This window comes from Pristiophorus japonicus, unplaced genomic scaffold (assembly GCF_044704955.1).
Source record: "Pristiophorus japonicus isolate sPriJap1 unplaced genomic scaffold, sPriJap1.hap1 HAP1_SCAFFOLD_52, whole genome shotgun sequence".
Lineage (NCBI taxonomy): Eukaryota > Metazoa > Chordata > Chondrichthyes > Pristiophoridae > Pristiophorus > Pristiophorus japonicus.
In genome coordinates this window covers 1890528-1962616 of record NW_027254426.1, presented here as the reverse complement: position 1 = coordinate 1962616, position 72089 = coordinate 1890528, and the positions used below count along the sequence as shown (strand labels likewise).

The following is a 72089-nucleotide window of genomic DNA, read 5'->3' as shown; positions in this document are numbered from 1 at the left end:
TCAATGCTGGGGATGTTGGCCTGAGCGAGAACACTGATGTTGGTGCGTCTGTCCTCCCAGGGGATTTGCAGGATCTTGCGGTGACAGCCCTGGTGGTATTTCTCCAGTGATTTGAGATGTCTGCTGTATATAGCCCATGTCTCGGAGCCATACCGCGGGGCAGGTATCACCACCGCCCTGCAGACCATAAGCATGGTGCCAGATTTGAGGTCCTGGTCTTCAAACACTCTCCTCCTCACGGGATCGAAGGCTGTGCTGGCACACTGGAGGCGGTGTTGGACCTCGTCATCGATGTCTGCCCTTGCTGATAGTAGGTTCGCGAGGCGTGGGAAAGGTTCCCGAGGCGTGGAAAAGGCACTTACAAACTTCCTAAATACAGCACCCTCATTCCATTCTCTTAAAACAAGTTCCTGAATTCTCGGCTAGCTGTGTACTTTCGAACTGTGGTTTTATCCTCAGATAGATTCGAACACAGTGTTTCCGTAGTGTAGTAGTTATCACATTCGCTTCACACACGAAAGGTCCCCGGTCCGAAACCGGGCGGAAAGATCTTGAAAACTTGAAAATGGTCCGAATACCTGACTCCTGTTCCGAATTATTACATTCTTATGATCTCTTGTCATTTCACAGAAGAACAAACTCTCCTCTGAACATGCATGAGAAAGCTCCAGGAAATATTTTCCCCCGAGGTGCATTCGCGTGTGAGGCGAACGTGTTAACCGTTACACTGCGGAAACATCTTCACTTTCAGCAGCAGATTACCAAAATTAAACCCAATGAGATCGGGATAAAAGTTCCTCACATGCTCAGAGCAAAATATATGATTCATGGTCTACAAAAGAATGAACAAACGTCAGCATCAGGTCAGACGGAAATGTTCAGCGAGCAGGTGGACTGCTGAATCGCATTTTTAAGGAGTTGGTGGTGACAAAACAAATGGGTTTCGCTTAATGATTGAATGTAAGAAATGGGACATAAACCCACATCTCCAGAGGAGACAGTGACTTGAACACAGCACTTTAGACCGCTCGGCCATCCTGACTATTCAGTGCTATGTGTGGCCACCTGCAGGTTGATTTTGAACGTTTGTGTCCTGTCACATGAAATAAATGAGGGCAGCAGGCGTATCTCTGCCTGACACCGGGAAACAGTGAGACAGGCCTTGGAGCAAGGATTTGGTTATTTCGACACAGCAAATGAAATATTAATTCTGGAAGAACAATATCCAAAAGAACAATGACCAGTGAGCTCCCTCTGTGCTGATAGGGAATGTGTTGGCTCCCGTTAAACAACTTCTGTCTCACACTGAAAGTTCTCAATCCTTCTCCTCCGCTGCCTTTTACAGAAATGTCACCAATAACCCAGCCACCGTGTTCAATTCCTCACAGTGGGGCCACAGAGGCTCCGACCATCTCCCTGCGATCAGCGAACTCACTCAGTTTACAAAATTAAACCCCGAACACGTGCCTGGCAAAGGGAAGGAAAAGCAAGATAGTCTGTAAGCTCGGTCTATCATAGAAAGTATTGGTATTCATGGTGATTACAGCAATTATTAATCGTCTCACAGACCTCAATTATTTTTATGCGATGAACTAATCGAGGATTGAAACCAGGTTAGTGCGCTGTATCTTAACTCCTTGACCACCAGGGAACAGTTACGATACATGTCGATATATTTATATATATTTATATATGAACCTGAATGTCAATGGCTACCTACTTAGACCTCGTGGTGCCCACGGTCGTGTGTCTAAATTTGAGTGAGAGAAACGGTTCCACAGTGACACCTGTCATGTGTCCTACATGGTTATTGCTTGTACTATTAGGAGTTGTGCACCAGAGGGCACTTCAGTGGGAGACTTGTAGATTTCCTGTCCAGGTGTGCCTGGCCTAGTACAAAAGGCAGACCACCAGGTGTGATCCTCACTCTATGGTTATCAATAAAGGACTAAGGTCACTACAGTTGAAGCATGACACATTGTCTCGTGGAGTCATCATCAGAGCATCTGAAGGTATAACAATTGGCGATCAGATTACGGACCTTCACACGAAAATGGCTAACCTTGGTAGTGTTGCAGCAGTTCGCCGATGGTGATGATTGGGAAGCCTTTGTGGAGAGGCTCGACCATTAATTCACAGCAAACGATCTGGCAGGTGACAACCCGGCCACACTGGCTGATAATTGCAGTGCTATCCAGCTCACCAGTTGTGGGCCCACCGTCTATGGCCTCGTCAGGGACATGCTGGCACCAGCGATGATAATGACTAGGACGTACGAGGAGCTTGTAACACTGATCCAAGAGCAACTCAAGCCCAAAGAGAGCATCCTCACAGTCAGACACCGGTTTTATACACACCGACTGCCCGAAGGCCAGAAGATCACGAAATATGCTGCAGACCTCAGGAGGCTGGAAGCACCGTGGGATTTTGGTGACCACCTCACCGAATCACTGCGGGATATATTTGTCATCGGAATCGGCACGAGGGCCTCCTTCTTAAGCTACTGTCAGCGGATACCACAGACACAATGCAGAAGGCCATCTCCGTGAGCCAAACATTCATGACCTCGACCTGTGGCTCTTGGCGGATGACTCCTCCTCAGGTCTCAAACCCGGCAAGTACTGTACATAGAGTGGTGCCTTTTGCAGGCTGGACTGTAGAACGTGAACCATCTCAGGGGAGAGAGAACAGGCCCCCGAGTCCCTTAACTCAGAGTCCATGGTCAGATCAGCCATGATCTTATTGAATGGAAGAGCAAGAGCGAGAGGCCGAATGGCCGACTACTGTCCCTATTTCGTGTGTTCTAATGTTAATCATTTAAGGAGCTTGAATCATTGATGAAGTTTTCTTCCCTATCTGACTTTATACACTCTGTGTTTAGGAGACTGGTTTAAAATATTCACTGCTCATGCGACAAGAAACCTTGGGCGACTTTTGTTCAATATATTTGCAGCAAAAATAGCCTCCAAAATAATGTTTTCTCCTGGGCTTGAACCAGGAACTTTTCGCATGTGAAGTTAATGTGATAACCGCTACACGACAGAATCGTTGTGGTTAAAGTAATCTTAGTAATATATCTAGAGATTTAACCTACACAGCTGGCCGATACAAAAGGAGCTGGTTTTACGAGAATAGAACGACGGTGTTGGAGTGGATTTTCAGACATAGCAAAGCATGATTGGGTAAGCCACCACGAAATGAACTTTGTACCAAGAAGCCTATCTGCTGTCCCTGATATGAACTCTGCAGCAACAAGTGACTCCTGGCCAGGTGCAGGCCACTGTTTCATCGAAAGCTTTGCAACAGAATAACGAAACACAAAATAAGATAAAGAGGAAGAGTTCCAAACTCGCACCATGCTATCAGGTTTCACTAACACTAAAAAGTTGAATGTAAATGAATTGCGTTGCCATATGGATCGATTGGTTGTATGTAAATGAATTTAAATGATTGTATTCCGCCCCCTTCTAAACTGCTTATAACCCCGCGGCACAAGGCACTCGGGGAGATCGCTGGATCTCAACTTTTCTCCCAGAGCTCTGTTAGCAATAAAGTTGCCTCTCTTACCTTAGCAGAGTCTATGTGAATTTATTTTCACTAACAGTGGATGCAGAGTGGATGTTTCCACCGATGGGGAAGACTAGAATTGTGGCATGATCTTAGAATAAGGGGCCGCCCATTTAAAACTGAGATGAGGAGGAATTTCTTCTCTCAGAGGGTTGTAAATCTGTGGAATTCACTGTCCCAGAGAGCTGTGGAAGCTGGGAATTTGAATATATTTAGGACAGAAAAACACAGTTTCTTAAACAATAAGGGGTTAAGGGGTTATGGGCAGCGGGCGGGGAAGTGGAGCTGAGTCCATGATCGGATCAGCCATGATCTTATTAAATTGTGGAGCAGGCTCGAGGGGCTGTCTGGCCGACTCCTGCTCCTATTTCCTATGTTCCTTTGACTAATACACATCAACATCCTGGGGGTTATCATTGATGAAGTAGATGTGGGCAAGTCTGGCAAGTTCAGTCTATAGAGTATGAGATTTTTAATTTTAAGGTCATGCGTTCGAGCCCCACCTTGCATGAATTATTTTCCTTAAACTTTTATGTTACTTTCACGGGAATTAACCCACACATTCAAAAAGGAGTTAGATAGGTCCCTTATGGCTAAAAGGATCAAGGGGTATGGAGAGAAAGCAGGAAAGGGGTACTGAGGGAATGATCAGCTCTGATCATAGTGAATGGCAGTGCAGGCTCGAAGGGCCGAAGGGCCTACTACTGCACCTATTTTCTATGTTTCTATGTTTCCCCTTGTGGGGGAATCTAGAACTTGGGGGCACAGTTTCAGAATAAGGGATCATAAGAACATAAGGAGTCGGAGCAGGAGTAGGCCACATGGTCCCTCGAGCCTGCTCCACCATTCAATACGATAATGGCTGATCCCCATAACCCCTTATTCCCTGACCGTTTAAGGGTCGCCCATTTAAAACGGAGATGAGGTGGAATTTCTTCTCTCAGAGGGTGGTGAATCTTTGGAGCTCTCTGCCCTAGAGAGCTGTGGAGGCTGGGTCATTGAATATATTTGAGGTGGAGATAGACAGATTTTTGAACGAGGCCATATGGATTCAATTGGAGAACAGAAAAGGGGTGATCAAACGACTGGGAGTGTACGAGAGACCCCCGAACATCCAGAGGGAGATATTGGGTCTGGTTATTGTGATTCAGCAAGGAAACTATCGATCCTGGAGGACAAATACTCTGTTCCAAAGGAAACGGATACAGCCTCTCCAATTTATCAGTCAATTAATGATGTTTTCCCGTGAAAGCAACAGAAAACTTTAACAAAACTTATTCGCGCAACGTGGGGATAGAACCCACGACTCTGAGATTAAGAGTCTCATGCACTATCGACTGAGCTACCCGGGTTTGGCTAATGTGGAATCCTTGACGTATGTCAAATGTTCTGGGTGGATTAGTGATGATTGAAATCATGATTGAGTATCTCACAGACTTGAATTTTGGAGTTCCTTCAGTTAGCATTTCTTTAATTGTGCAAGAGAAGATTGTGGATTAATTAATGATGTGTTTCCATGAAAGCTGCATTAAATTAAAAGAAATGTAATCACCCAAAGTGGGGCTCGGACCCACGAACCTGAGATTAAAAGTCTCAAACTCTACCGACTGAGATCGACGGGATTCTGCCCAACGCAGGTTTTTATCGCTCATTGCAGCCAGGCGCCTGTTGGCTCCGCCCCAGATGTTGAAACTTGCTGTTGAAACTTGTGCTGTGTTTATCACGTTTGCTTTGCACGCAAAATGTGCCTGTTTCAATCCCAGGCAGAAACATTATGCTTAACCTTTCTGTGGATGAACAATCGGAGGCGAGTTTAGTCTCCCGGCAAATGCTGCCTGACCTGCTGAGATTTCCAGCATTTGCTGTTTTTATTTGCTATTTATTCTCCTGGCAAAAGGGCTCCCTTATTTGTTAATTGCTCTTTATTTCACTTCAATAAATGGATAACTTTGACTGAGAGAAAACGGATCCACCGGGGACCTTTTGCGTGTGAGGCCAACGTAATATCCGTTATACTGCAGCCCATCAAAGGACGAGAAACCACTGAAAACAAAGGATGAGTTGACAGATATCAGGGGCAGTGTAGTCTGGTCAACGTCAAACCCTCCTTTCTTATTCAGCAGTGGCATGAACGGCGGTCAGACGCCACAAATTTTAATTGAAGCCACAAATACAAGTAACACTTGCAAATCTTTTCAGTGTAAAATTCTTTCACTTTATTTGAAATCCTATTGGGTTGAATCTGCAAATATGCACAGTGGGATTGTATCTTCACAAATGATTAAATTTTGTGTGCACGATAGGAAGAACCGGTGCTGTTAAATTTGATAAATGTTGCCCCAGATCCCTGAAGACTTTGAACCAGAAAGCTAAAATACAGTGTGTAAAATGGGATATGGTTTTCGAGGTAAGATGCAAAGCACAGGAAAAATGATTGAAGTATGGACTGTTCCTGAGTTAGCATTTGTTTGATTGTGCAACAGAAGGTGAGGGGTTAATTAATGATGGTTTCCCGTGAAAGCAAGAGAAAAGTTGAAGATGAAATCATACGGTGCCTGTCAGGTGAGCGCTGCTTGTGACACCTGGTGGGAATGGGCGGGGATTTTAAAGACCCTTGTATTGCAGAATCTTCATATAGACGAACATCTCCAAGTCACTGTGTAGGTCTCATGGTGCAACGGTAGCGTGTCTGACTCCAGTTCAAAGGGTTGTGTGTTCAAATCACTTCGGGGTCACTGTTCTCTTGGATATTTTTCTTCCAGAATTAATATTTCCTTTGCTGTTTGGCAATAACCAGACCCTTGCTCCAAGCTCTGTCTCACTGTTTCCCCGGTGTCAGGCAGACATACGCATGCACCCCTCATTTGTTTCATGTGACAGGACACAAAAGTTCAAAATCAACCTGCAATTGGTCACATACAGCACTGAATAGTCAGGATGGCCGAGCGGTCTCAGGTGCTGTGTTCAGGTCACTGTCTCCTCTGGAAATGTCGGTTCAGGTCACACTTCTGACATTTCTTATGTTTAATCATTAAGCGGAACCCATTTGTTTTGTCACCACCAACTCCTTAAAAGTACGATTCAGCAGTCCACCTGCTCGCTTAACATTTCCGTCTGACATGGTGATGAAGTTTGTTCATTCTTTTGTAGACCGGCAATCAGATATTTTGCCCTGAGCATGTGAGGAACTTTTATCCCGATCTCATTGGGTTTAATTTTGGTAATCTGGTGCTGAAAGTGGAGATGTTTCCGCAGTGTAACGGTTAACACGTTCGCCTCACACGCGAAAGCACCTCGGGGGGAAATATTTTCTGGAGCTTTCTCATGCATGTTCAGAGGAGAGATTGTTCTCCTGTGAAAGGTCAAGAGATCAGAAGAACGTAAGTGTTAGGAACAGGAGTCAGCCATTCGTCCCATTTTCAAGTTTTCAAGATCTTTCCGCCCGGTTTCAGACCGGGGACATTTCGTGTGTGAGGCGAATGTGATAACGACTACACTACGGAAACACTGTGATAGAATCTATCTTAGGATAAAACAACAGCTCAAAACCTACACAGATAGCCGAGAATTCAGGAACTTGTTTTCAGAGAATAGAATGAGTGTGCAACATTTATGAAGGCTGTAAATGTGGCCTTCGACAGCGTGGATCATTTTCCACGGCTCGGGAACATACTATCAGCAAGGGCAGACATCGATGACGAGGTCTAACACCGCCTCCAGTGTGCCAGCACATCATTCGATCACCTGAGGAGGAGAGTGTTTGAAGACCAGGACCTCAAATCTGGCACCATGCTTATGGTCTGCAGGGCGGTGGTGATACCTGCTCCGCAGTATGGCTCCGAGACATGGACTATATACAGCAGACATCTCAAATCACTGGAGAAATACCACCAGGGCTGTCTCCGCAAGATCCTGCAAATCCCCTGGGTGGACAGACGTGCCAACATCAGTGTTCTCGCTCAGGCCAACATCCCCAGCATTGAAGCACTGACACACTCGACCAGCTCCGCTGGGCGGGCTACATTGTCCACATGCCCGACACGACACTCACTAAGCAAGCGCTCTACACAGAACTCCGACACGGTAAGCGAGCCCCAGGTGAGCAGTGTCATTTATTTCACACTACTGTATATAACTGTACCTTACCATGCGATACATGACTGTAAATAGATATGACCTGTAACCACAAGCATACTTTACCACCAGGGGTGCACTTGCAGGAGACACTGCATACCTGTTCCACACAGGTATATAAAGGTATGTCTCAGGCAAGTGTGGCATTCAAGAGCTGTGAAATAAAGGTGCAGGTCCAGAGTGACCTTGACTTCAGCATGTGCCTCGTGTAAGTCTGTACTGCAGGGTGAGGACTTTACAGTGGCGACGAGTTACGGGATCACGGAATCCATAGAATAGCTATCAACGGCTCAGATGAGAAATATAATGCCGGAGACAATTGGGAGGACTTTATAGAAAGGCTCCAGCAAAGCTTTGTAACCAAAGACTGGTTGGGCGACAATAAGGCAGACAAGAGAAGAGCCCATCTCTTGACCAGCTGTGTCTCGAAAAGATACGCCTTACGAATGACCTTCTGGCACCCGAGAAACCAGCAAGCAAGTCGTTTGAGGAGTTGAGCACACTGGTGAGAGACCACCTGAAGCTAGCGAGCAGCCGACACATGGCCAGACACAGGTTCTACAACTACAGACGCTGTGTGGGCCAGAGCATACCCGACTTCGTGGTGGAACTTCGGACGTTGGCGAGTTTATGTGAGTTCTCCAATGAACTAAGGAGAGAAGTACTGCGAGACTTTTTTTATTGAAGGATTAGGCAACGCAGGCATATTCCGAAAGCTTATAGAGACCAAGAACTTGAACCTAAAGGCAGCAGCACTGATCGCACAGACATTCTTGGAAGGAGAAGAAGAAATAAGGTTGATCTACACTGCGGATACGACAACTAACGAAACATCGGAACAAGGGGTTCACAGCGTGAAACAAGCCGCTACCCCCACACACAGACAAAGGCAGGAGAGCAGGCCTTCAACAGCAGGCAGTGGCGCCAGAAGCCATCAAGGGCCACATGGACGTCCTTTCACACCTCATCAACCCACAATGCGAGCAATCAACTACAGACTGAGAGAAGCTCAAGAGAGATCAGCCAGACGCAGCTCATCCTTCGGAAACAATGGAAGCGGTCTGTGTTAGAGATGTGGGGGAAGGCACTCAACAAGGGGGTGTCGATTTCAGCATGTTGTTTGCAGAAACTGCAACGATACAGGACATCTGGCTCACGTGCAAAAAAACAGCAGCTCGGCTGGTATACGAATCAGAAGGGTCGGAAAGCGGACCAGAAGAAGGTGGGGACAGTGCCCGGGACACCGAGGTACAGCGGTCAACACGATCAATGTCCACTGTTCTTACAACAAGACGCCTCCAATAATGATGAGGGTCCTAGTCAACGGGATACCCGTCAACATGGAACTGGACACGGGAGCAAGTCAATCCCTCTTGAGCATCCAACAATTTGAACAGCTGTGGCCGCACAAAAGCGACAGACCAAAACTCACAAGGGTCGACACCTAACTAAGGACCTGTACCAACGAAATCGTCCCAGTCCTTGGCAGCGCCATGCTCTCTACCACACACAAAGAGACAGTGAACCGATTTCCGTGTGGAATGTCCCCGGAGATCTCCCAGCATTGTTGGGAAGAAGCTGTCTGGCAAAACTAAAATGGAAATGGGATGATGTGCACAGCATGCCGTCAGAGGAACGGACCTCCTGCTCAACAGTTCCAAATCGTTTTGAACATCTCTTTCAGCCTTCAAAGGGGCGAAAGTTAAAATCTGCGTCACACAGGATGCCAGACCGGTCCATCACAAGGCTAGAGCTGTGCCTAATGTGATAAGGGAAAAGATTGAACACGAACTGGACCGGCTTCTTCGGGAAGGCATTATCTCACCCGTGGAATTTAGCGACTGGGCAAGTCCCAACGTCCCCGTCATGAAGCCGGATGGATCCGTACGAATCTGTGGGGATTATAAGTCTACCATAAACAGAGTCTCCCGACAGGACCAGTACCCGCTGCCCAGAGCGGAGGATCTATTTGCCACATTGGCTGGAGGAAAACTTTTCTTGAAACTAGATCTCACATCTGCGTATATGACGCAAGAACTGACCAAAGAGACTAAGCTGCTCACCACCATCAACATACATCGAAGCCTTTTCACGTACAATCGATGCCCATTCGGCATCAGGTCGGCAGCTGCTATATTCCAGCGCAACATGGAGAGTCTGCTCAAGTCCATCCCGGGGACGGTTCTATTTCAAGACGACATACTTATCACGGGCAGGGACACCGACTCCCATCTCTGCAATTTGGAGGAAGTACTAAGTCGATTGGTTCGGATAGGCCTAAGAGTTAAGAAATCCAAGTGTCTGTTTCTCGCGCCCGAGGTTGAAATTTTGGGCAGAAGGATTGCCGCTGATGGAATCCGCCCAACAGAATCCAAAACAGAAGCAATTCGCCTGGCACCCAGGCCCCGGAATTCTCAGAACTGTGCGCCTTTCTCGGGCTACTCAATTACTTTGGGAACTTTATGCAGAAATTAACCACGCCTCACCATGTGCTACTCAGGAAGGGGTGCGATTGGTTTTGGGGGGACACCCAGGAACGCGCCTTCAATAAGGCATGCAACCTTCTATGTTCCAACAGTGTTTTGGTTTTCTTTTATCCAGGTAAAAAGCTAGTTCTCACATGTGATGCGTCAGTGTATGGGGTCGGGTGCGTTTTATAACATGTCAATGATGCGCGTAAATTACAACCCATAGCTTATGCCTCCAGTTCACTTTCGCGGGCGGAGCGCGGGTTCTGTATGGTTGAGAAGGAGGCGCTCGTGTGCGTGTACGGTGTCAAAAAGATGCACCAATACCTTTTCGGGGCCAGTTTCGCGTGAGAAACTGACCACAAACCCCTCACATCCCTGCTATCCGAGTGCAAGGCAATAAACGCCAATGCCTCGGCGCGCATTCAGCGGTGGGCACTCATGCTAGCGTCTTACGACTATACAATAAGTCACAGGCCAGGCACAGACAACTGTGCCAACACGCTTAGCAGGCTAGCCCTGGCGACCACGGAAGGGTCCGACGAACAAGACTGTGAGATGGTCATGGCAATCAATGCCTTTGAATCCACAGGTTCACCGATGACGGATCACCAAATCAGAGCTTGGACGAGCAACGACCCCACGTTATCCTTAGTCAAAAGATGTGTTTTAACTGGTGACTGGGCAGAAGCTCGTGATGCCTGCTCCGAGGAGCTCAAACCTTTCCATAGGCGCATGCATGAACTATCACTACAGGCAGACTGCCTGATGTGGGGCAGCCGAGTAGTTATGCCCTTGCGAGGTAGAGAGGCGTTTGTCCGGCACCGTTCAAGCCGGCCTCCAATAGACAGGCGGAGCGAGCAGTGCAAATCGTGAAACAAGGGATGCTAAAAATCCAAGGTCCCATGCTGCAGATAAGGAAGGAACAGGCCACTGTGTTACAAATGGACAATGGCCAAGCCTGCCGGAAGCATGTAGACCAAGTAAAATGTAGATTCACTGATGACACTGCAGAACCAGAGGCAGACTACAATGTGGAACTCACACCACACCTGGTGGACAGACAGAGGGAACAACCTGAGAAAAGGGCAGTCTCAACAGACAGCCCAGGCGAGATACCAGCAATCACACCGAAAGAAAAACAGGCACCAAGGCAAACAACTGAACCACAACTAAGACGCTCCACGCGACAGCGTAGACCACCTGAGAGACTGAACCTATAAAGAAAATAAGACCTTGGGGGAGGGTTATGTCATGTATCTCACACTACTCTATATAACTGTACCTTACCATGCTATACATGACTGTAACTAGATATGACCTGTAACCACAGCGTACTTTACCACCAGGGGTGCACTTGCAGGAGACACTGCATATCTGTTCCACACAGGTATATAAAGGCAGGTCTCAGGCAAGTGTGGCACTTGAGAGCTGTGAAATAAAGGTGCAGGTCCAGAGTGACCTTGACTTCAGCATGTGCCTCGTGTAAGTCTGTACTGCAAGGGTCAGGATTTTACAGGCAGAGGAAACGTTTCGGGCACACCCTCAAAGCCTCCCTGATAAAATGCAACATCCCCACCGGCACCTGGGAGTCCTTGTTCCTCGGGTTGAGTTGCATGTGCTGCATGATCCATGCCGGATCGATCATCCTCTGCTCACGTGGTATGTCATTGCACGTTTGCACATTCACTGGAGGTACCTCATCGTTGTGCAGCCTTTGCACACGTAGTGCTTGAATCGACATTGATGGGCACGATGATCACCCCCGCAGCACTAACACGGTGCTAATAGATTCACATTCATCCCCGATGGCGCACTCTGAGTCATCACAGGTATTTCAGCCACAGACGTATAGGCCCTGCCATAAGCAGTTCGGCCTGCTAGCGACATCATTTTATGCACAGTACTTGCCGGTGAGCTTCGATGTTGAGAAGGTATCTGTTTGGTGTTCTCGTCCGTGGCCATGCATGCCTGGGCGATCGCGATGGCTCTGCTCAGGTCTAGCGTTTCAGCAGCCAGCAGCTTTCGAAGAATGTCCTCGTGGCTGATGCCCAGCACGTAAAAGTCCCACTGCATTTGCCCCAACGCAGCTCCAAAATCGCAAGGTCCCGGGAGGTGTCTCAATTCGGTGACCTAATCCGCCAGGTCCTGGTCCTCGGAGCGATGGTGCGTGTAAAAACGATATCTGGCCATGAGGATACTCTCCTTCGTCTTGAGGTAGTCCCAAACCAGTGTGCACAACTCAAAATATTCCCTCTCCGTTGGTTTTGTCGGTGTGAGCACATACTTGATGAGGCTGTCTATTTTAAGCCCACAGATGGTGATGAGAACCGCCCTGTGCTTTGCCACGTTAGTGTCTCCTTCCAGCTCGTTGGCCAGAAAGTACTGATCGAGCTGCTCGACTCAGGCTTCCCAATCATTACCCTCTACGGATCTCTCTAATATTCGAACAGCAGCCATGGTTGTGTGAAGGTTCGTATTCTGTTACTCGTCGCCAATTGTTCTGCAAAGAAGAACTCCCTGAGGCTGAGTACTGTGAGCTAAACTTAGTGTGACCTTAGTCTTTTTTATTACAACTCTAGAGTGCCTGGCTAGCTCAGTCGGTAGAGTATAAGACTCTTAATCGCCGGGTCGTGGGTTCGACACCCATGTTGGATGAATTATTTGCCTTAAACTGTTATGGTGCTTTCAAAGGAAAACATCATTAATGAACCCATAATCTTCTTTTGCACAATGAAAGAAATGCGAACTGAGGCAGAGTTGATCATTTAATCATTTATTCTGTGCTCTGTATAAGAACACAAGAACCAGGAGCAGGAGTCGGCCATTTGGCCCTTAGAGCCTGCCTTCTTTTGCACTGAAACAAATTATAACCGTGTTTTTAAATGAGCAGTGCAAGATATTTAGAGGGCACATTTCAATGCTTCACAAAACCATTCCATTCGCGACAGCCACCCAAGATCGCTTCCCGGTTTGAGAAGTAACTTTGATATCATTGTTTGTAATTGAAGTGGGGTCATTTTATTCAGTTCGATGGATGTCCCAAAGCACTTCAGAGTGGTGTCCAAACAAATGAGTTTGTAATTAAAAACACTGAATGTCAGGATTGAGATTTGAACCCACGCCTCCAGAGGGGACAATGACCTGAACGCAGCGCCTTCGACCGCTCGTCCATTTTGACTGTTGGATATTCCAGTTGCAAGTTATTACACTGGAAAGTTTCAGAACAGGCACTTGTTCAGTGTTGCTGGAAGGCCCAGTGACCGGGATATCCTCTCCCCCGGGGTTTTCCTGAGCCTGTGCTCGGTGTACGGCGAGCTTTGACACGGGTCCAAAGTAGCTTACATGTGTAGGCTGCTTGCTGGCTTCAGGTGGTCTCTTACCAGTGTGATCAATTATTCAAACGACTTGCTTGCTGGTTTCTCGTGTGCCAGCAGCTCCTTCATTAAAGCGTATGTTTTCGAGCCACAGCTGGTCAAGAGATGGGCTCTTCTCTTGTCTGCATTATTGTCGCCTAACCAGTATTTGGTTACAAAGCTTTGCTGGAGCCTTTCTATAAATTCCTCCCAATTATCTCCAGCATTGTATTTTTCGTCTGAGCCGTTGGTCACCATTCTTTGGATTCTGTAATCCCACTGTAAAGTCCTGACCCTGTAGTACAGATTCACACGAGGCACATACTGAAGTCAAGATCACTCTGGAGCTGCACCTTTATTACACAGCTCTCGAATGCCACACTTGCCTGAGACCTGTCATTATATACCTGTCTGGGAAAGGTATCCAGTGTATCCTGCAAATGCACCCCTGGTGGTAAGGTAAGTTTGTGGTTACAAGTCTTCTCTGGTTATAGTCATGTATTGCATGGTAAGGTACAGTTATGTACAGTAGTGTGATACATGACAGTATTGGTATTCATGGTGATTACAGCAATTATTAATCGTCTCACAGACCTCAATTATTTTTATGCGATGAATTGATCGAGGATTGAAACCAGGTCATTGCGACAGATCTTAACCCCTCGACCACCAGGGAACAGTTCCGATACATGTCGATATATTTATATATATTTATATATGAACCTGAATATCAAAAGCTACCAACGTCGACCTCGTGCTGCCCACGGTAGTGCGTTTAACTTTGAGTGAGAGAAATTGTTCCACAGTGACACCCATTTCATCTTTTGTTCCCTTTTAAACACTAGAAACTGATTCAGGGGAATAAATAGAGAAACCATAGCACAGGGTTATAGACAAGAGGAAGAGAGAAGGGGAAATATACTGTCCCTCCCTGAACTAATGCAGAAACCCCTCTGCTGTGCTCGGGGTGACCACCCACAGCCTGCATACACTAACGTCCCAACAGCTCATTGACTGTTGGAATGGGACCGTGCGGTGCTTCAGAAGACAGGTCGAAAAAGCAAAGTCACTGATTCCATCTCATGTGCTCCTCCGATCAAGAATAGCAACACACTAAAAATGTTTCAATAATGGTTACACCTTATCTCCACATTTATCAAGCAGTTGGCTCGTTGGTCTAGGGGTATGATTCTTGCTGGGGGGTTGTTGCTTGAAATTTGCGAGAGGTCCCGGGTTCAAATTCTGGACGAGCCCTCAGTTTACTCAAGAATTTTGAAATTGCATCATGCTTTTGCAAAGAATGACTTGCATTTCTACAACACCTTTCAGGAACTCATGACGCCCGAAAGCGCTTTACAGCCGTTGAGTTATGTTTGAAGAGTTGCAGTGTGGGGAAAGATGTGCCCAAATCACCCCACACGAAACGCAACTCTTTGCGAAGGAGTTTGGTGCAAAAAATCAGGTGCCTCAGGGACTTGGACTTTCTATGAATGAGTTCTGCTTGTACCTGCGTTCAAGCTTGCAACAGTAACTGGGCTTCCATCTCACGGGAGCAACGTGTAGCGGTTAGTGAGTCGGTGACCAGGTTGATGTGCGCCGCTTTCAATCTTTGAAATTTCACCAAACAAAGATCCGGTGAATCCAACTGTCCCTTTAAGCGACGGATTGAAGGGATCGGTGCTCCAAACAGAGCTGGAACACACGTAGTGCAGGAATAGGGTCCGCAACATTAAATCTCAGAGTTATTAAGCAGACAATAATTAAACATACACTTAACAGTACTTACACCCAAACCTTGCGAATGTTAGCTGAAGAACTCAAACACGTTACAGTTCCCAGCTCGGTGTACAAATTGATCAAACATTAATTGGATTCAAATCTATCTGTGCCAAATGCCACATTTTATATTTTTTCCTTACCACTGCTTCGTGACAATTGAAACTTTTAATAGTATTACCAAACACAACTGCCCAACTTCTGATGGAAGGTCATTAACCTGAAACGTTAACTCTGTTTCTCTCTCCACAGATACTGCCTGGCCTGCTCAGTATTTCCAGCATTTACTCTTTTTATTCTCCAAACTTATAATCAGAGTATCACTTCCCTTGTCATCTAACTACGCTCCTTCCTTCTATGTAGCCTTGTCCTGCAAACCAGGCTCCTTTCGGATGATTCAGGCATTCATTGGAATTATAACTTCTTAACGATAACAATTATGTGAAGTATGTAACTATGTAATACTTGCCATCAGAGGGCGTGACTGTTGGAGTCCTAATGGTCACCTGCCCACACGTGCAGGGCCAGTATAAAAGGTTGGCTGCCATGTTGTTCAGGCACTCTGGAGTTGGAATAAAGAAGACTAAGATCACACCAAGTTTAGCTCACAGGACTCAGCTTCCTGGTGTTCTACTTTTCATAGCAATTGGCGACGATTAACCGAATACAAACCTTCACACAACCATGGCTGCTGTTGGAATATTAGAGAGATTCACAGAGAGTGAAATAAATGAGGGCAGCAGGCGGATCTCTGCCTGACACCGGGGAAACAGGGAGACAGACCTTGGAGCAAAGGGATATGGATGGAGTCGGCAAAACTAGAGGCATCTGATTCAGGAGAGTTGCGGGGCGTGGAAATTCGGGATTTTAATGACTTTGAAAGGAACATTTTTGTTTTGTGACTTTTTGTTCAAAGAAATGTTTGTGAAAGGAATTTTTTGCAGAAAGGGATGCAGCATTTAACCTTCTGCCTTAACACTTGTTTCTGGGTGTCAGGATTACATTTCGTTTCAATGTTATTCTTCCAGAATTAATATTTCATTTGCTGTTTGACAATAACCAGACCCTTGCTCCAAGGTCTGTCTCACTCTTTCCCCGGAGTCAGGCAGAGATCTGCCTGCTGCCCTGATTTATTTCATGTGACAGGACACAAAAGTTCAAAATCAACCTGCAGGTGGCCACACACAACACTGAATAGTAATGATGGCCACGTGGTCTAAGATGAGCTGCGCTTGTTACTAAAGATAGTGTTCGAATCCTATTTCAGACATTTTTTAGATTGAATCATTCGGCAGAACCCATTTCCTTTGTCACCACCAACACCTTAAAAGTGCGATTCAGCAGTCTACCTGCTCGCTTAACATTTCCGTCTGACCTGGTGCTGAAATTTGTTCACTCTTTTGTAGAACGACAATTATTTATTTTGCCCTGAGCATGTGAGGAACTTTTCTCCCGATCTCATTGGGTTGAATTTTGTTAATCTGGTGCTGAAAGTGGAGATTTTTCCGCAGTGTAACGGTTAACACCTTCTAGTTTTTTGAGTTCATGCTCAACTTTCTCCTTCAGTGCATATGGTACGGAACGGTGCTTGTAGTAAACCAATCTAGCGTCCTTCTGTACCCTGACACTCGCCTTGAAGCCTTGGATCGGACTGTCCGTTTCGCAGAACACCTTTGGATACTTCTTGATAACCTCATCCGTTGTTGAAAATCTCGCTTCCACACAGAAAATCTGAGTACAATCCAGCTTCAGTGAGCTTAATGAATTTCATCCTTGTAAGGCAGACTTGTCTCTTTTCACTACTATTAGAGGCAAGTTCTGAAATTGATCTTTATATTTCACCGATCGGTACAGTGATATGACCAACCACAGGAATTTACTCTCCCGAGTAGCCTCGCAGCTCTATCTTGGGTTTCTCCAGTTAGAAATCACGCAATTTGTCGCGGTACAGTGACTCCGGTATTACACTCACGGATGCACCCGTGTCAATTTCCATTGGTATCTTGAATCCAGCAACATCGATGTGGATTTTGATTCTTTCCGAATCACTGTCCGTTAAAATCGTGCTCCTGATGATGTGTAACTCTAACATCTCATCGTCCTGTTGTTGGTCTTCCATACTATGTAGTCTCTTGGGATTTCTACTCATAGCTTTGAACGCTGTACTCATAGCTTTAACAACAGGTTTTTCCCTTCAGTCGGCATGCCTTCGCAAGATGCCCTGTCTTTCTGTCGAAGAAACACTCTGCCTTCACATGTGGACAACTTTGAGCAATGTGTTGTCCCAGGCACCTACAGCATGACTTCGACGCTCTTGTAGAATTTACAGTTTCTGAGGCTTTGGGCTCCCTTATTATACCTTCAAATGCTCTGATAATGACTCCACGAGACAATGTGTCGTTCTTTAACTGTCGTGACCTGAGTCCTTTATTGATAACCTTTATTGGTGGCCTGACTTTTATACTAGGCCAAGCACACCTGTGCAGGTAAGCTACAAGTCTCAACTCCCCGCAGTGCCCTCTGGTGGCACACCTTGTAATAGTACAAGCAGTCACCATGCAGAACACATGACAGGTGTCACTGTGGAACTGTTTCTCTCACTGAAAATTAGACGCACTACCGTGGGCGCCACGAGGTCTCGGTAGGTAGCCATTGACATTCAGGTTCATATATAAATATATATAAATATATCGACATGTATCGTGACTGTTCCCTGGTGGTCGAGGGGTTAAGACCCGGTGCACAAACCTGGTTCGACATGAATCGTAACTGTTCCCTGGTGGTCGAGGGGTTAAGACCCGGCGCACTAACCTGCTTTCAATCCTCGATCAATTCATCGCATAAAAATAATTGAGGTCTGTGAGACGATTAATAATTGCTGTAATCACCATGAATGCCAATATTTTCTGTGATAGACCGAGCTTACAGACTATCTGGCTTCTCCTGCACTTTGCCGGGCACGTGTTTGGGGTTTAATTTTGTAAACTGGGTGAGTTCGCTGATCGCGGGGAGACGGTAGGAGCCTCTGTGGCCCCACTGTGAGGATGTGGAAGTGAACACGGTGGCTGGGTGATCCGTGACATTTCTGTAAAGGGCAGCGGCGGAGAAGGATTGAGAACTTTCAGTGTGGGACAGAAGTTGTTTAAGGTGAGCCAACACATTCCCGATCAGCACAGAGCGAGCTCACTGGTCAGCTCCTCGCTGTGGGGGCTGTTGTACAAGAGCTTTCTGTGGTGTAGTAGTTATCACGTTTGCTTTACACGTGAAAGGTCCCTGGTTCAATCGCAGGCAGAAACTTTATGTTTAAAGTTGCTGTGAATGAACAATCGGAGGTGAGATCAGTCTTCCTGCAAATGCTGCCTGACCTGCTGAGATTTCCAGCATTTGCTGTTTTTATTTGCTATTTATTTTCCTGGCAAAAGGGCTCCCTTATTCATTAATTGATCTTTATTTCATCAATAAATAGATAACTTTGAGTGAGAGAAAACGGATCCACCGGGGACCTTTTACGTGTGAGGCCAACGTGATATCCGCTACACTGCAGCCCATCAAAGGGCGAGAAACCACTGAATATAAAGGATGAGCTCACAAATATCACGTGCAGTGCAGTCTGGTCAATGTCAAACCCTCCTTTATTATTCAGCAGTGGCATGAACGGGAGTCAGACGCCACAAGGTTTAATTAAAGACACAAATACAAGTAACACTTGCAAATCTTTTCAGTGTAAAATTATTTCACTTTATTTGAAATGCTACTGCGTTGAATCTGAAAATACATACTGTGGGATTTTATCCTCACTACTGATTGTATTTTGTGTGCACGGTAGGAATAATCGGTGCTGATAAATTTGATAAAAGTTGCCCCAGATACCTGGTGTCAACGGCAATGAACACTTTGAATCAGAAAGCTAAACTACAGTGAGTAAAATGGGTTAACATGCATACGAACATAAGAACATAAGAAATAGGAGCAGGAATGGGCCATACGGCCTCTCGATCCTGCTCCTCCATTTAATACGATCATTGCTGATCTGATCATGGACTCAGGTCCACTTCCCTGCCCGCTCCCCAAAGCACAGGCCAAGTGATTGAAGTATGGAGTATCCCTGAGTTAGCATTTGTTTGATTGTGCAAAAGAAGGTGAGGGGTTAATTAAAGATGCTTTCCTGTGAAAGCTAGAGAAAAGTTTTCGAACAAACCATCCGGTGACTGTCAGGTGAGCGCTGCTTGTGAAAACTGGTGGGAATGGGCGGGGATTTTAAAGCGCCTTGTATTGCAGAACCTTCATATAGACGAACATCCCTCAACTACTCTGTAGAGCTTGTGGTGCAACGGTATTGCGTCTGACTCTAGACCAAAGGGTTGCGTGTTCAATTCATGTCAGGCTCACTGTTCTTCTAGCAATTGCTGTTTCACAAAAACAGAACCTTGCTGCAATGTGTGTCTTACTGGTTAGTAGTGGTAAGGTTGGGGACAGCATCAAACAAGAGAGAAGCGATGTGTGCAGTGGTGGGTCAGCAGTTATCATGGGTGACTTTAATCTACATCGTGATTGGGCTAACCACATGGTAGTAATGTGGTGGAGGAGGATTTAATGGAGTGAATTTGGATGGTTTTCTCAACCCAGAAGAGCGCTGGCCATACTTGACTGGGTGATGTGTAATGAGAAGGGACAAATTAGCAATCTTGTTGTGCGAGGCCCCTTGGGGACGAGTAACATAATATGGTAGAATTCTTCATTAAGATGGAGAGTGTCACAGTTAATTCAGAAACTTGTGTCCTGAACTTCAGGAAAGGTAACTTTGACGGTATGAGGTGTGAATTGGCTAGAATAGACTGGCCAAGGATACTTAAAGGGTTGACGGTGGATCGATAATGGCAAACATTTAAAGATCACATGGGTGACTTCAGCAATTGCACATCCCTGTCTGGAGTAAAAATAGAACAGAGAACGTTGCTCAATCGTGGGTAACAAGGGAAATTAAAGATAGTGCTAAAACCAAGGAAGAGGAAGATAAATTGGCCTGAAAAAGGAACAAACCTGAGGACTGGGAGAAATTTAGAATTCAACAGAGGAGGACTAAGGGTTTCATTAGGAGGGGGAAAATGGATTATGAGAGGAAGCTTGCTTGGAACATAAAAACTGACTGCAAACGCTTCTTTAAATATGTGAAGAAAAAAAGATTAGTGAAGACAACTGTCGGTCCCTTGCAGTCGGATTGAGGTGAATTTATAATGGGGAACAAAGTAATGGCAGACCAATTGAACAAATACTTCAGTTCCGTCTTCACGAAAGAAGGCACGAATAACCTTCCAAAAGTACGAGGGGACCGAGGGTCGAGTGAGAAGGAGGAACTGAAGGATATCCTTATGTGATGGGATTGAAGGATGATAAATCGCCGGGGCCTGATAATCTGCATCTAAGAGTACTTAAGGAAGTAGACCTAGAAATAGTGGATGCATTGGTGATCATTTTCCAACAGGCTATTGACTCGGGATCAGTTCCTATCGACTAGAGGGTAGTTAATGTAAAACCACTTTTTAAGAAGGGAGGGAGAGAGAAAGCGGGTAATTATACACTGGTTAGCCTGAATCAGTAGTGGGGAAAATGTTGGAATCAATTATTAAGGATGAAATAGCAGCGCATTTGGAAAGCAGTGACAGGATCGGTCCAAGTCAGCATGGATTTGTGAAAGGTAAATCATGCTTGACAATTCTTCTGGAATTTTTGAGGATGTAACTAGTAGAGTGGACAAGGGAGAACCAGTGGATGTGGTATATTTGGACTTTCAAAAGGTTGTTGACAAGGGTCCACACAAGAGATTGCTGTGCAAAATCAAAGCACATGATATTGAGGGTAATATACTGATGTGGATAGACAACTGGTTGGCAGACAGGAATCAGAGAGTTGGGATAAAAGGGTCCTTTTCAGAATGGCAGGCAGTGACTAGTGGAGTGCCTCAGGGCTCAGTGCTGGGACCCCAGCTCTTTACAATATACATCAATGATTTGGATGAAGGAATTGAGTGCAATATCTCCATGTTTGCAGATGACACCAAACTGGGTGGCGGTGTGAGCTGTGAGGGGGACGCTAAGGGACTGCAGGGTGACTTAGACAGGTTAGGTGAGTGGACAAATCCATGGCAGATGCAGTAAAATGTGGATGAATGTGAGGTTATCCACTTTGAGGGCAAAAACGTGAAGACAGAATATTATCTGAATGGTGGCAGATTAGGAAAAGGGGAGGTGCAATGAGACCTGGGTGTCATGGTTCATCAGTCACTGAAAGTTGGCATACAGTTACAGTAGGCAGGAAAAAGGTAAATCGTATGTTGGCCTTCATAGCTTGGTGATTTGAGTATAGGAGCAGGGAGTTCTTATTGCAGTTGTACAGGGCCTTGGTGAGGCCTCAACTGGAACATTGTTTTCTATTTTGGTCTCCTAATCTGAGGAAGGACGTTCTTGCTATTGATGGAGTGCAGCAAAGGTTCACCAGACTGATTCCCGGGATGGCTGGACTGACATATGAGGAGAGACTGGATCAACTGGTCCTTTATACATTGGAGTTTAGAAGGATGAGAGGGGACTGGTCAGGTTAGATGCGGGGAGATTGTTCCCGATGTTGGGGAAGTTGGAGCAGGCTCGAGGGTCTAGATGGCCCACTACTGTTCCTAATTCTTATGTTCTTATGTTCTTACAGCAATTCTGGAAGAATAACATTGAAACGAAATGTGACCTGACACCCAGAAACAAGTGTTAAGGTAGAAGGTTAAATGTTGCATCACTTTCTGCAAAAAATTCCTTTCACAAACATTTCTCTGACCGAAACGGCACAAAGCAAAAATGTTCCTTTCAAAGTCATTAAACTCCCGAATTTCCGTGCCCCGCGAATCTCCTGAATCAGATGCCTCTAGTTTTGCCGACTCAATCCATGTACCTTTGCAATGTTCTGTTTCCACCCACACTATGAAATGTGCCACTAACTTATCGAATCATGGAATGGTTACAGCACGGAAGGCCATTCGGCCCATCGAGCCCGTGCCTACTCTCAGCGAGTCCCACTCCCCCGCCCTTCCCCCATCGTACTGCAATTGTTTTTCCATCAGACACTTTTCCAACTCCCATCTGAAAGATAATATTGAGTCTCTCTCCACCGCCCTTTCAAGCCGTGCATCCCAGATCCTAACCACTCGCTCCTGTTCTTATGTGTAAAGTCTGGGAAACACGAGATCAATTCCTGCCACACTCACAGCCTTCCTAAAGATCGCACATTCATTCTATTCTCTTAAAACCAGCTCCTGAAGTATCGGCCAGCTGTGTAGGTTAAGGCTCTGGTTAGGTTCCTAGCATCATATCAATCGCAGTGTTTCTGTAGTGTAGTGGTTATCACGTTCGCCTAACACGCGAAAGGTCCCCGGTTCGAAACCGGGTGGAAACATTTTCGACATTGTTCAATTAAATATTAGAAAAAATGGAATAATTGACATTAATGGTTCAATATTAACAAAGTTGGTGTTTGTTTCTGCTGATGTTAATAACCCTTCAACTAGGCTGGAGTTTAATATTTTGATATTTCAAATAACAGTGTTAATATTTGATGTCTCCAAGATTAGAGGGACTAATTGATGCCCTGTTTCTGACTGCTCCATATTTGATCGGGGTGGAGGGGCGGTGTGAGATCGGGGCTCAGGAGAGGCGAAGGCCCAGGGACAGTACGGGCCAGCGCACACTGCGATCTATGGATAGTCGGCACATGTGTACACACTGGGTCCATGCAGCAGTGCTTGGTCTGTGGTCGCCTTGGGTAATCCTTGCCTCTGGACCAAGACCTAGCTCTGTCAAGCCCGTGTGGTGGCAGGTGTGCAACGGTAACCCCACGTTAAAACAATCCACCCACAGGCATATTCCACCTTTCATGATGTAGTTCGGGACCTAGATTGTCAGGTCCCTCATCGAAACACCTGTGAACTCATCCCTTTTTAGTGTGGAAACAAATCATCCTCGATCAGAGGGACTGCTTAATACTATACAATTAACAAAATGCAGTGTCTCACAGCATTGTTACATTGGCTGGTTTCTCTGTACAGTTCTGTGCACACTCAAACTCTACACAGCGTCTCTCACTCCGTCCCGTTTCCAGCCCTGACGGTGCAGAAAGAAACTCTCAAAGCTGCACGTTCCGGCTGCTTTCAGTTGAGTTGTGAGAGATTATTAAAGGATCCTGCATCTCCGCCGCGCTTCACAACAGCAGATCGAAGCCGCAAACAACCCATCGACTAATCGCTCGTCCACAGCTCCACAGTGAGTGAGGCCAGGACTAACATGTATGCAACCAGCATTGTAACCCATGCATAATCTGACCTAAGTTGTACACTGTGAGAACAATGACCACTTGGTGGTGAACTTGTTCGAGACATTCCTAACCTGGACCTTCAGGTATAAAAGGGGAAGCTCCACCCAATTCCATCACTTGAGTGCTAAGAAATAAAAGACAGGTCACAGACTGACCTTCCCTGAAGCATGGGCCTCGTGTCCCTTTACACTGTATCGTAAGGACGTATCAATGGCGACGAGAAACTGGGATTTAAACCACACGAGCATGGCCACGAGCAGAACCGACAAGAGGTTCTGTGTTAAGCAATGGTTGGGACAGAGATTCAACATTGTTAAAGCATCACACAGTTCTCCAGGCAGCCAGGGCAGTCAGGCATGCCCCAATATGTAGCTAAACCCAGAGGGGGAGTTCGACAGAGACAATGGCAAGCTGAATAGCGATTCACGTCATTGCAAGGGACAATGCGGCCAGTAATGGGGCCATCAACACCTGTTAATGGTGCACTCAAGGACAATCACGGGGCAGTCAGTGACGATCGACTGGCAAGAGACATTTTGTTTCCAACAGCAGCTCATGTTGGAGGCATGGAGGCACACACTCAGCCAGAGTTTGCAGAGATGAGCAAAATAAATGTTTAAATTGCAGAAATGAACACTGGGGGAAATCGCTGGAAGCTGAAGTTCAGCGAGTTCATGTGGTGCACGTATAAAGTTCATACACCAGGACGCCACCGATAATGATGAAAGTGCACCTAAATGGCATCGCAGTATCAGTGGAGCTAGACACGTGGGCCAGCCAGTCCCTGATGGGTATCAAATAGTTCGAAAAGTTGTGGGCGTCCAAGGCCAGGAGGCCAAAATTATTGCCGATTGACGCACAGCTACGAACGTACACAAAGGAGATCATTCTGGTGCTAGGCAGCGCCACAGTAGTCGTGACCCACAAGTTCGCTTGCTGTCATGAACTGGAAATGGGGCGATGTCAATGCAATTTCCTCTGTGGAGCGAGTATCATGCTCACAGATCCTGAACAAATTTGACTCATTATTTCAACCCGGCATTGGCACTTTCATGGGGGCCAAGGTAGTGATTCACATGAACCCGTACGCCATGCCAGTACACCACAAGGTCAGGGCAGAGCCGTGCGTGATGCGGGAAAAGATAGAAGGCGAATTGGACCGCTTGCTAAGGGAAGGCATCATCTCGCCAGACGAATTCAGTGACTGGGCGAGCCCGATTGTGCCGGTGCTCAAGGCGGATAGGTCGGTCAGGATATGTGGTGATTACAAGGCCACCATCAATCGGGTGTCATTCCAAGACCAGTACCCGCTACTGAGAGCGCAGGACCTCTTTGCGATGCTATCCGGTGGCAAACTTTTTTCAAAATTAGACCTGAACTCAGCTTACATGACCCAGGAGCTGGCGAGTGAGTCGAAGAAGCTGACCACCATCACGACACACAAGGGGTTGTTTGAGTACAACAGATCTCCTTTCGGGATTCGTCGGTTGCCGCGATCTTACAATGAAATATGGAAAGCCTCCTCAAGTCGATTCGAGGGACGGTGGTTTTTCAAGACGACATCCTCATCACGGGTTACGATACTGAAGAACACCTCCACAACCTGGAGGAGGTGCTACGCAGACTGGACCGGATAGGGCTGCGACTGAAAAAGGCGAAGTGCGTCTTCATAGCTCCAGAGGTAGAATTCCTGGGGAGAAGGGTAGCAGCAGACAGGATCAGCTCTGCTGCCTCCAAAACGGAAGAGATCCAGAGAGCACCCAGACCTCGTAACACGACGGAGCTGCATTCGTTCCTGGGGCTCCTGAACTATTTTGGTAACTTTCTTCCCAAATTGAGCAAGCTGCTGGAGCCGCTACACGTGCTCCTACGCAAAGGTCACGAATGTGTCTGGGGGGACAGCCAGAAAAGGACTTTTAATAGAGCTCGCAATTTGTTATGTTCCAACACTCTGTTAACGCTATATGATCCATGTAAGAAACTTGTGTTAACGTGCGATGCGTCGTCCGATTGTGTCGGGTGTGTGTTGCAGCATGTCAATGCCAAGTGTCAGTTACAGCCGGTAGCTTAGGCCTCCAGAAGTCTGTCCCAGGCAGAAAGGGGCTACGGGATGGTAGAAAAGGAAGCGTTCGCATGTGTATATGCAGTAAAGAAAATGCACCAACACCTGTTTGAAAGGAAATTTGAGCTGGAGACAGATCACAAACCCCTAACGTCCCTTTTGGCAGACAACAAGGCCATAAATGCAAAAGCATCGGCCCGCACACAGAGGTGGTCACTCACTTTAGCCGCCTATGACTGCACAATTCGGCACAGACCGGGCACCGAAAACTGCGCCGATGCACTCAGCAGGCTCCCACTCGCCATCACTGAGGGGGCTACCGAGCATGGTGCTGAGATGGTCATGGCTGTTGAAGCTTTCGGAAGTGAAGGCTCACCCGTGACAGCCCGTCAGATTAAAGTCTGGACAAATAGAGACCCGCTATTGTCTCCAGTCAAGAAGTGTGTCCTGAATGGGGACTGGGCAGCCACGTACAGGGCATGTCGTGAGGAAGTTAAACTATTTCACAGGCACAGGGATGAACTCTCGATTCAGGCCGATTGCCTCCTGTGGGGAAACCGCGTAGAAAGCAGATGGGCAGAGAGGTGTTCATCAGAAAACTCCACAATGAGCACCCGGGCATTGTCATGAGGAAGGCCATTGCCAAGTCACACATTTGGTGTACAGGGAAAGACGCAGATCTGGAACTTTGCGTTCGCAGGTGCAACACGTTTGCCCAGCTGGGTAATGCGCCCAGGGAAGCCCCCACTAGCCCATGGTCCTGGTCCACCAAGCCTTGGGCACGCATCCATGACGACTACGCAGGTCCTTTAAAAAATGTTTTTTTGGTTGTAGTAGACGCCTGCTCCATAAGAAACATAAGAAACATAAGAATTAGGAACAGGAGTAGACCATCTACCCCCTCGAGCCTGCTCCGCCATTCAACAAGATCATGGCTGATCTGGCCGTGGAGTCAGCTCCACTTACCCACCCGCACCCCGTAACCCTTATTTCGCTTAGTGGTTTAACATCTATCTATCTGTGACTTGAATACATTCAATGATCTCGCCTCAACTGCTTGCTTGGGCAGATAATCCCACAGATTCACAAACCTCTGGGAGAAGAAATTGCTTCTCAACTCGGTTTTAAATTGGCTCCCCCGTATTTTGAGGCTGTGCCCCCTAGTTCTAGTCTCCCCTACCAGTGGAAACAACATCCCTGCCTCTATCTTGTCTATCCCTTTCATTATTTTAAATGTTTCTATGAGATCACCCCTCATCCTTCTGAACTCCACCGAGTAAAGACACAGTCTCCTCAATCTAACATCATAAGGTAACCCCCTCCTCTGCGGAATCAGCCGAGTGAATCGTCTCTGTATCCCCTCCAAAGCCAATATATCCTTCCTTAAGTAAGGTGACCAAACCTGCACGCAGTACTCCAGGTGCGACCTCAACAATACCCTATACAGTTGCAGCAGGACCTCCCTGCTTTTGTACTCCATCCCTCTCGCAATGAAGGCGAACATTCCATTCACCTTCCTGATTACCTGCTGCACCTGCAAACTAACTTTTGGGGATTCATGCACAAGGACCCCCAGGTCCCTCTGCACCGCAGCATGTTGTAATTTCTCTCTATTCAAATAATATTCCCTTTTACTGTTTTTTTTCCCAAGGTGGATGACCTCACACTTTCCGACATTGTATTTCATCTGCCAATCCTTAGCCCATTCGGTTAACCTATACAAATCTCTTTGCAGCCTCTCTGTGTCCTCTACACAACCCGCTTTCCCACTAATCTTTGTGTCATCTGCAAATTATTTTACACTACACTCTGTCCCCTCTTCCAGGTCATCTATGTATATTGCAAACAGTTGTGGTCCCAGCACCGATCCCTGTGGCACACCACTAACCACGGATTTCCAAACTGAAAAGCACCCATTTATCCCGACCTTCTGCTTTCTGTTCGCCAGCCAAATCTCGATCCATGCTAATACATATCCTCTGACTCCGCGTAGCTCTATCTTCGGAAGTAACCTTTTGTGTGGTACCTTATCGAATGCCTTTTGGAAATCTAAATACACCACATCCATCGGTACACCTCTATCCACCATGCTCGTTATATCCTCAAAGAATTCCAGTATATTAGTTAAACATGATTTCCCCTTCATGAATCCATGCTGTGTCTGCTTGATTGCACTAAGCCTATCTAGATGTCCCGCTATTTCTTCCTTAATGATAATGTCAAACATCTTCCCACCTACAGATGTTAAACTAACCGGCCTATTGTTACCTGCATTTTGTCTGCCCGCTTTTGTAAACAGAGGCGTTACATTAGCTGCTTTCCAATCCGCTGGTACCTCCCCAGAGTCCAGAGAATTTTGTAAGATTATAACGAATGCATCTGCTATAACTTCCGCCACCTCTTTTAATACCCTGGGATGCATTTCCTCAGGACCAGGGAACTTGTCTACCTTGAGTCGCATTAGCCTGTCCAGCACTACCCGCCTAGTGATAGTGATTGTCTCAAGTTCCTCCCTTCCCACATTCCTGTGACCAGCAATTTCTGGCATAGTTTTTGTGTCTTCCACTGTGAAGACCGAAGCAAAATAATTGTTTAAGTTCTCAGCCATTTCCACATTTCCCATTATTAAATCCCCCTTCTCATCTTCTGAGGGACCAACATTTACTTTAGTCACTCTTTGCCGTTTTATATATCGGTAAAAGCTTTTACTATCTGTTTTTATGTTTTGCGCAATTTTAATTTCGTAATCTATCTTTCCTTTCCTTATTGCTTTCTTAGTCATTGTTTGCTGTCGTTTAAAATTTTCCCAATCTTCTAGTTTCCCACTAACCTTTGCCACCTTATACGCATTGGTTTTTAATTTGATACTCTCCTTTATTTCCTTGGTTATCCACAGCAAGTTATCCCTTCTTTTACTGCCCTTCTTTTTGACTGGAATATATTTTTGTTGTGCACTATGAAAGAGCTCCTTAAAAGTCCTCTGCTGTACCTCAATTGTGCCACCGTTTATTCTGTGTTCCCAGTCTACTTTAACCAACTCTGCCCTCATCCCACTGTAGTCCCCTTTGTTTAAGCATTGTATGCTCGTTTGAGACACTACTTCCTCACCCTCAATCTATATTACAAATTCAACCATACTGTGATCACTCCTTCTGAGAGGATCTTTTACTAGGAGATCGTTCATTATTCCTGTCTCATTGCACAGGACCAGATCTAAGATAGCTTGCTCCCTTGTAGGTTCTGTAACATATTGTTCTCAGAAACAATCCTGTATGCATTCTATGAATTCCTCCTCCAGGCTACCCCGTGCGATTTGAATTGACCAATCAATATGTAGGTTAAAATCCACCATGATTACTGCCGTTCCTTTTTCACATGCCTCCATTATTCCCTTGATTATTGCCCACCCCACCGTCAAGTTATTATTTGGGCGCCTATAAACTACGCCCACCAGTGACTTTTTCCCCTTACTATCTCTAATCTCCACCCACAATGATTCAACATTTTGTTCATTAGATCCAATATCATCTCTCACAACTGCCCTGATGTCATCCTTTATTAACAGAGCTACGCCACCTCCTTTCCCTTCTTGTCTATCTTTCCAAATTGTCAGCTACCCCTGTATGTTTAATCCACAGTCTTCGCCACCCTGCAACTACGTTTCTGTAATGGCCACCAAATCATACCCATTTATCATGATTTGTGCCGTCAACTCATTTACTTTATTTTGAATGCTGCTTGCGTTTAGGTAAAGTCTTTAATACTAGCTTTTAATCTATGATTTTTAGTTTTGACCCCTCCTGCAGCCCCTTTATATTCATACATATTGTCCCTTCCTATTACCTTGTGGTTTACACTTACCCCAGTGCTACTCTGCTCTGTTGCCTCCTGCCTTTTGCATTCTTTCTTGGGGTCCTTTTTATCTGCGCTCTCACCCTCTCTAACTAGCTCAGAGCCCTCTCCGGCGTTCTGAATTCTCCTCGCATTGAGGCACCGAGCTTTCAGGCTTGCCTTTTTATTCCACTTTGACCCTTTAGAATATTGATGTACAATGGCCATTTTTGGTTTTTGCCTTGGGTATCTCTACCCTCCACTTATACTCATCTCCTTTCTGTCTTTTGTATCTGTCTCCATTTTGTTTCCCTCTGTCTCCCTGCATTGGTTCCCATCCCCCTGCCATATTAGTTTAACTCCTCCCCAACAGCACTAGCAAACACTCCCCCCTAAGGATTTTGGTTCAGGACCTGCCCAGGTACAGACCGTCTGGTTTGTACTGGTCCGAACTCCCCCAGAACCGGTTCCAATGCCCCAGGAATTTGAATCCCTCCCTGCTGCACCACTGCTCAAGCCACGGATTCATCTGAGCTATCCTGCGATTCCGACTCTGACTATCACGTGGCATTGGTAGCAATCCCGAGATTGCTACTTTTGAGGTCCTACTTTTTAATTCAGCTTCTAGCTCCTTAAATTCATCTCGTAGGACCTCATCCATTTTTTTACCGAAATCTTTGGTACCAATGTGCACCACGACAACTGGCTGATCTCCCTCCCTTTTCAGAATATCCTGCACCCGCTCCGAGACATCCTTGATCCTTGCACCAGGGAGGCAACATACCAACCTGGAGTCTCGGTTGCGGCCGAAGAAACGCCTATCTATTCCCCTTTAAATCGAATCCCCTATCACTATCGCTGTCCCACTCTTTTTCCTGCCCTTCTGTGCAGCAGAGACAGCCACGGTGCCATGAACTTGGCTGCTGCTGCACTCCCCTGATGAGTCATCCCCCTCAACAGTACTCAATGTGAGGCCAACGTGATAACCGCTACACTGCAGCCCATCAAAGGGCGAGAAACCACTGAATATAAAGGATGAGCTCACAAATATCAGGGGCAGTGCAGACTGGTCAATGTCAAACCCTCCTTTCTTATTCAGCAGTGGCATGAATGGGAGTCAGACGCCACAAAATTTGATTAAAGACACAAATACAAGCAATACTTGCAAATCTTTTCAGTGCAAAATTCTTTCACTTTATTTGAAATGCTACAGCGTTGAATCTGAAAATACGCATGTTGGGATTTTATCTTTACTACTGATTGTATGTTGTTTGCACGGTAGGAATAACCGGTGCTGTTAAATTTGTCAGGTGAGCGCTGCTTGTGATACCTGATGGGAATGGGCCGAGATTTTAAAGCCCATTGTATTACAGAACCTTCATAGAGACGAACATCTCCCGCTCACTGTGTAGGTCTCATGGTGCAATGGTAGCGTGTCTGACTCCAGATCCGAAAGTTGCATATTCACATCACGTCGTGGTCACTGTTCTTTCGGATAATGTTCTTCCAGAATTAATATTTCCTTTGCTGTTTGGCAACAACCAGACCTTTGCTCCAAGGGCGGTCTCATTGTTTCCAAGGTGTCAGGTACAGAATTACTTTTATTTAAAAAAATACTTTATCCAAACCAGGTTCCCGAATGGTCTCGTGGTTAGGATTTAGTGCTTTCAACGCCACGGCACGGGTTCGATTCCCGGTCAGGGAAATTGTACTTTTAATTCAAAACCTTATAAAAAAAATAGTTCATCTATTTTACACATCTTTATGCATCTCCTGTGTAAAAAAAAATGAAGCATTGATTTAAACATCATTAATTAATACATAAAATTCTATTGTCATATGATATATTTTGCTCTGAGCATATGAGGAACTTTTCTCCCGATCCCATTGGGTTTAATTCTGGTAATCTGGTGCTGAAAGTGGAGATGTTTCCGCAGTGTACCGCAAATCATAGACACCATCAGAGGCAGTCTCTCGGGATCGAGGAGGACTTCCATCCATCCCAAAGTGAGTCCTTTCATGGCTGAACATTCCGATACGAGAGCCACAGACCCTGTTACAGGTGGGACAGGCATTCGTCGAGGGAAGGGGTCGGTGGGACTGGTTTGCCGTGTGCTCCTTCCGCTGCCTGCGCTTGGTCTCTTCATGCTCCTTGCGTCTAGAGTCAAAGAGCTCAACGCCCTCCCAGAAGGACTTTCTCCACATCGGGCGGTCTGCGGCCAGGGCCTCCCAGGTGTCAGTGGTGATGTCGCACTTTACCAGGGAGGCTTTGAGGGTGTCCTTATAACGTTTTCCCTGTCCTCCTTTGGCTCGCTTACCCTGAAAGGAGCTCCGCATAAAGACGTAAACATAAACACGAAAGGATGAGGGGCCGGAGTTGGCCAATCGGCCCCTCCAACCTGGTCCACCATTCAAGAAGATCCTGGCAGTTCTTCAACAGCAAGTTTAAACATCTGGTGCGGAGCCAACAGGCGCCTGGCTGCAATGAGTGATAAAAACCTGCTTTGAATGGAAGCCTGGCTAGCTCAGTCGGAAGAGCATGAGACTCTTAATCTCAGGGTCGTGGGTTCGATACCAACGTTGGGCGATTTCTTTTCATTTAATGTTGCTTTAATGGAAAACCTCTGACCGAAACGGTACAAAACAAAAATGTTGCTTTCAAAGTCATTAAACTCCGAAATTTCTATGCCCCGCGAATCTACTAAATCAGATGCCTCTGGTTTTGGCGACTCAATCCATGTCCCTTTGCAATGTTGTGCTCCCAGCCACACTATAAAATGTGCCACTAACTGATCGAATCATGGAATGGTTACAGCACGGAAGACCATTCGGCCCATCGAGCCCGTGCCGACCCTCAGCGAGTCCCACTACCCGCCCTTTCCCCGTAGCCATGCAATTGTTTTTCCTTCATACATTTATCCTACTCCCGTCTGAAAGCTAAGATTGAGTCTGCCTCCACCGCCCTTTCAAGCCGTGCATTCCAGATCCTAACCACTCGCTGCTAAATGGCCATCTCTTGTTCCGATGTATGAAGTCTGGGAAATACGAGATCAATTCCTGCCACGCTCACATCCTTCCGAAATATAGCACCGTCATTCTCTTCTCGTAAAACCAGCTCCTGAAGAATCGGCCAGCTGTGTAGGTTAAAGCTCTGGTTATATTCCTAAGGTTGCTTTAGAAACAGTGTTTCTGTCGTGGAGTGGTTATCATATTCACCTCACACGTGAAAGGTCCCCGGTTCGAGCCCCGGTGGAAGTTGTATTTTGGAGAATACTTTTGCTGTGAAATAAATTGAACAAAAGTCGCCCCAGGTTCCTTGTCGCATGAGCACTGAACATTTTAAACCAGTCTCCAACATACAGAGTGAGTAAAGTCAGATAGGGGAGAAAACTTCATCAATGATTCAAAATCCTTAAATAATTAAAGTTCAGTTGTTGAAGTTTCCACTGTCCCTCAGTAACAATTCTACAAAACAACGCTGTCGGTTAATGAATGGGGCATAAAACAAATAATCTTCACCCATCCCCATCCCCCGGCATACAGTTTAATTAGTTGCATGTCATTATTTTAAAGATTTTGAATGGAAGAATTATTTTCTGAATTCGTACTCCCTCTGTGAGCGCCGCATCACGAAACGAGCAGGAAACACATTAAAGAGTTTACCACAATTGCTGACATTTCTTTGCTTTTTTCTTGTGTTTTTTCAGCTCTTCGTCATTTTCAGCTCCTGACTGCGGATATTGCTGTGATTAAACCTGAACACAATGCAATGTCTGTCTCACTGTTTCCCCGGTGTCAGGCAGAGATACGCCTGCTGCCCTCATTTATTGCATGTGACAGGACACAAAAGTTCAAAATCAACCTGCAGGTGTCCACATACAGCACTGAATAGTCAGGATGGCCGAGCAGTATGCGGTGCTGTGTTTCGATCACTGTCTCCTCTGGAGATATTATTTTTGCACCAAAAATTAATGTGCGATAAAAGGGAACAAGAGCAGTCCGGGGTGCATTGTCACATGATGCAAGCTACCTCGGACCCGGACCAAAGCTCCCCGGACACCGTGCACAAGCTCAGGAAAACAACGGGGGAGAGGATATCCCGGCCACTGGGCCTTCCAGTAACACTGAACAAGTGCCGGGGTCTGAAACTTTCCAGAGTAATAACTTGTAACTGGAACTTCGAACAGTCCGGATGGCCAAGCGGTCTAAGGTGCTGTGTTCAGGTCACCGTCTCCTCTGGAAGTGTGGGGTCAAATCCCACTCCTGACATTCAGTGTTTTTAATTGCAAACTCATTTGTTTGGACACCACTCTCAAGTGCTTTGGGACATCCATCGAACTTCATAAAATGACCCCACTTCAATTGCAAACAATGATATCAAAGTTACTTCTCAAACCGGGAATCGATCCTGGGTGGCTGCAACGAAAGGAATGGTTTTGTGAAGCATTGAAATGTGCCATATAAATATCTCGCACTGCTCATTTAAAAACACGGTTATAATTTGTTTCATTGCAAAAGAAGGCAGGCTCGAAGGGCCAAATGGCCGACTCCTGCTCCTGGTTCTTGTGTTCTTATACAGAGCACAGAACATATGATCAAATGATCAACTCTCCCTCAGTTCGCATTTTGTTCATTGTGCAAAAGAAGATTATGGGTTCATTCATGATGTTTTCCAGTGAAAGCACCATAAAAGTTTAAGGACAATCATTCACCCAACATGGGGCTCAAACCCACGACCCGGAGATTAAAAGCCTAATACTCCACCGACTGAACTAGCCGGGCCTGCTGAAGGTGCATCTTCCTGTCGCTGATTGCTGCCAGGCGCCTGTTGCTATCGCCCCGTGGCTTTATCTCGAGCTTTATCTCGAGCTTCAAACCACGATACCGGTTCTCCTGAATTTCAAGGCTTGTACGGAGATCAATCATCAAAAGCCGTGTCATTAACCACAGCTGGGCCGTCAACTTTCTGATCGCAAAGTGCTTTCAGTCCTTGTCAATATCTCTTGTCTATTTGCGAGTGTAACCCGATTCTGTCGGTCTCTCTGGCTCTTTAATCTGTGTGTGGTCACCTGCATGTTGATTCTCGATGAATGCCTGTGTTTGTGTCTTCTACAACAGTAGAAAATGTTTCTTATATATTTCTTACGTTCTCTCCAATGCCTTGATATCCTTCCTAAATTGTGGTGCTCAGAACTGTAAACAGTTCTCCAACTGAGGCCTAAACCGGGATTGAAATGGTATGGTACAACTTCTTCGCTGGTGTCCTCTATTTCACTTCATGTAAAGCCAAGGGCCCTGTATTCTTTTTAAACAACTTAGTAACTTATCTACCCAGCTTCAAAGATTTCTGTGTGTAAATCACTCAATCCTTCTGCTTCTCTGTTAACACAATACCATTTAGTTTATGTTTTCTCATATCACCTCCCCTTTTTCAGAGACCTTACACACAGGTACAGGAGGAGGCCCATTCAGCCCCTCGAGCCTGTTGCACAGGAACAGGAGGAGACCCATTCAGCCCCTTGAGCCTGATACACAGGAACAGGAGGAGGCCCATTTAGCCCCTCGAGCCTGTAACACAGGAACAGGAGGATGCTATTCAGCCGCTCGTGCCTGTTACAGAGGAACAGGAGGAGGCCCATACAGCCTCTCGAGCCTGTTACACAGGAACAGGAGGAGGTCCATTCAGGCCCTCGAGCCTGTTACACAGGAACAGGAGGAGGCCATTCAGCCCCTCGAGCCGGTTCCGCAATTCAATGAGGTCATGGCTGATCTGTGAGCAAACTCCATATACCCGCCTTTGGACAATCCTCCTTAATACCTTTGATCAAAATGCGATGTAAATTGAACAACTGACCTAGCACGAACTGCCCTTTGCAGAAGGGAGTTCCAAACCTCTCCCACCATGTGTGTGTTGGAATGTTTCCGAATTTCACTCCTGAAACGTCTGTTTCTAATGTTTAGACTATGGCCCCTAGTCTGGGACTCCCCAACCAGCGGGAATCATTTCTCTCTATCTACTATATATCTTCCCTTATTATCTTTGAAAATTTTGATCAAATCAATGCTCGACCCTCTAATTTCCAGTGGGTGTAATCTCATATCTTAATTTAAACATTGGAATCCAGGTATCATTCTGGGAAACCGACACAGTGCTCCCTCCAACGCCAATATATCCTTCCTAAGGCAAGGCCAGTGAAAACTGAATCAAGGGATGGGTCTTACTAGATTTAATCTGATGGTTTCCAGCAGGCATTTGGTAAGGTCCCACACATCATCATCATCATCATCATTGAAGGCTTACTTCCACATGGGTTCACAGGTGTTTCAATGAAGGACCCGATGTTCCAATTCTGAACTCCAATCAAAGGGTGGAAGATGCCTGTGGGTGGATTGTTTTAACGTGGTGTGACCGTTGGACACCAGCCACCACACGGGCTTGACAGAGCGAGGTCTTGGTCCAGTGGCAAGGGTTAACCAGGACAGCTGGAGTCCTGCTCTGCTGCACGTCATCAAAACACAGGTCGCTGTTTTGTGCGTGGGCAGGCAGGAACATCGGCGGGACCCAGGTACAGCGGAGGAGCGGGAAGGTCAGTGTGGAGGAACGGTGAGAGGTCGTGGTGGAGGAGCGGTGAGAGATCGTGGTGGAGGAACGGTGAGAGGTCGTGGTGGAGGAACGGCGAGAGATGGTGGTGGAGGAACGGTGAGAGATCGTGGCGGAGGAGTGACGAGAGATCGTGGTTGACGAACTGTGAGAGATCGTGGTGGAGGAGCGGTGAGAGATTGTGGCGGAGGTGCGGCGAAGGTTAAATACAAGGGATGTTGGCAGAAAGCAAAGTTGAGGCAACGAATGTGTTGTGCATCTGTAAAGCATGCACTCCCATGCTCCACCATCAGGGAGCTCATCCCCTGAAGTCCCAAGGGATCCCAACACCCCTTGGGAGCACTGCATTTAAGCCGGCCCCTAAGGCCAGTTTCTCACTCTAGAGTGTCTTATTAAATACTGAGGTCACTGTTACTTTAACGTCCCTGTGTGCAGCCTCATCTGTGTTAGGAACACAATAACTAGTGTCGAGAATACGAATCCAACACAAATATGCAGCAAACTGTGGGCATCCTGGAGAAGTTCTCGGACGGTGAGGACTGGGAAGTCTATGTCGAACGAGCTGGACGGAGAAGGAAGTGCTGCAAAAAAGGAGAGTGGTCCTCCTCACAGTCTGTGGGGCTCAGACGTACAGCCTCATGAAGAATGTTCTGGCTCTGGTGAAAGCCACAGGTAAGTCGAATGAGGAGGTGAGTACACTGGTTCGGGACCATCTTTACCCGAGAGAGAGCGTGCTATGGCGAGGTATCGGTTCTATACGTGCCAGCGAACTGAAGATCAGGAAGTGGCGAGCTACCTCGCCGAGCTAAGGCGACTTGCAGGATAATATGAGTTTGATGGCTACCTGGAGCAAATGCTCAGAGAATTTTTTGTACTGGGCATTGGCCACGAGACCATCCTACGAAAACTTTTGGCTGTAGAGACACCGATCGTCAGTAAGGCCATTGCGATAACAGAGGTATTTATGTCCACAAGTGAAAACACCAAACAAATCTCTCAGCACACAAGTGCTAGCAATGCTCATAAATTAACTGGAACTGTGTTTGTGAGCAGAAATGTACAGGGCAGAACCCACGAAACTGCAACTGCCAGCAGGTCTCAGGTGACCCAGATGACTCAGAGTCCCCAACAAAGGATGAGTGCAAGGCAATTCACACCTTGTTGGTGTTGTGCAGGCTTCCATTCAGCCTATTCATGCCGCTTCAAACGGTATGTTTGCAAGAGCTGTGGAACAATGGGGCATCTCCAACGAGCTTGCGAATGAGCTGAAAGCTCTGCAAAACCTGCTAACCACCATGTGGCAGAGGAAGATCGGTCCATGGTGGATCAAAGCAATTTCGAGCCTCAGAGAGAGGAGGCAGATGCTGAAGTACACCGGGTGCACACATTTTCGACGAAATGTCCACCTATAACGCTAAATGTAAAATTGAATGGCTTACCCGTAACCATGGAACTGGACACTGGCGCTAGCCAGTCCATCGTGAGTAAAAAGATGTTTGAGAGACTGTGGTGCAACAACGCATTCAGACCAGCCCGAAGCCCCATCCACACGAAACAGAGAGTGTACACCAAAGAGCTTGTCACTGTCCTAGGCAGCGCCATGGTCAAGGTCACCTACGAGGGCACGGTGCACGAACTGCCACTCTGGATTATCCCGGGAGATGGCCCAACACTGCTTGGAAGGAGCTGGCTGGGCAAAATCCGCTGGAACTGGGATACCATCCGAACGCTATCAAATGTCGATGAGGCATTATGTACCCAGGTTCTGAACAAATTTCCTTCCCTTTCTGAGCCAGGCATTGGAAACCTTTCCGGTGCGAAGGTGCGGATCCACTTGGTCCCAGAGGCACGACCCATTCACCACAAGGCGCGAGCGGTACCTCATATGATGAGGAGAGAGTGGAAATCGAGCTAGACAGGCTGAAACGCGAGGACATCATCTCCCCAGTGGAATTCAGCGAATGGGCCAGCCCGATTGTTCCAGTACTCAAAAGTGATGGCACAGTCAGGGTTTGCGGCGATTATAAATTAACTGTTAATCGTTTCTCGCTACAGGACCAATACCCGCTACCTAAGACAGACGACCTATTTGGCGCGCTGGCAGGAGGCAAGGCGTTCACCAAGCTTGAGCTGACTTCGGCCTACATGACGCGGGAGCTGGAGGAGTCTTTGAAGGGCCTCACCTGCATCAACGTGCAAAAGTGACTGTTCAGCGACAACAGATGCCCGTTTGGAATTCGGTCGTCTGCAGCGATCTTCCAGAGAAACATGGAGAGCCTACTCAATTCGGTACCACACACGATGGTCTTTCAGGATGATATATTGGTTATGGGTCTGGACACCGTCGAACACATACAAAACCTGGAGGAGGTCCACCAGCGACTGGATCGCGTAGGGCTGCGGCTGAAGAGGTCGAAATGCGTCTTCATGGCAACAGAAGTGGAGATTTCCGGGAGAAAGATCACGGCGGACGGCATTCGGCCACAGACGCCAAGACAGAGGCTATCATGTACGCGCCCAGGCCACAGAACGTCACGGAGATGCGGTCAATCCTGGGACTTCTCAACTATTCTGGTAACTTCCTACCGGAGTTAAGCACCTTTAAGAGCCCCTACATGTGTAATTGCACAAAGGTGAGAACTGGGTATGGGGAAAAAAAACAAGTAATTGCTTTTGACAAAGCCAGCAACCTTTTTTGCTCCAACAAGCTGCTTGTATTGTATAAACCGTGTAAAAGACTTGTGCTAGCATGTGACGCGTCGTCGTACGGAGTCGGTTGTGTATTACAACAAGCTAACATTGTAGGGAAGTTGCAACCTGTAGCCTATGCTTCCAGGAGCTTGTCGAAGGCCGAGAGGGCCTACAGCATGATTGAGAAAGAGGCATTAGCGTGTGTGTTCGGGGTAAAGAAACTGCATCAGTTCCTGTTTGTACTCAAATTTGAGCTGGAAACCGATCACATGCCCCTCACATGCCTGTTCGCTGAAAACAAGGGGATAAATACTAATGCCTCAGTCCGCATACAAAGGTGGGCACTCACGTTCTCAGCGTATAACTCGCCCATCCGCCACAGGCCAGGCACTGAGAACTCTGCGGATGCTCTGTCGGCTACCATTGCCCACCACGGGTGTGGAAATGGCGCAACTTGCAAACTTGCTGATGGTGGCGCAGCCCTCTGACTTGTTGATATTCATGGAAGCATTTGAAAATGATAAATCACCTGTCACGGCCCGCCAGATTAGGACATAGACCAGCCAAGATCCTCTGCTGTCCCTAATAACAAACTGTGTATTGCATGGAATCTGGGCCAGCATCTCCGTTGAAATACAAGAGCCAATCAAGCCGTTCCAGCGGCGAAAGGACGAGCTGTCCAGTCAGGCAGACTGCCTGTTGTGGGGTAACCGTGTAGTGCTACTAAAAAAGGGCAGGGAGACGTTCATCTCGGATCTCCACAGCACACACCCAGGTATAGTATGATGAAAGCGTTAGCGAGATACCACATGTGCTGGCCCAGTATCGACTCTGAGTTGGAGTCCTGTGTACGGCAATGCAGTGTATGTGCTCAGTTGAGCAACGCGTCCAGAGAGGCACCACTAAGTTTGTGGTCCTGGCCCTCCAGACCAGGGTCGAGGATCCATGTCAACTATGCAGGCCCATTTCTTGGTAAAATGTTCCTGGTGGTGGTGGATGCTTTTTCAAAATTGATTGAATGAGAAATAATGTCGGGAAGCACCGCCACCGCCACCATTGAAAGCCTGAGGGCCATGTTTGCCACCCACGGCCTGCCTGACATACTGGTCAGTGACAACGGGCCTTGTTTCACCAGTGCCAAATTTAAAGAATTCATGACCCGCAATGGGATCAAACATATCACCTCGACCCCGTTTAAACCAGCCTCCAATGGGCAGGCAGAGCGGGCAGTACAAACTGTGTATGTGCTAAACTATGGAAATGGTCCCAATGGATCGCGGGCACGGTGATAGCTAAAGAAGGGAGTCGGGTGTTTGTCGTCAAACTAGACAATCGACAAATTTGCAGAAAGCACCTGGACCAAACGAGGCTGCGGTTCTCAGACTGCCCTGAACAACCCACAGCAGACACCACCTTTTTCGAACCCGCAACACGCACCCAAAGGATCAACGACACCACCACGGATCGGAAATCGAACCCATCACACCCAACAGACCAGCAAGGCCAGACTCACCCAGCAGCCCTGTAGGGCCAACAACACGCCAGCTCAGCGAGGGCACAGCCAACACACCAGAACAGACATTTGTACCGAGGCGGTCCACCAGGGAAAGAACGGCTCCCGACCGCCTCACCTTGTAAATAGTTTTCACTTTGACTTTGGCGGGGGAGTGATGTTGTGTCTCTGTAAAGCATGCACTCCCATGTTTCACCACCAGGGAGCGCATCACCTGAAGTTCCAAGGGATCCCAAGAGACTGTTGGATGCTCTCGTTACAAGTTATTACTCTGGAAAGTTTCAGACCGGGCACGTGTTCAGTGTTACTGGAAGGCCCAGTGACCGGGATATCCTCTACCCGGGGTTTTCCTGAGCCTGTTCTCGGTGTACGGGGAGCTTTGGTCCGGGTCCGAGATAGCTTGTATCATGTGACAATGAACCCCGGACTGCTCTTGTTCCATTTTATCGTCCACAAGATTTCATTTCAAAAATGTTTCCGCCAACAGGCGCTCAATCCCTTCTCTGCAAAACGTTCCTTTCACAAACATTTCTCTGACTGGAACTGCACCAAACAACAATGTTCCTTTCAAAGTCATTAAACTCCCCAATTTACACGTCCGCAATTTTAAGGACAAGGACTGAAAGCGCATTGCGATCAGAAAATTGCCGGACCCCCTGTGGTTAATAACAGAGCTTTTGATGGTTGATCTCCGTACTCAGCTTGGAATTCAGGAGAACCTGTTTCGTGGTTTGAAGTTCGAGATAAACCCACGGGGCGTAGCCATCAGGCGCCTGGCAGCAATCAGCGACAGGAAGATGCAACTGAAGCAGGCCCGGCTATCCCGGCATTACCATCGCCGAATCCCCCGTCATCAACAGCCTGGGATCACCATTGACCAGTAACTGAAGGGGATTGACAGGAGTAATGTTGAGAAGCCCGGCTAGCTCAGTCCGTAGAACATGAGGCTCTTAATCTCATGGTCCTGGGTTCGAGCTCCACATCGGGCGAATTATTTTCCTTAAACTTTTATGTTGCTTTCACGGGAATTAATCTTCTTTTGCACAACGAAAGAAATGCTAACTGTTTTGGTCTCCTTATTTAAGGAGCGATATACTTACATTGTAGTCAGTTCAGACAAGGTTCACGAGGATGCAGGAAGAATGTTCCCGATGACAAGTTGGCAAAAATAATTAAAATCTGTGAGATACTCAACCATTATTTCAATAATTAATCTACCCACAAGATTTGAGATACAACAAGGATCCATAGCTTTGCCAAGAACAGCCAGCTCACTTGGTCAAACATAAATCTCTGAATCTCAGGGTTGGGGGTTTGAGCCCCACGTTGGGTAAATAGCTTTTGTTGCAAGCCAGTAATGACATGGACTCTTTCACTAATCCACCCCAACTTACAGTAACACAGTCCCGCCTAAAGAATGAGGAATTGTGGGTGACTGCATGTTGATCAGCAGAGAACTTCCTCCTCTCCGATTCCACTAAGGCTCACCGTCCCACGATCATCTCTCGACAGGACAGGCTGCTGTCCAGATCGATTATGCAGAGGCTTGGAATACAAGAGCAGGGAGGTTATTCTTGAACAGTTAGGCCACAGCTAGAGTACTGCATGCAGTTCTGGTCACCACATTACAGCAAGGACGTGATTGCACTGGAGAGGGTACAGAGTAGGTTTATGAGGATGTTGCCGGGACTGGAGAATTTTAGCTCTGAGCAGAGATTGGATAGGCTGGGTTTGTTTTCCTTGGAACAGGAGATTCTGAGGGGAGAGGATTGAGGTGTATAAAATTATGAAGGGCCTGGATAGAGTGGACAGGAAGGACCTGTTTCCCTTAGAAGAGGGGTCAACAACCAGGGGGCACAGATTTAAAGTAATTGGTCGAAGGTTTAGAGGGAATTTGAGGGGAAATCACTGGAACTCACGGCCTGAAAGGGTGATCGAGGCAGAAACACTCAGCACATTTAAAAATTACTTGGATGTGCACCTGAAGTGCAGTAACCTACAGGGCTACGGACCGAGAGCTGGAAAGTAGGACTGGGCTGGGGAGCTGTTTGTAGGCTGGCACGGACACGATGGACCGAACTGCCTCCTTCCGTGCTGTAAATTTCTCTGATTCCATGACGAGCAATTAACATTTTAAACCAGTCTCCTAAAAGACAGAGTGAGTAAAGTCAGATAGGGGATAAAAATCCCTCAAGGGACACACAGGGTAAGATAAAGGAAAAAGGTAAGCTGAGGACAGATAGCGAGAACTCGACACTGCAGAAACTCGAGAGGAGTATAAAAAGAGCAGGGGTGCAGGATCAGAACAGCCACGATATTATTGGATGGTGGAGCAGGCTCGAGGGGCCGAATGGCCGAATCCTGCTCCTTACGTACTTATGTTAATTGTTGAATCATTGCCCATTGCACGCACTTTACTTGAGGTGTCTGATTCAGAATGTTCATTGTAACATGTAACAGTGTAATATCTCGAAGTTGGCAGATGTCACTAAACTGGGTGGCGGTGTGAGCTGTGAGGGGGACGCTAAGAGGCTGCAGGGGGACTTGGACAGGTTAGGCGAGTGGGCAAATGCATGGCAGATGCAGTATAATGTGGATAAATGTGAGGTTATCCAGTTTGGGGGCAAAAACACTAGGGCAGAATATTATCTGAATGGCGGCAGATTCGGAAAAGGGGCAGTGCAACGAGACCTGGTTGTCATGGTTCATCAGTCATTGAAAGTTCGCATGCAGGTACAGCAGGCGATGAAGAAGGCAAATGGTATGTTGGCATTCATAGCGAGGGGATTTGAGTATAGGAGCAGGGAGGTCTTACTGCAGTTGTGCAGGGCCTTGGTGAGGCCCCACCTGGAATATTGTGTTCAGTTTTGGTCTCCTAATCTGAGGAAGGACGTTCTTGCTATTGAGGGAGTGCAACAAAGGTTCACCAGACTGATTCCCGGGATGGCAGGACTGACATATGAGGAGAGACTGCATCAACTAGGCCTGTATTCACTGGAGTTTAGAAGGATGAAAAGGGAACTCATAGAAATATTTAAAATTTGGATGGGACGGGACAGGTTCGATGCAGGAAGAATGTTCCCGATGTTGGGGAAGTCCAGAACCTGGGGACACAGTCTAAGGATAAGGGGCAAGCCGGACTGACATATGAGGAGAGACTGGATCAACTGGGTCTTTATGCATTGAAATTTAGAAGGATGAGCGGCGATCTCATAGAAACATTTAAAATTCTGATGGGACTGGTTAGTGCCAACATTAGCTCAGCCATTACTTCGGAAAACCAACTTTGTGAAAAGTTTGAATTTGTCTTAATGTAGTCGCTGCCTGGTGTTTTTGTTGTTATTTTCAATCTCCTTCTTTCACACTGAAACAAATGGTTACCCTATTTGTAAATTAGGAATGCGAGATTTTTAGAGAGCATATTTAAATGCTTCACAAAAACATTCTGATCACGACAGCTACCGGGGTTCGATTCCCAGTTAGAGAAGTAATTTTGCAACCACCGTTTTTAATTAAAGTGAAGTAATTTAATTAAATTACACAGATGACCCAAAGCACTTCAGAGTGGTGTCAAAACAAATGAGTTGGTAATTAGAAATAAGGAATGTCAGAAGTTGGATTTGAGTTTCTGGGATGGAGGATGAATAACACTCTGTGCACTGGAACTGGGAAGGGTGAATAATGAATGAGTTGTTTCCGGGTTTGAAATCCGGCTTTTATCTGCTGGTATTAACCGATAGCATTGTTTAGCAGAATGAAAGAAATGCTAACATGATCACTGAGGGACATTCGAAACTTCAACAACTCAATTTTAATAATTTGTGAAACTTGAATCATTGAGGAAGTTTTATTCCTTTTCTGATTTTACGCACTCTGTATTTTAGGAGACTGGTTTTAAATGTTCAATGCTCATCATGGAATCAGAAAAGTTTACAGCACGGAAGGAGGCCATTGTCACATGAACAATGAACATTTAAAACCAGTTTTTGTTTCAGAAATAATGTTTCCACTCGGGCTTGAACCGGGAACTTTTCGTGTGTGAGGCGAATGTGATAACCGCCACACTACAGAAACTGGTGCCTAATTCTTTGCCCAGATAGAAATGTTCAGCAACAAGCTGAAATACTCAATCCCTCTCTGCAAAAAGTTCCTTTCACAACATTTCTCTGACCGGAACTGCACCAAAATAAAATATTCCTTTCAAGTGTGCAAATTATTTTCGTTTAACTTTTATTTTGCTTTCATTGTATCACATCGTTTAGGAATCGATAATCTTCTTTTGCGCAATGAAAGAAATGCTAACTGACGGAAAGTCAATCGGTCAATAATTGGTTCTGTGCTCTGCATATTGGTAATGTAGCCAAGATGATCCAAAGATCGGTGGGAAAGCAAGTTATGAGGAAGACACAAACAATCTGCAAAGCGATATCGATAGGCTCAGTGGCTGGGCAGTAATTTGTCAGGTGGAGTATAATGTGGGAAATATGAGGTTATCCACTGTGGTACGGATAATAGTCAGGCCATCCTGACTATTGAGTGCTGTGTGTGGCCACCTGCAGGTTGATTTTGAACTTTTGTGTCCTGTTATGTGAAATAAATGAGGGCAGCAGGCGTATCTCTGCCTGACACCGGGAAAATAGTGAGACAGACCTTGGAACAAGCGTCTGGTTATTGCCAAAAAGCAATGTAAATATTAATTCTGGAAAACAAATGTCTGAAAGAACAGTGACCCCGACCTGATTGGAACACAAAACCTTCGAATCTACCGTCAGATACACTACCGTTGCGCCACGAGGCCGACACAGTGGGGTGGAGATGTTCGTCGAAATGAAGGTTCTGCAATACTAGGGGCTTGGAAATCAGGAGAACCAGTTTCGAGGTTTGAATTTCGAGAGAAACACATGGTGCAGAGCCAACAGATCCCTGGCAACGATCAGTGACAGGAAGATGCAACATAAGCAATCCTGACTAGCTCAGTCGGTAGAGTATGAGACTGTTAATCTCAGGGTTGTGAGTTTAAACCCCACGTTGGACGAATTATTTTCCTTACACTTTTTTGGTGCTTTCACAGGAAAACATCATTAATGAACCCATAATCTTCTTTTGCACAATGAAAGAAATGCGAAAAAGGGAGAGTTGATCATTTAATCATTTATTCTGTGCTCTGTATAAGAACACAAAAACCAGGAGCAGGAGTCGGCCATTTGGCCCTTCGAGTCTGCCTTCTTATGCACTGAAACAAATTTTAACCGTGTTTTTAAATGAGCAGTGCGAGATATTTAGAGGGCACATTTCAATGCTTCACAAAACCATTCCTTTCGCTCCAGCCACCCAGGATCGATTCCCGGTTTGAGAAGTAACGTTGATATCACTGTTTGTAATTGAAATGGCGTCATTTTATTCAGTTCGATGGATGTCCCAAAGCACTTCAAAGTGGTGTCCAAACCAATGAGTTTGTAATTAAAAACACTGAATGTCAGGTTTGGGATTTGAACCCACGCCTCCAGAGGAGACAGTGACCTGAACCAACGCCTTAGACCACTCGGCCATCCTGACTGTTTATTGCGCCAGTTGCAAGTTATTACACTGGAAAGTTTCAAAACGGGCACTTGTTCAGTGCAGCTGGAAGGCCCAGTTACCGGGATATCTTCTCCCCCGGGGTTTTCCTGATCCTGTGCTCGATGTACGGGGAGCTTTGGCACGGTTCCGAGGTAGCTTGCATGTGTAGACTGCTTGCTGGCTTCAGGTGGTCTCTTACCAGTGTGCTCAATTCTTCAAAGGACTTGCTTGCTGGTTTCTCAGGTGCCAGCAGGTCCTTCATGAAAGCGTATGTTTTCGCGCCGCAGCTGGTCAAGGGATGGGTTCTTCTCTTGTCTTCCTTATTGTTGCCTAACCAGTCTTTGGTTACAAAGCTTTGCTGGAGCCTTTCTATAAAGTCCTCCCAGTTATCTCCAGAATTGTATTTTTCATCTGAGCCATTGGTCGCCATTCTGTGGATTCTGTAATCCCGTAACTCGTCGCCACTGAAAAGTCCTGACCCTGTAATACAGACTCACACGAGGCACATACTGAAGTCAAGTTCACTCTGGACCTGCACCTTTATTACACAGCTCTCGAATGCCACACTTGCCTGAGACCTATCCTTATATACCTGTCTGGGAAAGGTATCCAGTGTCTCCTGCAAATGCACCCCTGGTGGTAAGGTAAGTTTGTGGTTACAGGTCATCTCTGGTTACAGTCATGTATGGCATGGTAAGGTACAGTTATGTACAGTAGTGTGAGATACATGACAGTATTGGTATTTATGGTGATTACAGCAATTATTAATCGTCTCACAGACATCAATTATTTTTATGCGATGAATTGATCGAGGATTGAAACCAGGTTAGTGCGCCAGATCTTAACCCCTCGACCACCAGGGAGCAGTTACGATACATGTCGATATACTTATATATATTTATATATGACCCTGAATATCAACGGCTACCTACCTGGAACTCGTGTTGCAACGGTAGTGTGTCTAACTTTGAGTGAGAGAAATTGTTCCACAGTGGCACCCATCTCATCTTTTGTTCACTTTTAAACACTAGAAACTGAGACAGGTGAATAAATAGAGAAACCGAAGCACAGGGTTATAGACAAGAGGAAGAGAGAAGGGGAAAAATACTATCCCCACCCAGAACGAATGCAGAAACCCCTCTGCTGCGCTCGGGGTGACCACCCACAGCCTGGATACACTAACGTCCCAACAGCTCATTGACCGTCGGAGTGGGACTGTGCGGTGCTTCAGAGGACAGTTCGAAAAAGCAAAGTCACTGTTTCCGTCTCATGTGCTCCTCCAATCAAGAAGAGCAACACACTAAAAATGCTCCAATAATGGTTACACCTTATCTTCAGAATTGTTAAACAGTTGGCTCGTTGGTCTAGGGGTATGATTCTTCTTTCGGGGTTGATACTTGAAATTTGCGAGACGTCCCGGGTTCAAATCCTGGACGAGCCTTCAATTTACCCAAGAATTTTGAAATTGCATCGAACTTTTGCAAAGAAGGTTTTGCATTTCTTCAGCACTTTTCAGGAACTCATGACGCCCCAAAGCGCTTTATAGCCATTGAGTTATGCTTGAAGTGTTGAAGTGTTGTATTGTGGGGAAAGATGTGCCCAAATCACCCCACACGAACCGCAACTCTTTGCGAAGGAGTTCGGTGCAAATAATCAGGTGCCTCAGGGACTTGGATTTTCTGTGAATGAGTTTTGCTTGTACCTGCGTTCAAGCTTGAAACAGTAACTGGGCTTCCATCTCACGGGATCAGTGTGTAGCGGTTAGTGAGTAGGTGACCAGGTTGATGTGCGCCGCTTTCAATCTTTGAAATTTCACCAAACTAAGAAATGGTGAATCCAACTGTCCCTGTAAGCGACGGATTGAAGGGATCGCTGCTCCAAACAGAGCTGGAACACGCACAGTGCAGGAATAGGGTCCGCAACATTAAATGTCAAAGTTATTCAGCAGACAATAATTAAACATACACTTAACAGTACTTACAGCCAAACCATGCGAATGTTAGCCGAAGAACTCAAACACGTTACAGTTCCCAGCTCGGTATACAAATTGATCAAACATTAATCGGATTCTAAACTATCGGTTCCAAATGGCACATTTTATATCTTTTCCTTAGCCCTGCTACGTGACAATTTAAACTTTTAATAGTATTACCGAACACAAGTGCCTAACTTCTGATGGAAGGTCATTAACCTGAAACGTTAACTCTGTTTCTCTCTCCACAGATGCTGCCTGACCTGCTCAGTGTTTCAGCATTTACTCTTTTTATTCTCCAAACTTATAATCAGAAAATCACTTCCCATGTCATCTAACTACACTCCTTCCTGATATATAGCCTTGTCCTACAAACCAGACTCCTTTCGGATGATTCAGGCATTCATTGGAATTATAACTTCTTAATGATAACAATTATGTGAAGTATGTAACGATGTAATACTTGCCACCAGAGCGCGCGACTGTTGGAGTCCTAATGGTCACCTGCCCACACGAACAGGGCCAGTATAAAAGGTTGGCTGCCATGTAGTTCAGGCACACTGCAGTTGTAATAAAGAAGACTAAGATCACACTAAATTTAGCTCACAGAACTCAGCCTCGGGGAGTCCTTCTATGCACAACAATTGGCGACGAGTAACAGAATTCGAATTTTCACGCAACCATGGCTGCTGTTGGAATATTAGAGAGATCCAAAGAGGATGATGATTGGGAAGCCTTCGTCGAGCAGCTCGACCTGTACTTTGTGGCCAACGAGCTGGAAGGAGACACTAACGTGGCCGAGCACAGGGCGGTTCTCCTCACTGTCTGTGGGCCTAAAATATACAGCCTCATCAAGAATCTGCTCACACCGACAAAACCAAAGGAGAAGGAATATTCGGCGTTGTGCACACTGGTTTGGGACTACCTGAAGCCGAAGGAGAGTATCCTCATGGCCAGATATCGTTTTAACACGCACCATCGCTCCGGGGACCAGGACCTGGCGGATTATGTCACTGACCTGAGACACCTCGCGGGACTTTGCTATTTTGGAGCTGCGTTGGGGCAAATGCTGTGGGACTTTTACGTGCTGGGCATCAGCCACGAAGTCATTCTTCGAAAGCTGCTGCCTGCTGAAACCCGAGACCAGAGCAGGGCCATCGCGATCGCCCAGGCATGCATGGCCACGGACGATAACACCAAACAGATATCTTCTCAACATCGAAGCTCATCGGCAAGTACTGTGGATAAAGTGATGTCGCTAGCATGCCGAACTGCATATGGCAGGGTCTATACGTCTGTGGCTGCAAGACCTGTGATGACTCAGAGCCCGCCATCGGGGATCGATGTGAATCTATCAGCACCGTGTTGGTGCTGCGGGGATAATCCTCGGGCCCATCAATATCGATTCAAGCACTACGTGTGCAAAGGCTGCACAACGATGGGGTACCTCCAGTGAATGTGCAAACGTGCTGTGACAGACCACGTGGCAGAGGATGATCGATCCGGCACGGATTATGCAGCACAGGCAACTCAACCCGAGGAACAAGGACTCCCAGGTGCCGGTGGGGATGTTGAATTTTATCAGGGAGGCATTGAGGGTGTGCCCGAAACGTTTCCTCTGCCGACCTGGGGCTCGCTTACCGTGTCGGAGTTCTGAGTAGAGCGTTTGCTTAGAGAGTCTCGTGTTGGGCATGTGGACAATGTGGCAAGCCCAACGGAGCTGGCCTAGTGTGGTCAGTGCTTCAATGCTGGGGATGTTGGCCTGATCGAGAACACTGATGTTGGTGCGTCTGTCCTCCCAGGGAATTCGCAGGATCTTGCGGAGACAGCCCTGGTGGTATTTCTCCAGTGATTTGAGATGTCTGCTGTATATAGTCCATGTCTCGGATCCATACCGCGGGGCAGTTATCACCAACGCCCTGCACACCATAAGCTTGGTGCCAGATTTGAGGTCCTGGTCTTCAAACACTCTCCTCCTCAGGTGATCGAAGGCTATGCTGGCACACTGGAGGCGGTGTTGGACCTCGTCTTCGATGTCTGCCCTTGCTGATAGTAGGTTCCCGAGGCGTGGAAAATGGTCCACGCTGTCGAAGGCCACACTTACAGCCTTCTTAAATATAGCACCCTCATTCTATTCTCTTGAAACAAGTTCCTGAATTCTCGGCTAGCTGTGCAGGTTAGAGCTGTGGTTTTATCCTGTGATAGATTCTATCATAGTGTTTCCGAAGTGTAGTAGTTATCACATTCGCCTCACACACGAAAGGTCCGAAACCGGGCGGAAAGATCTTGAAAACTTGAAAATGGGCCGAATGGCTGACGCCTGTTCCTAACTCTTACGTTCTTATGATCTCTTGACCTTTCACAGGAGAACAAACTCTCCTCTAAACATGCATGAGAAAGCTCCAGAAAATATTTCCGTCCGAGTTGCTTTCGCGTGTGAGGCGAACGTGTTAATCGTTACACTGCGGAAACATCTCCACTTTCAGCACCAGATTACCAAAATTAAACCCAATGAGATCGGGATAAATGTTCCTCACATGCTCAGGGCAAAATATCTGATTGATGGTCCACAAAAGAATGAACAAACTTCAGCACGAGGTCAGACGGAAATGTTAAGCGAGCACGTGGACTCCTGAATTGCACTTTTAAGGAGTTGGTGATGACAAAACAAATGGGTTCCGCTTAAAAATCAGAAAAGTCACAAGTGGGATTCGAACCCTCACCTTCAGAGAAAACTGCAATTTGAATACAGCACCTTAGACCGCTCGGCCATCCTGACTATGCAGTGCTTTATGTGGCCACCTGCAGGTTGATTTTGAACTTTTGTGTACTGTCACATGAAATAAATAAGGGCAGCAGGCGTATCTCTGCCTGACACCGGGGAAACAGTGAGACAGACATTGCAGCAAGGGCCTGGTTGTTGTCAAACAGCAAATGAAATATTATTCTGGAAGAAAAATATCCAAAAAAACACTGACCCTGACGTGATTTGAACACGCAACCTTCTAATTTGGAATCAAACACACTACCGTTGCAGCATGAGACCGACACAGTGAGCTGGAGATGTTCGTCTGTATGAAGGTTCTGCAATACAAGGGGCTTTAAAATCCCCGCCCATTCCCACCAGGTATCACAAACAGCGCTCACCGGACAGTCACCGAATGGTTTGCTCGAAAACTTTTCTCTTGCTTTCACGGGAAACCATCATTAATTAACCCCTCACCTTCTTTTGCACAATCAAACAAATGCTAACTCAGGGACATTCCATACTTCAAATCATTTGGCCTGTGCTTTACATCTTAACTCGAAAGCCATATCCCATTTTACTCACTGTATTTTAGCTTTCTGGTTCAAAGTCTTCAGGGATCTAGGGCAACTTTTAACAAATTTCGCAGCACCGGTTTTTCCTATCGTGCACACAAAATAAAATCACTCGTGAAGATAAAATTCCACCGTGCGTATTTTCAGATTCAATGCTGTCGGATTTCAAATAAAGTGAAAGAATTTTACAGTGAAAAGATTTGCAAGTGTTACTTGTATTTGTGTCTTTAATTAAACTTTGTGTCGTCTGACTCCCGTTCATGCCACTGCTGAATAAGAAAGGAGGGTTTGACGTTGACCAGCTCATCCTTTATATTCAGTGGTTTCTCACCTTTTGATGGGCTGCAGTGCAGCGGATATCACGTTGGCCTCACACGCAAAAGGTCCCCGGTGGATCCGTTTTCTCTCAGTCAAAGTTAGCTATTTATTGAAGTGAAATAAAGAGCAATTAAGGAATAAGGGAGCCCTTTTACCAGGAGAAAAAATTGCAAATGCTGGAAATCTCAGCAGGTCAGGCAGCATTTGCCAGGAGTCTAAACTCGGGATTGAACCAGGGACCTTCCCCGTGTAAAGCAAACGTGATAACCACTACACTACAGAAACCTCTGGTACAATAACCCCAACAGAGGGGAGGTGACCAGTGAGCTCCGTCTGTGCTGATCGGCATTGTGTGTTGGCTCACCGAAAATAACTTCTGTCCTGCACCGAATGATCTCAATCCTTCTCCTCCTCTGCCCTTTACAGAAATGTCAGGGATCACCCAGCCACCGTGTTCACTTCCACATCCTCACAGTGGGGCCACAGAGGCTCCTACCTTTCTCTCCGCGATCAGCGAACTCTCCCAGTTTACAAAATTCAACCCGGAATACATGACCGGAAAAGTCAGATGGTCTGTAAGCTCGGTCTATCACAGAAAGTATTGGTATTCATGGTGGTTACAGCAATTATTAATCGTCTCACAGACCTCAATTATTTTTATGCTATGAATTGATCAAGGATTGAAACCAGGTTAGACCGCCGGGTCTTAATCGCTCGACCACCAGGGAACTGTTACGATACATGTCCATATATTTATATATATTTATATATGACCCTGAATATCAACAGCTACCTACCTAGACCTCGTGCTGCCCACGGTAGTGTGTCTAACTTTGAGTGAGAGAAATTGTTCCACACTGAGACCCATTTCATCTTTTGTTCCCTTTTAAACACTAGAAACTGAGACAGGGGAATAAATTGAGAAACCAAAGCACAGGGTTATAGACAAGAGGAAGAGAGAAGGGGAAAGATACTGTCCCCACCCAGAACTAATGCAGAAACCCCTCTGCTGTGCTCGGGGTGACCACACACAGCCTGGATACACTAACGCCCCAACAGCTCATTGATTGTCGGAGTTGGACCGTGCGGTGCTTCAGAAGACAGGTCGAAAAAGCAAAGTCACTGATTCCATCTCATGTGCTCCTCCGATCAAGAATAGCAACACACTAAAAATGTTTCAATAATGGTTACACCTTATCTCCACATTTATTGAGCAGTTGGCTCGTTGTTCTAGGGGTATGATTCTCGCTTAGGGGTTATTGCTTGAAATTTGCGAGAGGTCCCGGGTTCAAATCCCGGACGAGCCTTAAGTTTACCCAAAAATTTCGACATTGCATCAAACTTTTGCAAAGAAGTACTTGCATTTCTGCAACACCTTTCAGGAACTCATGACGCACCAAAGCGCTTTGCATCCGTTGAGTTGTGTTTGAAGTGTTGTCGTGAGGGGAAAAGTGTGCCCAAATCACCCCACACGAACCGCAACTCTTTGCGAAGGAGTTTGGTGCAAAAAATCAGGTGCCTCAGGGACTTGGACTTTCTATGAATGAGTTCTGCTTGTACCTGGGTTCAAGCTTGTAACAGTAACTGTGCATCCATCTCACGGGAGCAGCGTGTAGCGGTTAGTGAGTAGGTGACCAGATAGATGTGCGCCGCATTCAATCTTTTAAATTTCACCAAACAAAGAAACGGTGAATGCAACTGTCCCTGTAAGCGACGGATTGAAGGGATCGGTGCTCCAAACAGAGCTGGAACACACGCAGTGCAGGAATAGGGTCCGCAACATTAAATGTCAGAGTTATTAAGCAGACAATAATGAAACATACACTTAATAGTACTTACACCCAAACCTTGCGAATGTTAGCCGAAGAACTCAAACACGTTGCAGTTTTCAGCTCGGTGTACAAATTGATCAAACATTAATCGGATTCAAACTATCTGTTCCAAATGCCACATTTTATATATTTTCCTTACCCCTGCTTCGTGACAATTGAAACTTTTAATAGTATTACCTAACACAACTGCCCAACTTCTGATGGAAGGTCATTAACCTGAAACGTTAACTCTGTTTTTCTCTCCACAGATGCTGCCTGGCCTGCTCAGTGTTTCCAGTATTTATTCTTTTTATTCTCCAAACTTATCATCAGAGTATCACTTCCCTTGTCATCTAACTACGCTCCTTCCTGATATGTAGCCTTGTCCTACAAACCAGGCTCCTTTCTGATGATTCAGGCATTCATTGGAATTATAACTTCTTAACGATAACAATTATGTGAAGTATGTAACTATGTCATACTTGCCACCAGAGGGCGTGAATGTTGGAGTCCTAATGGTCACCTGCCCACACCTGCAGGGCCAGTATAAAAGGTTGGCTGCCATGTTGTTCAGGCACTCTGGAGTTGTAATAAAGAAGACTAAGATCACACTAAGTTTAGCTCACAGTACTCAGCCTCCTGGTGTTCTACTTTTCACAACAATTGGCGACGATTAACAGAATGCAAACCTTCACACAACCATGGCTGCTGTTGGAATATTAGAGAGATTCATAGAGAGTGAAATATATGAGGGCCGCAGGCGGATCTCTGCCTGACACCGGGGAAACAGGGAGACAGACCTTGGAGCAAAGGGATATGGATGGAGTCGGCAAAACTTGAGGGATCTGATTCAGGAGAGTCGCGGGGTGTGGAAATTCGGGAGTTTAATGACTTTGAAAGGAACATTTTTATTTTGTGACGTTTTGTTCAGAGAAATATTTGTGAAAGAAATTTTTTGCAGGAAGGGATGCAGCATTTATCCTTTTGCCTTAGCACTTGTTTCTGGGTGTCAGGATCATATTTCGTTTCAATGTTATTCTTCCAGAATTAATATTTCATTTGCTGTTTGACAATAACCAGACCCTTGCTCCAAGGTCTGTCTCACTCTTTCCCCGGTATCAGGCAGAGATCTGCCTGCTGCCCTGATTTATTTCATGTGACAGGACACAAAAGTTCAAAATCAACCTGCAGGTGGCCACACACAGCACTGAATAGTAATGATGGCCGAGTGGTCTAAGGTGATGTGTTCAGGTCACTGTAGATAGTGTTCGAATCCTATTGCAGACATTTCTTATATTGAATCATTCGGCAGAACCCATTTGCTTTGTCACCACCAACTCCTTCAAAGTGCGATTCAGCAGTCCACCTGCTCGCTTAACATTTCTGTCTGACCTGGTGCTGAAATTTGTTCATTCTTTTGTAGAACGACAATTATTTATTTTGCCCTGAGCATGTGAGGAACTTTTCTCACGATCTCATTGGGTTTAATTTTGTTAATCTTGTGCTGAAAGTGGAGATGTTTCCGCAGTGTTACGGTTAACACCTTCTAGTTTTTTGAGTTCATGCTCAACTTTCTCCTTGAGTGCATATGGTACGGAACGGGGCTTGTAGTAAACCAATCTAGCGTCCTTCTGTACCCTGACACACGCCTTGAACCCCTGGATCGGACTGTCCGTTTCGCAGAACACCTTTGGATACTTCTTGATAACCTCATCCGTTGATGAAAATCTCGCTTCCACACAGAAAATCTGACTACAATCCAGCTTCAGTGAGCTTAATCAATTTCTTCCTTGTAAGGCAGACTTGTCTCTTTTCACAACTATTCGAGGCAAGTTCTGAAATTAATCTTTATATTTCACCGATCGGTACAGTGATATGACCAACCACAGGAATTTACTCTCCCGAATAGCCTCGCTGCTCTATCTTGGGTTTCTCCAGTTGGAAATCACGCATCTATGTGGATTTTGATGCTTTCCGAATCACTGTCCGTTAAACTAGTGCTCCTGATGATGTGTAACTCTAACATCTCATCGTCCTGTTGTTGGTCTTCCATACTATGTCGTCTCTTGGGATTTCTGCTCATAGCTTTGAACGCTGGAGTCATAGCTTTAAAAATAGGTTTACCCTTCAGTCGGCATGACTTCGCACGATGCCCAGTCTTTCTGTCGAAGAAACACTCTGCCTTCACGTGTGGAGAACTTTGAGCAATGTGTTGTCCCAGGCACCTAAAGCATGACTTCGATGCTTTGGTAGAATTTCCAGTTTCTGAGTCTTTTGGCTCCCTTGTTATACCTTCAAATGCTCTGATAATGACTCCACGAGACAATGTGTCGTTATTTAACTGTAGTGACCTGAGTCCTTTATTGATAACCATAGAGTGAGGATCACACCTGGTGGCCTGCCTTTTATACTGGGCCAGGCACACCTGTGCAGGTGAGCTACAAGTCTCCCACTGCAGTGCCCTCTGGTGGCACACCTTGTAATAGTACAAGCAGTAACCATGTCGAACACATCACAGGTGTCACTGTGGAACCGTTTCTCTCACTCAAATTTAGACGCACTACCGTGGGCGCCACGAGGTCTAGGTAGGTAGCCATTGACATTCAGGTTCATATATAAATATATATAAATATATCGACATGCATCGTAACTGTTCCCTGGTGGTCGAGGGGTTAAGATCCGGCGCACTAACCTGGTTTCAATCCTCGATCAATTCATCGCAGAAAAATAATTGAGGTCTGTGAGACGCTTAATAATTGCTGTAATCACCATGAATACCAATACTCCCTGTGATAGACCGAGATTACAGATTATCTGGCTTCTTCTGCACTTTGCCGGGCACGTGTTTGGGGTTTAATTTTGTAAACTGGGTGAGTTCGCTGATAGCGGGGAGACGGTAGGAGCCTCTGTGGCCCCACTGTGAGGATGTGGAAATGAACACGGTGGCTGGGTGATCCGTGACATTTCTGTAAAGGGCAGCGGAGGAGAAGGATTGAGAACTTTCAGTGTGGGACAGAATTTGTTTCAGGAGAGCCAACACATTCCCGATCAGCACAGAGGGAGCTCACTGGTCAGCTCCTCGCTGAAGGGGCTATTGTGCCAGAGGTTTCTGTAGTGTAGTGGTTATCACGTTTGCTTTACACGCAATAGGTCCCAAGTTCAATCCAAGGCAGAAACATTATTTTTAAACTTGCTGTGGATGAACAATCGGAGGCGAGTTTCGTCTCCCTGCAAATGGTACCTGACCTGCTGAGATTTCCAGCATTTGCTGTTTTTATTTGCTATTTATTCTCCTTGCAAAAGGGCTCCCTTATTCATTAATTGCTCTTTATTTCACCAATAAACAGATAACTTTGAGTGAGAGAAAACGGATCCACGGGGACCTTTTGCGTGTGAGGCCAAAGTGATATCCGCTACACTGCAGCCCATCAAAGGGCGAGAAACCACTGAATATAAAGGATGAGCTGACCAATATCAGGGGCAGGGCAGTCTGGTCAATGTCAAACCCTCCTCTCTTGTTCAGCAATGGCATGAACGGGAGTCAGACGCCACAAAGTTTAATTAAAGACACAAATACAAGTACCACTTGCAAATTTTTTAGTATAAAATTCTTTCACTTTATTTGAAATGCTACTGCTTTAAATCTGAAAATACACACGGTGGGATTTTATCTTCACTACTGATTGTATTTTGTGTGCACGGTAGGAATAATCGGTGCTGATAAATTTGATAAAATTTGCACCAGATTCCTGGTGTCATCGGCAATGAACACTTTGAACCAGAAAGCTAAAATACAGTGAGTAAAATGGGATAACATACATAAGAACATATGAAATAGGAGCAGGAGTGGGCCATACGGCCCCTCGATCCTGCTCCGCCATTTGATACGATCATGGCTGATCTGATCATGGACTCAGTTCCACTTCCCGGGCCGCTCCCCAAAGCACAGGCCAAATGATTGAAGTATGGAGGGTCCCTGAGTTAGCATTTGTTTGATTGTGCAAAAGAAGGTGAAGGGTTAATTAATGATGCTTTCCTGTGAAAGCAAGATAAAAGTTTTCGAACAAGCCATCCGGTGACTGTCAGGTGAGCGCTGCTTGTGATACCTGGTGGGAATGGGCGGGGATTTTAAAGCCCCTTGTATTGCAGAACCCTCATATAGACGAACATCCCTTAACGACTGTGTAGACCTTGTGGTGCAACGGTAGTGCGCCTGAATCTAGATCAACGAGTTGCGTGTTTAAATCATGTCGTGGTCATTGTTCTTTTAGCAATTGCTGTTTCACAATAACCATTCACTTGCTGCAATGTCTGTCTCACTGGTTACTAGTGATCGGGTTGGGGACAGCATCAAAGAAGAAAGAAGGGATGTGTACAGTGGTGGTACAGCAGTTATCATGGGTAATTTTATCTACATCGTGATTGAGCTAAACACATGGTCGTGATGTGTTGGAGGAGAATTTCATGGAGTGTATTATGGATGGTTTTCTCAACCCAGAAGAGATCTGGCCATTCTTGACTGGGTGATGTGCAATGAGAAGGGACTAATTAGCAATCTTGTTGTGCGAGGCCCCTTGGGGACGAGTAACATAATATGGTAGAATTCTTCATTAAGATGGAGAGTGTCACAGTTATTTCAGAAACTTGGGTCCTGAACTTAAGGAAAGGTAACTTTGACGGTATGAGGTGTGAATTGGCTAGAATAGACTGGCCAAGGATACTTAAAGGGTTGATGGTGGATAGGCAATGGCAAATATTTAAAGATCACACCGGTGACTTCAGCAATTGCACATCCCTGTCTGGAGTAAAAATAGAATGGAGAACGTTGCTCAACCGTGGCTAACAAGGGAAATTAAGGATAGTGTTAAAACCAAGGAAGAGGAAAATAAATTGGCCAGAAAAAGGAACAAACCTGTGAACTGGGAGAAATGTTGAATTCAACAGAGGAGGACTGAGCGTTTCATGAGGAGGGGGAAAATGGATTTTGAGAGGAAGCTTGCTTGGAACATAACAACTGACTGCAAAAGCTTCTGTAAATACGTGAAAAGAAAAAGATTAGTGAAGACAACTGTAGGTCCCTTGCAGTCGGATTCAGGTGAATTTATATTGGGGAACAAAGGAATGGCAGACCAATTGACCAAATACTTCAGTTCCGTCTTCACGAAGGAAGACACGATAAACCTTCCAAATGTACTCGGGGAACGAGGGTCGAGTGAGAAGGAGTAACTGAAGGATATCCTTATGAGGTGGGACATTGATGGGATTGAAGGATGATAAATCCCCGGGGCCTGATATTCTGCATCCAAGAGTACTTAAGCAAGTCGTCCTGGAAATAGTGGATGCATTGTTGATCATTTTCCAACAGTCTATTGACTCGGGATCAGTTCCTATGGACAAGAGGGTAGCTAATGTAAAAATACTTTTTAAGAAGGGAGGGAGAGAGAAAGCGGGTAATTATACACCGGTTAGCCTGAATCAGTCGTGGGGATGATGTTGGAATCAATTATTAAGGATGAAATAGCAACGCATTTGGAAAGCAGTGACAGGATCGGTCCAAGTCAGCATGGATTTATGAAAGGGAAATCATACTTGACAAATCTTCTGGAATTTTTGAGGCTGTAACGAGTAGAGTGGACAAGGGAGAACCAGTGGATGTGGTATACTTGGACTTTCAAGAGGTTGTTGACAAGGGTCCACACAAGAGATTGCTGTGCAAAATCAAAGCACATGGTATTGGGGGTAATATACTGACGTAGATAGAGAACTGGTTGGCAGACAGAAAGCAGAGAATCGGGATAAAAGGGTCCTTTTCAGAATGGCAGGCAGTGACTAGTGGAGTGCCGCAGGGCTCAGTGCTGGGACCCCAGCTCTTTACAATATACATCAATGATTTGGATGAAGGAATTGAGTGTAGATTTGCAGATGAAACAAAACTCGGTGGCGGTGTGAGCTGTGAGGGGGACGCTAAGAGACTGCAGGGTGACTTAGACAGGTTAGGTGTGTGGGCAAATTCATGGCAGATGCAGTATAATGTGGATAAATGTGAGGTTATCCACTTTGAGGGCAAAAACGTGAAGACAGAATATTACCTGAATGGTGGCAGATTAGGAAAAGGGGAGGTGCAATGAGACCTGGGTGTCATGGTTCATCAGTCACTGAAAGTTAGCATACAGATACAGCAGGCAGGAAAAAGGTAAATCGTATGTTGGCCTTTATAGCTAGGTGATTTGAGTATAGGAGCATGGATTTCTTATTGAAGTTCTACAGGGCCTTGGTGAGGCCTCAACTGGAATATTGTTTTCAATTTTGGTCTCCTAATCTGAGGAAGGACGTTCTTGCTATTGAGGGAGTGGAGCGAAGGTTCACCAGACTGATTCCCGGGATGCCTGGACTGACATATGAGGAGAGACTGGATCAACTGGGCCTTTATACATTGGAGTTTAGAAGGATGAGAGGGGATCTCATCGAAACATATCAGATTCTGATGGGACAGGACTGGTTAGATGTGGGTAGATTGTTCCCGATGCTGGGGAAGTTGGAGCAGGCTAGAGGGGCTAGATGGCCCACTCCTGTTCCTAATTCTTATGTTCTTATAGCAATTGATTAACATTGAAACGAAATGTGACCTGACACCCAGAAATAAGTGTTGAGGCAGAAGGTTACATGCTGCATCCCTTTCTGCAAAAAATTCCTTTCAAAACATTTCTGTGACCGAAACGGCACAAAACAAAAATGTTCCTTTCAAAGTCATTAAACTCCCGAATTTCCGTGCCCCCTGAATCTCCTGAATTAGATGCCTCTAGTTTTGCCGAATCAATCCATGTTCCTTTGCAATGTTCTGCTTCCACCCACACTATGAAATGCGCTACTAACTTATCGAATCATGGAATGGTTACAGCACGGAATGCCATTAGGCCCGTCGAGACCGTACCGACTCGAAGCGAGTCCCACTCCCCCGCCCTTTCCCCGGAGCTCTGCAATTGTTTTTCCTTCAGACACTTATCCAACTCCCATCAGAAAGATAAGATTGCATCTGTCTCCACCGCCCTTTCAAGCCGTGCATCCCAGATCCTAACCACTCGCTCCTGTTCCTATGTGTAAAGACTGGGAAACACGAGATCAGTTCCTGCCACACTCACAGCCTTCCTAAATATAGCACCGTCATTCTATTCTCGTAAAACCAGCTCCTGAAGTATCGGTCAGCTGTGTAGGTTAAAGCTCTGGTTATGTTCCTAGCAGTGTGTCGATCGCAATGTTTCTTTAGTGTAGAGGTTATCACGTTCGCCGAACACGCGAAAAATCCCCAGATCGGAACCGGGTGGAAACATTTTCAACATTGTTCAATTAAATATTAGAAAAAATGGAATAATTGACATTAATGGTTAAATATTAACAAAGTTGATGTTTGTTTCTGCTGATGTTAATAACCCTTCAACTAGGCTGGAGTTTAATATTTTGATATTTCAAATAACATTGTTGATATTTGATGTCTCCAAGATAAGAGAGACTAATTGATGTCCTGTTTCTGACTGCTCCATTTTTGATCGGGGCGGAGGAGTGGTGAGTGATCGGGGCCCAGGAGCGTCGTGATCTGGGCTCAATAGAGGCGAGGGCCCAGGGACAGCACGGGCCAGCCCATTCTGCGTTCGATGGATAGTCGGCGCATGTGTACACAATTGGTCCATGCAGCAGAGCTTGGTCAATGGTCGTCTTGGGTAATCCTTGCCTCTGGACCAAGACCAAGCTCTGTCAAGCCCGTGTGGTGGCTGGTGTGTAACGGTCACCCCACGTTAAAAAAATCCACCCACAGGCATCTTCCACCCTTCAGGATGTAGTTCGGGACCTAGATTGTCAGGTCCCTCATCGAAACACCTGTGAACTCATCCTTTTTTAGAGTGGAAACAAATCATCCTCGTTACGAGGGACTGCCTAATACTATGCTATCAACAGTGTCTCACAGCCCTGTTACATTGGCTGGTTTCTCTGTACAGTTCTGTACACACTCAAACTCTACACAGTGTCTCTCACTCCCTCCCATTTCCAGCCGTGACGGTGCAGAAAGCCCCTCTCAAAGCTGCACGTTCCGGCTGCTTTCAGTTGAGTTGTGAGAGATTTTTAAAGGATCCTGCATCTCCGCCTCGCTTCACAACAGCAGATCGAAGCCGCAAACAACCCATCGACTGATCGCTCGTCCCCAGCTCCAGCGTGAGTGAGGACGGGATTGTCATGTATTCAATCAGCATTGTAACCCATGTATAATCTGACCTAAGTTGTACACTGTGAGAACAATAACCACAATGTGGTGAACTTGTGGGAGACACTCCTAACCTGGACCTTCAGGTATAAAAGGGGAAGCTCCACTCACTTCCATCACTTGAGTGCTAAGAAATAAAGGACAGGTCACAGACTGACCTTCTCTGAAGCATGGGCCTCGTGTGCATTTACACTGTATAGTAAGGACGTATCAATGGCGATGAGAAACTGGGATTTAAACCACACGAGCATAGCTGAACCGACAAGAGGTACTGTATTAAGCAATGGTTGGGACAGAGATTCAACATTGTTAAAGCATCACACACTTCTCCAGGCAGCCAAGGGCAGTCAGGCATGCCCCAATATGTAGCCATACCCAGAGGGGAAGTTCGACAGAGACAATGGCAAGCTGAACGGCGATTCACGTCATTGCAAGGGACAATGCGGCCAGTAATGGGTCCATCAACACATGTATATGGTGCACTCAAGGACAATCACGGGGCAGTCAGTGACGATCGACTGGCAAGAGACCTTTTGTTTCCAACAGCAGCTCATGTTGGAGGCGTGGAGGCAGGCACTCAACCGGACTTTGCAGAGCTGAGCAAAATAACTGCAGAAATTGCAGAAATGAACACTGGGGGAAATCGCTGGAGGCTGAAGTTCAGCGAGTTCATGTGGAGCACGGATACAGTTCATACACCAGGACGCCACCGATAATGATGAACGTGCTCCTCAATGGCATCCCAGTATCAGTGGAGCTAGACACGTGGGCCAGTCAGTCCCTGATGGGTATCAAATAGTTCGAAAAGTGGTGGGCGTCCAAGGCCAGGAGGCCAAAATTATCGCCGATTGACGCACAGCTAAGAACATACACAAAGGAGATCATTCCGGTGCTAGGCAGCGCCACAGTAGTCGTGACCCACAAAGTTCGCTTGCTGTCCTGAACTGGAAATTTGGCGATGTCAATGCAATTTCCTCTGTGGAGCGAGTATCATGCTCCCAGATCCTGGACAAATTTAACTCATTATTTCAACCCGGCACTTTCATTGGGGACAAGGTAGTGATTCACATAAATCCGGACGCCAGGCCAGTACACCACAAGGCCAGGGCAGAACCGTATGTGATGCGGGAAACGACAGAAGGCGAATTGGACCGTCTGCTAACGGAAGGCATCATCTTCCCAGTCGAATTCAGTGACTGGGCGAGCCAGATTGTGCCGGTGCTCAAGGCGGATGGGTCGGTCAGGGTATGTGGTGATTACAAGGCCACCATCAATCGGGTGTCACCCCAAGACCAGTATCCGCTACTGAAAGCGGAGGAACTCTTTTCGACGCTATCCGGTGGCAAACATTTTTCAAAATTAGACCTGACCTCAGCTGACATGACCCAGGAGCTGGCGAGTGAGCCGAAGAAGCTGACCACCATCACGACACACAAGGGATTGTTTGAGTACAACAGATGTCGGTTCGGGATTCGCTCGGTCGCCGCGATCTTCCAACGAAATATGGAAAACCTCCTCAAGTCGATTCCAGGGACGGTGGTTTTTCAGGACGACATCCTCATCACGGGTTACGATACTGAAGAACACCTCCACAATCTGGAGGATGTGCTCCGCAGACTGGACCGGATAGGGCTGCGACTGAAAAAGGCGAAGTGCATCTTCACAGCTGCAGAGGTATAATTCCTGGGGAGGAGGGTAGCAGCAGACGGGATCAGCCCTACTGCCTCCAAAACGGAAACGATCCAGAGAGCACCCAGACCCCGTAACACGACGGAGCTGCCTTCGTTCCTGGGGCTCCTGAACTATTTTGGCAACTTTCTTCCCAAATTGAGCAAACTGCTGGAGCTGCTACACGTGCTCCTACGCAAAGGTCGCGAATGTGTCTGGGGGGACAGCCAGTAAAGGAATTTAATAGAGCACGCAATTTGTTATGTTCCAACACTCTATTAACGCTATATGACCCATGTAAGAAGCTTGTGTAACGATGCGTCGTCCGATGGTGTCGGATGTGTTGCAGCATGTCAATGCCAAGGGTCAGTTACAGCCGGTAGTTTAGGCCTCCGGAAGTCTGTCCCAGGCAGAAAGGGGATACGGGATGGTAGAAAAGGAGGCGCTCGCATGTGTATATGCAGTAAAGAAAATGCACCAATACCTGTTTGGCAGGAAATTTGAGCTGGAGACAGATCACAAACCCCTAACGTCCCTTTTGGCCGACAACAAGGCCATAAATGCAAACGCATCGGCCCGCATACAGAGGTGGGCACTCACGTTAGCCGCCGATGACTACAAAATTCGGCACAGACCGGGCACAGAAAACTGCGCCGATGCACTCCGCAGGCTCCCACTAGCCACCACTGAGGGGGCTACCGAGCATGGTGCTGAGATGGTCATGGCTGTTGAAGCATTCGGAAGTGAAGGCTCACCCGTGACAGCCCGTCAGATTAAAGTCTGGACAAATAGAGACCCGCTGTTGTCTCTCGTCAAGAAATGTGTCCCGAATGGGGACTGGGCAGCCACGTATAGGGCATCTCCTGAGGATGTTAAACTATTTCAACGGCGCAGGGATGAACTCTCGATTCAGCCCGATTGCCTACTGTGGGGAAACTACGTAGAAACCAGATGTGCAGAGAGGTGTTCATCAGAGAACTCCACAATAAGCACCCGGGCATTTTCATGAGGAAGGCAATTGCCAAGTCACACATTCGGTGTCCAGGGATAGACTTAGATCTGGAACTTTGTGTTCGCAGGTGCAGCACGTTTGCCCAGCTGACTAATGCGCCAAGGGAAGCCCACCTTAGCCCCTGGTCCTGGCCCACCAAGCCTTGGGCACGCATACATGAGGACTACGCAGTTCCCTTCAAAAATGTTTTTGGTTGTAGTCGACGCCTACTCCAAAAGAAACATAAGAAACATAGGAATTAGGAAAAGGAGTAGGCCATCTTTCCCCTCGGGCATGCTCCGCCATTCAACAAGATCATGGCTGATCTGGCCGTGGACTCAGCTCCACTTACCCGCCCGTTCCCGTAACCCTTAATTCCCTTCGTGGTTAAACATCTATCTATCTGTGCCTTGAATACATTCAATGTGCTCCCCTCAACTGCTACCTTGGGCAGATAATTCCACAGATTCACAAACCTCTGGGAGAAGAAATTCCTTCCCAACTCGGTATTAATTTGGCTCCCCCGTATTTTGAGGCTGTGCCTCCTAGTTCTAGTCTCCCCTACCAGTGGAAACAACCTGTCTGCCTCTATCTTGTCTATCCCTTTCATTATTTTAAATGTTTCTAAGAGATCACCCCTCATCCTTCTGAACTCCACCGAGTAAATACCCAGTCTCCTCAATCTATCATCATAAGATAACCCCCTCATCTGCGGAATCAGCCGAGTGAATCGTCTCTGTAACCCCTCCAATGCCAGTATATCCTTCCTTAAGTAAGGTGACCAAAACTGCACGCAGTACTCCAGGTGCGGCCTCACCAATACCCTATACAGTTGCAGCAGGACCTCCCTGCTTTTGTACTCCATCCCTCTCACAATGAAGGCGAACATTCCATTCACTTTCCTGATTACCTGCTGCACCTGCAAACTAACTTTTGGGGATTCATGCACAAGAACCCCCAGGTCCCTCTGCACCGCAGCATGTTGTAATTTCTCCCTATTCAAATAATATTCCCTTTTACTGTTTTTTTTCCCAAGGTGGATGACCTCACACTTTCCGACATTGTATTCCATCTGCCAAACCTTAGCCCATTCGCTTAACCTATCCAAATTTCTTTGCAGCCTCTCTGTATCCTCTACACAACTCGCTTTCCCACTAATCTTTGTGTCATCTACAAATTCTTTTACACGACACTCTGTCCCCTCTTCCAGGTCATCTATGTATATTGCATACAGTTGTGGTCCAAGCACGGATCCCTGTGGCACACCACTAATCACCGATTTCCAAACTGAAAAGCACCCATTTATCCCGACTCTCTGCTTTCTGTTCGCCAGCCAAATCTCGATCCATGCTAATACATATCCTCTGACTCCGCGTTCCTCTATCTTCGGACGTAACCTTTTGTGTGGTACCTTATCGAAAGCCACATCCATCGGTACACCTCTATCCACCATGCTCGTTATATCCTCAAAGAATTCCAGTAAATTAGTTAAACATGATTTCCCCTTCATGAATCTATGCTGTGTCTGCTTGATTGCACTAAGCCTATCTCGATGTCCCGCTATTTCTTCCTTAATGATAGTTTCAAACAATTTCCCCACGACAGATGTTAAACTACCCGGCCTATTGTTACCTGTCTTTTGTCTGCCCCCTTTTTTAAACAGAGGCGTAACATTAGCTGCTTTCCAATCCGCTGGTACCTCCCCAGAATCCAGAGAATTTTGGAAGATTATAACGAATGCATCTGCTATAACTTCCGCCATCTCTTTTAATACCCTGGGATGCATTTCATCAGGACCAGGGAACTTGTCTACCTTGAGTCCCATTAGCCTGTCCAGCACTACCCGCCCAGTGATAGTGATTGTCTCAAGGTCCTCCCTTCCCACATTCCTGTGACCAGCAATTTCTGGCATGGTTTTTGTGTCTTCCACTGTGAAGACCGAAGCAAAATAATTGTTTAAGATGTCAGCCATTTCCACATTTCCCATTATTAAATCCCCCTTCTCATCTTCTGAGGGACCAACATTTACTTTAGTCACTCTATTCCATTTTATATGTCGGTAAAAGCTTTTACTATCTGTTTTTATGTTTTGCGCAAGTTAAATTTCGTAATCTATCTTTCCTTTCTTTATTGCTTTCTTAGTCATTGTTTGCTGTCGTTTAACATTTTCCCAATCTTCTAGTTTCCCACTAACCTTGGCCACCTTTACGCATTGGTTTTTAATTTGATACTCTCCTTTATTTCCTTGGTTATCCACGGCAGGTTATCCCTTCTCTTACTGCCCTTCTTTTTCACTGGAATATATTTTTGTTGTGCACTATGAAAGAGCTCCTTCAAAGTCCTCTGCTGTACCTCAATTGTGCCACCGTTTAGTCTGTGTTCCCAGTCTACTTTAGCCAACTCTGCCCTCATCCCACTGTAGTCCCCTTTGTTTTCGCATTGTATGCTCGTTTGAGACATTATTTTCTCACCCTCAATCTATATTACAAATTCAACCAAACTGTGATCACTCATTCCGAGAGGGTCTTTTTCTAGGAGATCGTTTATTATTCCTGTCTCATTGCACAGGACCAGATCTAAGATAGCTTGCTCCCTTGTAGGTTCTGTAAGATATTGTTCTCAGAAACAATCCTGTATGCATTCTATGAATTCCACCTCCAGGCTACCCCGTGCGATTTGAATTGACCAATCAATATGTAGGTTAAAATCACCCATGATTACTGCCGTTCCTTTTTCACATGCCTCCATTATTCCCTTGATTATTGCCCGCCCCACCGTCAAGTTATTATTTCGGCGCCGATAAACTACGCCCACCAGTGACTTTTTCCCCTTACTCTCTCTAATCTCCACCCACAATGATTCAACATTTTGTTCATTAGAGCCAATATCATCTCTCACAACTGCCCTGATATCATCCTTTATTAAGAGAGCTACCCACCTCCTTTCCCTTCTTGTCTATATTTCCGAATTGTCACCTACCCCTGTATGTTTAATTCCCAGTCTTCGCCACCCTGCAACCACGTTTCTGTAATGGCCACCAAATCATACCTATTTGTCATGATTTGTGCCGTCAACGCATTTACTTTATTTTGAATGCTGCGTGCATTTAGGTAAAGTATTTAATACTAGTTTTTAATCCATGATTTTTAGATTTGACCCCTCCTGCAGCCCCTTTATATTCATACATATTGTCCCTTCCTATCACCTTGTGGTTTACAATTACCCCAGTGCTACTCTGCTCTGTTGCCTCCTGCCTTTTGCATTCTTTCTTGGGGTCCTGTTTATCTGCGCTCTCACCCACTCTAGCTCAGAGCCCTCTCCTGCGTTTCGAATACTCCTCGCATTGAGGCACCGAGCTTTCAGGCTTACCTTTTTATTGCACTTTGACCCTTTAGAATTTTGATGTACAGTGGCCCTTTTTGGTTTTTGCCTTGGGTTTCTCTGCCCTCCACTTTTACTCATCTCCTTTCTGTCTTTTGTATCTGTCTCCATTTTGTTTCCCTCAGTCTCCCTGCATTGGTTCCCATCCCTCTGCCATATTAGTTTAACTCCTGCCCAACAGCACTAGCAAACACTCCCCCCTAGGACTTTGGTTCCGGACCTGCCCAGGTGCAGACCGAGTGGTTTGTACTGGTCCCACCTCCCCCAGAACCGGTTCCAATGCCCAAGGAATTTGAATCACTCCCTGCTGCACCACTGCTCAAGTCACGTATTCATCTGAGCTATCCTGCGATTCCTCCTCTGACTAGCACTTGGCATTGGTAGCAATCCCGAGATTACTACTTTTGAGGTCCTACTTTTTAATTTAGCTTCTAGCTCTTTAAATTCATCTCGTAGGACCTCATCCCTTTTTTTTACCTAAATCTTTGGTACCAATGTGCACCACTACAACTGGCTGTTCACCCTCCTTTTTCAGAATGTCCTGCACCCGCTCCAAGACATCCTTGACCCTTGCACCAGGGAGGCAACATACCATCCTGGAGTCTCGGTTGCGGCCGCAGAAACGCCTATCTATTCCCCTTACAATCGAATCCCCTATCACTATCGCTGTCCCACTCTTTTTCCTGCCCTTCTGTGCAGCAGAGCCAGCCATGGTGCCATGAACTTGGCTGCTGCTACCCTCCCCTGATGAGTCATCCCCCTCAACAGTACTCGATGTGAGGCTAACGTGATATCCGCTACACTGCAGCCCATCAAAGGGTGAGTAACCACTGAATATAAAGGATGAGCTCACAAATATCAGGGGCAGTGCAGTCTGGTCAATGTAAACCCTCCTTTCTTATTCAGCAGTGGCATGAATGGGAGTCAGACGCCACAAAGTTTAATTAAAGACACAAATACAAGCAACACTTGCAAATCTTTTCAGTGTAAACTTTATTTGAAATGCTGCTGCGTTGAATCTGAAAATACGCACGGTGGGATTTTATCTTCACTACTGATTGTATTTTGTGTGCACGGTAGGAATAACCGGTGCTGTTAAATTTGATAAAAGTTGCCCCAGATTCGTGGGGTCATCGGCAATAAAGATTTTGAACCAGAAAGCTACAATACAGTGAGTAAAATGGGATATGGTTTTCGAGTTAAGATGGAAAGCACAAGACAAATGATTGAAGTATGGACTGTTCCTGAGTTAGCATTTGTTTGATTGTGCAAAAGAACGTGAGGGGTTAATTTATGATGGTTTCCCGTGAAAGCAAAAGAAAATTTTAAGAAGAAACTACACGGTGCCTGTCAGGTGAGCTCTGCTTGTGATACCTGGTGGGAATGGGCGGAGATTTTAAAGCTCCTTGTATTACAGAACCTTCATCTTGACAAACATCTCCAGTTCACTGTGTAGCTCTGATGGAGCAACTGTAGTGTGTCTGACTTCAGATCCGAAGATTACGTGTTCAAATCACCTCGTGGTCACTTTGATTGAGTTGATAGCTCTCCAGCAACAGGTGATGTGTGTGTTCTTCCCAACAGCCCAGAGAGCACAGAGTCCTGTGTTACGGAGCTGCTCGATGTGAACCTCGACAAAACCACTGCTTCTGTGTCCAAACTGGGTTCCCTGATGGTCTAGTAGTTAGGATTTAGTGCTCTCACCGCCGCGGCCCCGGTTCGATTCGCGGTCAGGGAAATTGTACTCTTAATTCAAAACCTCATAAAAAAATAGTTCATCTATTTTACACTTCTTTATGCATCTCCTATGCAAAAAAAAAAGAAGCATTGATTTAAACATCATTAATTAATTCATAAAATTCTATTGTCATATGATATATTTTTTTCTGAGCAGATGAGGAAATTTTGTGCCGTCGCCATTGGGTTTAATTCTGGTAATCTGGTGCTGAAAGTGGAGATGTTTCCGCAGTGTACCACAAATCATAGACACCATCAGAGGAAGTCTCTTGGGATCGAGGAGGACTTGCTTCCATCATAAAGTGAGTCCTTTGATGGCTGAACATTCCGATAGGAGAGCCACAGACCCTGTTACAGGTGGGACAGACATACGTCGAGGGAAGGGGTCGGTGGGACTCGTTTGCCGCGTGCTCCTTCCACTGCCTGTGCTTGGTCTCTTCATGCTCCTTGCGTGGAGACTCAAAGAGCTCAACTCCCTACCGGATGGACTTTCTCCACCTCGCGCGGTCTGCGGCCAGGGTCTCCCAGGTGTCAGTGGTGATGTCGCACTTTACCAGGGAGACTTTGAGGGTGTCTTGTAACGTTTCCGCTGTACTCCTTTGGCTCGTTTACCCTGAAGGAGATAATCATAAACACGTAAGGATTCGGGGCCGATTTGGCTATTCGTCCCCTCGAGCCTGGTTCACCATTCAAGAAGACCCTGGCAGTTCTTCAACAGCAAGATTCAACATCTGGGGCGGAGCCAACAGGCGCCTGGCTGCAATGAGTGATAAAAACCCGCGTTGGACAGAAGCCTGGCTAGCTCAGTCGGTAGAGCATGAGACTCTTAATCTCAGGGTCGTGGGTTCGAGCCCCACGTTGGGCGATTATATTTCTTTTCATTTAATGTTGCTTTCATGGAAAACCTCTGACCGAAACGGCACAAAACAAAAATGTTCCTTTCAAAGTCATTGAACTCCGAAATTTCAGCGCGCCACGAATCTCCTGAATCAGATGCCTCTAGTTTTGCCGACTCAATCCATGTCCCCTTGCAATGTTGTGCTCCCACCCACACTATGAAATCTGCCACTAACTTATCGAATCATGGAATGGTTACAGCACGGAAGGCCATTCGGCCAATCGAGCCCGTGCCGACTCTCAGCGAGTCCCACTCGCCCGCTCTTTCTCTGTAGCTCTGCAATTGTTTTTCCCTCAGACCTTTATCCAACTCCCGTCTGAAAGATAAGATTGAGTCTGCCTCCACCGCCCTTTCAAGCCGTGCATTCCAGATCCTAACCAGTCGCTGCTAAATGGCCATCTCCTGTTCCGATGTGTAAAGTCTGTGAAACCCGAGATCAATTCCTGCCAAACTCACAGCCTTCCGAAATATAGCACCATCATTCTATTCTCGTAAAACCAGCTCCTGAAGTATCGGCCAGCTCTGTAGGTAAAAGCTCTGGTTTTATACCTTAGATTACTTTAACTGTAGTGTAGTGGTTATCACGTTTGCCTTACACACGAAAGGTCTTTGGTTCGAGCACGGGTGGAAACATCATTTTGGAGACTATTTTTGCCGTGAAATAAATTGAACAAAAGTCGCCCCAGGTTCCTTGTCGCATGAACACTGTACATTTTTAACCAGTCTCCAACATACAGAGTGAGTAAAGTCAGATAGGGGATAAAACTTCATCAATGATTCAAAATCCTTAAATAATTACAGTTCAGATATTGAAGTTTCCACTGTCCCTCAGCAGCAATTCTACAAAAAAACGCTGTCGGTTAATGAGTGGGGAATAAAACAAATAATCTTCATCCATCCCCATCCCCCGACACACAGTTTAATTAGTTGCATGTCATTATTTTAAAGATTTTGAATGAAAGAGTTACTTTCTGAATCTGGGCTCCCTCTGTGAGCACCGCACCACGAAACGAGCAGGAAACACATTTAAGAGTTTACCTCAATTGCTGACATTTCTTAGCTTTTTTCTTGTGCTTTTTCAGCTCTTCCTCCTTTTCAGCTCCTGACAGCAGATTTTGCTGTGATTAAACCTGATCACAATGCAATGTCTGTCTCACTGTTTCCCGAGTGTCAGGCAGCGATACGCCTGCTGCCCTCATTTATTTCATGTGACAGGACACAAAAGTTCTAAATCAACATACAGGTAGCCACACACAGCACTGAATCGGCAAGATGGCCGTTCTGTGTTCAGATTATTGTCTCCTCTGGAGATGTGGGTTCATGTCCCACTTCTGATATTATTTTTGAACCAAAAACTAATGTGCGATAAAATGAAACAAGAGCAGTCCGAGGTGCATTGTCACATGATGCAAGCGACCTCGGATCCGGACCAAAGCTCCCCACACACCGAGCACAGGCTCAGGAAAACCCCGGGGGAGAGAATATCGTGGTCACTGGGCCTTCCAGTCACACTGAACAAGTGCCCGGTCTGTAACTTTCCAGAGCAATAACTTGTATCTGAAACTTCCACCAGTCAGGATGGCCAAGCGGTCTCAGGTGCTGTGTTCAGTTCACAGTCTCTTCTGGAAATTTGGGTTCAAATCCCACACCTGACATTCAGTGTTTTTAATTGCAAACTCATTTGTTTGACACCACTCTGAAGTGCTTTGGGACATCCATCGAACTTAATAAAATGACGCCATTTCAATTACAAACAGTGATATCAAAGTTACTTCTCAAACTGGGAACCGACCCTGGTTGGCTGTCGCGAAAGGAATGGTTTTGTGAA

General features: G+C 46.2%; 5 non-coding genes across 5 annotated transcripts; all 5 read left to right on the top strand.

The window, feature by feature from the left end:
• The first annotated feature begins 22665 nt into the window (after positions 1-22665).
• trnav-aac (transfer RNA valine (anticodon AAC)) lies at positions 22666-22738 on the top strand. Its single transcript has one exon. It is a non-coding gene; the product is annotated as a tRNA-Val (tRNA).
• A 9322-nt stretch (positions 22739-32060) lies between these two features.
• Positions 32061-32133, top strand: trnak-cuu (transfer RNA lysine (anticodon CUU)). Its single transcript has one exon. It is a non-coding gene; the product is annotated as a tRNA-Lys (tRNA).
• A 13180-nt stretch (positions 32134-45313) lies between these two features.
• On the top strand, positions 45314-45388 carry trnan-guu (transfer RNA asparagine (anticodon GUU)). Its single transcript has one exon. It is a non-coding gene; the product is annotated as a tRNA-Asn (tRNA).
• A 7352-nt stretch (positions 45389-52740) lies between these two features.
• On the top strand, positions 52741-52828 carry trnap-agg (transfer RNA proline (anticodon AGG)). The gene is given in 2 exon segments: positions 52741-52776; positions 52793-52828. It is a non-coding gene; the product is annotated as a tRNA-Pro (tRNA).
• Positions 52829-70155: 17327 nt separating this feature from the next.
• On the top strand, positions 70156-70228 carry trnak-cuu (transfer RNA lysine (anticodon CUU)). The gene has a single exon. It is a non-coding gene; the product is annotated as a tRNA-Lys (tRNA).
• The last annotated feature ends 1861 nt before the right edge of the window (positions 70229-72089 follow it).